The 71,222-nt window shown below is 31.9% G+C and overlaps 12 protein-coding genes across 12 annotated transcripts; 5 read left to right on the plus strand and 7 right to left on the minus strand.

Annotated features, from left to right (window-relative positions):
- Positions 1-7,292: 7,292 nt before the first annotated feature.
- Positions 7,293-8,119, minus strand: K444DRAFT_615979 (uncharacterized protein). Its single transcript, XM_024880831.1, has one exon. The coding sequence runs from the start codon at positions 8,068-8,070 to the stop codon at positions 7,729-7,731; it is 342 nt and encodes a 113-aa protein (XP_024733089.1). The 5' UTR covers positions 8,071-8,119; the 3' UTR covers positions 7,293-7,728.
- A 145-nt stretch (positions 8,120-8,264) lies between these two features.
- Positions 8,265-9,333, plus strand: K444DRAFT_615980 (uncharacterized protein). Its single transcript, XM_024880832.1, has 2 exons — positions 8,265-8,578; positions 8,636-9,333. The coding sequence occupies exon 2, from the start codon at positions 8,742-8,744 to the stop codon at positions 9,027-9,029; it is 288 nt and encodes a 95-aa protein (XP_024733090.1). The 5' UTR covers positions 8,265-8,578; positions 8,636-8,741; the 3' UTR covers positions 9,030-9,333.
- A 288-nt stretch (positions 9,334-9,621) lies between these two features.
- Positions 9,622-12,528, minus strand: K444DRAFT_665847 (uncharacterized protein). Its single transcript, XM_024887129.1, has 2 exons — positions 11,133-12,528; positions 9,622-11,084 (listed from the first exon to the last, which is right to left on the minus strand). The coding sequence occupies exons 1-2, from the start codon at positions 12,452-12,454 to the stop codon at positions 9,767-9,769; spliced, it is 2,640 nt and encodes an 879-aa protein (XP_024733091.1). The 5' UTR covers positions 12,455-12,528; the 3' UTR covers positions 9,622-9,766.
- Positions 12,529-13,536: 1,008 nt separating this feature from the next.
- On the plus strand, positions 13,537-15,404 carry K444DRAFT_632613 (HET-domain-containing protein; the record flags this gene model as incomplete). Its single annotated transcript, XM_024883495.1, has 3 exons — positions 13,537-13,822; positions 13,872-13,968; positions 14,021-15,404. 3 exons carry the CDS (start codon positions 13,537-13,539, stop codon positions 15,402-15,404), a joined length of 1,767 nt encoding a protein of 588 aa, XP_024733092.1.
- Positions 15,405-17,879: 2,475 nt separating this feature from the next.
- On the minus strand, positions 17,880-19,981 carry K444DRAFT_665849 (uncharacterized protein; the record flags this gene model as incomplete). The annotated part of the gene is made up of 3 exons (XM_024887130.1): positions 17,880-19,518; positions 19,567-19,769; positions 19,818-19,981. The coding sequence occupies 3 exons, from the start codon at positions 19,979-19,981 to the stop codon at positions 17,903-17,905; spliced, it is 1,983 nt and encodes a 660-aa protein (XP_024733093.1). The 3' UTR covers positions 17,880-17,902.
- Positions 19,982-23,615: 3,634 nt separating this feature from the next.
- Positions 23,616-24,348, plus strand: K444DRAFT_615983 (uncharacterized protein). The gene has a single exon (XM_024880833.1). The coding sequence runs from the start codon at positions 23,800-23,802 to the stop codon at positions 24,274-24,276; it is 477 nt and encodes a 158-aa protein (XP_024733094.1). The 5' UTR covers positions 23,616-23,799; the 3' UTR covers positions 24,277-24,348.
- An 83-nt stretch (positions 24,349-24,431) lies between these two features.
- On the minus strand, positions 24,432-26,380 carry K444DRAFT_693429 (uncharacterized protein; the record flags this gene model as incomplete). The annotated part of the gene is made up of 5 exons (XM_024887843.1): positions 24,432-25,131; positions 25,182-25,605; positions 25,666-26,009; positions 26,162-26,235; positions 26,288-26,380. Coding segments are annotated over 5 exons (1,539 nt in total), but the record flags the coding sequence as incomplete, so codon positions are not given.
- A 276-nt stretch (positions 26,381-26,656) lies between these two features.
- On the minus strand, positions 26,657-27,826 carry K444DRAFT_615984 (uncharacterized protein). The gene has a single exon (XM_024880834.1). It carries the CDS (start codon positions 27,811-27,813, stop codon positions 26,905-26,907), a length of 909 nt encoding a protein of 302 aa, XP_024733096.1. The 5' UTR covers positions 27,814-27,826; the 3' UTR covers positions 26,657-26,904.
- Positions 27,827-28,785: 959 nt separating this feature from the next.
- On the minus strand, positions 28,786-30,222 carry K444DRAFT_615985 (P-loop containing nucleoside triphosphate hydrolase protein). The gene is made up of 4 exons (XM_024880835.1): positions 30,040-30,222; positions 29,903-29,990; positions 29,306-29,855; positions 28,786-29,254 (listed from the first exon to the last, which is right to left on the minus strand). Exons 1-4 carry the CDS (start codon positions 30,177-30,179, stop codon positions 28,851-28,853), a joined length of 1,182 nt encoding a protein of 393 aa, XP_024733097.1. The 5' UTR covers positions 30,180-30,222; the 3' UTR covers positions 28,786-28,850.
- Positions 30,223-49,153: 18,931 nt separating this feature from the next.
- Positions 49,154-50,985, plus strand: K444DRAFT_665853 (uncharacterized protein; the record flags this gene model as incomplete). Its single annotated transcript, XM_024887131.1, has 8 exons — positions 49,154-49,378; positions 49,427-49,482; positions 49,535-49,569; positions 49,618-50,170; positions 50,221-50,535; positions 50,589-50,783; positions 50,830-50,888; positions 50,931-50,985. Exons 1-8 carry the CDS (start codon positions 49,219-49,221, stop codon positions 50,983-50,985), a joined length of 1,428 nt encoding a protein of 475 aa, XP_024733098.1. The 5' UTR covers positions 49,154-49,218.
- Positions 50,986-51,261: 276 nt separating this feature from the next.
- On the minus strand, positions 51,262-54,046 carry K444DRAFT_632620 (kinase-like protein; the record flags this gene model as incomplete). The annotated part of the gene is made up of 3 exons (XM_024883496.1): positions 51,262-51,305; positions 51,394-53,449; positions 53,525-54,046. The coding sequence occupies 3 exons, from the start codon at positions 54,044-54,046 to the stop codon at positions 51,262-51,264; spliced, it is 2,622 nt and encodes an 873-aa protein (XP_024733099.1).
- Positions 54,047-54,894: 848 nt separating this feature from the next.
- Positions 54,895-58,181, plus strand: K444DRAFT_594566 (TPR-like protein). The gene is made up of 3 exons (XM_024878357.1): positions 54,895-55,605; positions 55,660-56,252; positions 56,303-58,181. Exons 1-3 carry the CDS (start codon positions 55,008-55,010, stop codon positions 57,995-57,997), a joined length of 2,886 nt encoding a protein of 961 aa, XP_024733100.1. The 5' UTR covers positions 54,895-55,007; the 3' UTR covers positions 57,998-58,181.
- Positions 58,182-71,222: the final 13,041 nt, after the last annotated feature.

A 71,222-nucleotide genomic window follows, 5' to 3' on the forward strand; every position in this document is an offset into this window, starting at 1 on the left:
ATAAATAGTAAAGTATAAATAATATATAATATATAAAAGCTTAATTAATTAAATACTTATAAAGAATTATTTTCTAAGTTTATAGAAAAACTAGCTTTCTTATATAATTTCCGCAAGTTATATATAAAAGGCCGTGGCCTTTATTATATGACCTAAATCTTAAAACTACTAAAATAATATAATTTTTAACGAGTATAGCCTGCTATACTATATTATTTATCTATTAGTAAGCTCCGAAATATACTAGAATAAGCAGGCTATAATATTAATATAGAAGCCCTTAAGTACCTTATAAAGTACTATAAGTAATACTAGAAATTCGAATAATTACTAGAATAATTCAAGTTTAACCTAAGAAATAATATTAGCTTTAACTATTCTATTATTATTAATATTTTCTATATTTCCGGTAAGCCTATACTCTATATTATTAATGAAGGCACTTAATATTAAGCCGGCTAATAGCTTCTAAATATTAGTATATTATATATTTGGGATACCCTAAAGTAGTATTAGATTAATATTTATTTAGGCCCTCCTAATTAGATTATAGCAGATACCAGAAAGTAGTTTACTAGTAAGAAGTTTATTTAGCTTATAAATACTATAGGAACTAAAGTCAAAATCATTCCTATAAAAGCTTATAATTCCGTTAGAATTATAGAATACTATTATGGCCTGATTTAATATACTTACCTTATTATTATAGCCGAAATTAATAGAATTAATAAGGATACTATACTCTAAATAGCTTTTAAGGCTATTAATAATTCTGCTAGACCTAATAATATTATTCTAATCCTTTTAGTTTATAGTACTTTACCTCAAATAACTAAATATAATACCTTATTACTAACTATATTATAGTAATTAGTAATACTTAAAAAGGCAATAATAGAAATTCAGAAGCTTTAAGCTAAATACCAAATTATAAATATCCTAAATACCTAAAATAGTTCTAGTACTACTAATATTTATAAACTTCTTTTAAATTCGGATATTCTCATATAATATAAAGGAAATACCGGTTAATCTAGTAATTAGAATAGACTATATAAGCTAGTAGCCATTAATAGAGAGAACTATATACTAGCTCTATTATATAGTAATACTACCTTCTATTTAACTTCTATAAAGCCCTTTTATATAGGGAATATTAAGGTTATTACTAATAGCTCTAAACTTAAATCTGTTTCTAAACTCTATAATAATACTAAAGGTAATATAGATATAATTCCTCCTGCCATTCCTGCTATTCTACTAAAGTATAGTAGAGAATGCCCTTATAAAAACCCGGATATTATAGTATTTCTATAGAATAATAACTTATATAAGGACTCCCGTTAAGTTAAAGTTACTAGTCTCTTAGAAAAGGGTATATTTAAGATTACTTTCAGATCTCAGGTATTAAAGGAGATATATATCTTTAACTCCCGATTTATTAATAAGGTCAAGAATAAGGATATAGAGAGAGAGTTTAAGAAGTCGAGACTAGTTATCTAAGCTTATAATAATAGTAAGAAATATATAGTATTAATATAATTACCTACTATTTAATATATTAGCTAGAGAATTATTCTTAGTATTATTACTATATAATAAATACTATAGAATTATATTTATATAATATTTCATAAGCTTATATCTAATTAATAACTTTACTTAACCGTAATTTTTATATTAACTTATTTCGAGAGCTTACTAGAGAGTTAAATCTAAATAATAATTCGGTTCTAAAGGTTATAAAAGTACTATATAGTATATCGGAAGCCGGGAACTACTAGTTTAAGACTTACTATTCTTATTATATTAACGAGCTTTTTATAAAATAGTTAACTTATAACTCTTGCCTCCTCTATAGCAAATAACTCTTCGGAATTATCGGCCTTTAAACTAATAATACTCTATTTATTAGAACTAATAATTTTATAAAAGGAAAGTAACTAAAGCTCTATAAGACTAAGTTCTTGACTAAGAAGTATAAATACCTTACTATTAATTATAATCTCAAGTTTAATAGAAGTATTATTTATATAAATACTACTAGAATTACTTTTATATAGGAATACTAGTATAAAAACCTCCGAATCATTTCTATAAAGAATACTACTACTATAAGTAGTAAGAGTACTATTTGTTAAGATCTCTCTATTAAGGACTAATATATTACCTAATATACTAGAGAAGTATATATTATATTAGTCTATTAACTAGAAGCTTTATATAACCTATTAATTACTACTTAAGCTATTAAATCCTTAGAAACTAATATAAAGGCACTTAATAAGTATATTTAATAGCAAATTAAGAATGCCGCTAGAGGACTGAGATTTATAAAGCTAGTAAAGAAATCCTTATACTTAATTATTTTTACGAATACTTTATTTATAAATAATAGAGATCTCTTCTCTTAAATCAGATATATTCTAGTTTTAGTAAACGGAACTAGATATACTAATATTATTCACTAGTTCTCTACTAAATATAAGAGAGTTACTAGAAGTATCCTAGCTTCGGAACTCTATAGTATGGCTTATAGTTTTAATATAAATGCTTTAGTCAAATCTATAATTAATAAAGTACTAGAAATAGAATTATTACTAGTAGTCTATACGGATTCAAAGTTATTATATAAATACCTTATTAAATTAGAAACTATTTGTAAAAAGTATCTAATAATTAATATAATATACCTCTGCCAGGTATATAAATAACAAGAGATTATAGAAGTTAAATGAATTAAGGGAGAATTGAATCCTACCGATTTCATAACGAAATCGAAGCTAATAAATGCCCTCAAGCGCCTAATTAATACGAATACCATATAATTAGATATAGAGGAATAGGTCGAGTACGGATAAGGCAGAAAATAGATATATAAGATAAGAGAATATTATAGGAATAGAAGTTACATATAAAAGGCCGCAGCCTTTGGTATATAACCAAAACCCTTAGAAGTAATATAGATATATAGAATATTTGGGAATCTGGTACTAGGCCGGATTAGGGAATTTGTATATAATTAGAGGAAGATACTATTTTTCGTGTTTTTTAGAGAGTTTCTAGTATTAGTATAGCTATTTCTTTAGAAGTCACATATATAGTTACGGGATACGGGATACGGGATATGAGTAATGAGATATGGGTAACGGGATATAGGATACGGAATATAGTCATGTGACCTTGCGTCCTATTAGTAACTCGACTAGTAGACTAGACCCCTTTAGGCTTAGCAGATTTAGGAATTACATATTAATACCATAATACTATAATTCTTACTTCTAAATAATAATAACTTTACTAATTATATATAAATAGCATTTCACGAATATGTAATAGTACTATATATTACTAGTAAACCGACAGAAATATCTTATTTATTAGAAGAGCTATTTACTAGTAAATAATATATAGGAACTATTAAGTAATCTAGAGAATATAGCTTAAGAATTATAAGAACATTTGGAAAAAAGTAATATTATAATACTATTAGCTAAATAGAAATATAAAAAATAAATACTTTTATTAGGAAACTATTAAAAACCATATATTTATTCTTAGAAAAGCTATATAAAAATTATTAAGAACTTTAAAAATTCTAATTTCTATATCTTATAAATACCTTATTTTTATAACTATTTTCTACTATTCTTATTATTATTCTTATTAGAATTCTCTCGAAAAATAAATAATAAATTAGCTTATAAAACTATTAGCTATTAATAAGAAATAAGAAAGAAATAAGCTTATTTAATACTAAAGAATATTAATTATACTATTAAGAGTACTTTATATTTATACTAAGCTAGTAAGAATTACTTAACTTATTTCTTGAATTATTAGAGAAATTTATTAGTTTTAAATAATAGCTTTAATATAAGAAATATATATAGTTTAGTATAAAAGAAAAGTAATAATAGCCTTTTTTTTTTTAGATAAAGATTAGAGAAAATACTTATATATATTAATAGCTTAAAAAAAGTAATTTAATTATATTATATATATTTAAGAAATTTTAGATAGTATTAGAATAAGAAATAAAAGAAGAAATTTATAATTTATAGAATTATATTTCTTATTCTTAGAGTAATAGTAATTATATATTAAGTAATTATTACTTTTAATATAAATAAGATTAGAAAACTTAGTAATATTCTTGGAATATTAAAAATAGTAAAGGCAAATTAAGAATATAGAAATATTAGCCAAATAGGTAGTAATAGGCTAATAAGTATTAAGAGAAATATTTATTTTAATAAATAAAGAAATAAAAGAGGGAATTAGAAGAAAACTTAAATAAAGCTTAAAGAAGCTTAAAAGAGCTTAAAGAAGCTTAAAAGAGCTTAAAGAAGCTTAAAAGAGCTTAAAGAAGCTTAAAAAAGGCTTAAAAAAAGAAGGCAAGAGATAAGAAGAAGCTAGATATAGTATTATAGTTAGAGAAAAGAAAGATTAGTTAGTAAGAAAAAAGAGGCCTTTTTATAATATTTTTTCCCTAAATAGTAATTATAAATTCGGAACTGGCTCTATACCAGAAATATCTAGAAAATTCTAAAAAAGGAATTTATAAATAAACTAGAAAATTAAATTAACTTTTTTAAGCTTTTGGGCCTATAAAGTAATAATTTATTTATAAATAAAGGCTAAGTTAGAATTTATAAACTAATTAGAAGACTAGAAAAGCTTTATATTTAATAGTATATACTATACCTATACTATCTTTATAAGGGGAAATTACTAGAGGTAATTTGCAAGTTAACCGGGCAGGATTAGTAAACTATATCCTTAATTCCATTATCTGGTATAATAATAGGGTAATTATGGGAAGTCTTTGGGGAGAACTAGCGGCCGGGAAAGTTTTAGGAAATTATTTATAAAACTATTTACAGTTTTCTCAGGCCTCTTAGGGACAAGGGCCCAGAGAGGGAATTAATATAATAGGTATACGTAATGGCGTATAGACAGGTATCAGATATTATAGATCTAGTTTCCTATTTTAGGTAAAGCTTGCAATCGGAATTATACGGATCGCATAGGATCGTGTTTCCTAATTAAGTAAAGTGCTTTGTAGACTTGGCTAAGCACTAGGGAATATATAGGGAGACGCTCCTAGCTTTGGAAAGGGGCATTAATTAGTCTTTTATTGGAATCAATTCTTGGAATCAGTTATACTTGCAAGCGTCACTCTGCAGCTTACTTACCTTGACTACTTGTGCATTACCCTGCTATTACGTGCCTTACATTAAGGCACTTTTTAAGAGGCGCGAGAGAAGGTACACGAGCCTCTCTCACCTTAAACTCGTGCCATAGGCATTAAAGGATTATATTTAAACTTAATAAAAACGAGAAGAAAACTAGTGAGAAGCTTAATAACTAGGAAGAAAAGGTATTAAAGTTATAATTAAGGAGAGCGCAAATGTCAGAGGAAAGGGTTAAGGGGTACTTGCAAAATTAAGCGAGACGCTGTGACGGCAGGAACAAAGCAATAGAACGATGCTCAAAGATCTATGATTCCAATGTCCTACAGAATCTAAAGCTAAGGAGAGAAGGAGTGAAGTGAGGTGTGGCAGTGGATAAGTAGGTATGGCCAAGACTACTGAAACGCCGAGCTTGGTTTGAAGCGAGCTTGGTTTGAACCATAGCTTGGAACCTTAGCTAAAACCAACCCGTAGCACCCATGTGACACCAGCCGTCACAGACGCCATAAGCTCCCCTAGTCCCTCGCTGCTTCCTCTCTCTCTCTCTCTCTCTCTTTACTCTTTAAATCTTCTTATTTTATTTTATTTTTCTATCTAAACCAAAGAGTAATTGAGCATTTAAGTTTGATATTTGATTTTCGGTTTCGAGTTTTGTCGACTAGCTCCTTACTGGCCTCAGTATCGCTAATGGCCTCAGTAACTCATTTGGATACTCTGTGGAAAAGGATTATTGTCCCAATTGATTCCCATTCTTATAATAAATGCAAACCGCAATATATACATGAACCTCCTCTGCTGTGACGGCTGGCGTAACGGCATGATCTGCCGGGAACAGGGTATCGGAAACAGGTGCAAAACGAAGCCAAGCCGGAATGCTTGGGCGAGGCAATACTAAAAGGTCGAGGCATTCCTCCCTTCTTTGTTCCCCAGCTTAGTATTTTCAATACATGGGATTCTTTGAACTTTGAGCCTTCGACCATTGCATTGATCCCGCCGCCACATCTCCTCCATTTCATCGTCTGAACTTTGCCCCAGTTACTTGGGCCGAACGCGAATTAAGCGCCCTCACACCGGCCCAGGTAGCCGTCGCTTTCGGCATCTTGGTCTGCGAAACCGTCACCGACCCGCTATAAACCGGCGGGCCAGGAATCGTATAAGGAGGAACCGGAGGGGCAACATCAAGATTGTAGAGCACGCCCGGGTCTGTAGCTTTGTAGAAACAGGTGGCAAGAACACCGGCCGGCTTAACTGTGCCGTTGCACGAAATCGCAAGGTTGAAGCAGAAGGGGTAGTTCTGCTCTCCGTTCGCCTGAGATGCTGCATGGAGAGCTATGATTTCGTGGCGGAGGACGTAGTTTCCTAGAGCGATGGTGGGGAATTTCCATAATCCAGGTGAGGTTGCTTGCGATCATGAAATCCTTGGGCCAGGTGCCGTATGCCGGCTTAGGGTCCAAGAGCGCCAGCTGGTCGATCTCAAACCATTGGAGTTTGGTTTTGTCGGCTGCTATGCAGGGTCCGTTGCAGTTTGCTAGGTAGTCTGTGATGGGTCCTTTGTGGGATGTGGGCTAAGTGTTCCAGAGGATTTCAATCTTTGCTCCTGCTCTCACTGGCGCTGCGAGTAGGGCATTGGTGGCTTTTCTATGGCAGATAATGTCTGCGTTGGCGTATGCTGCCGGAGCAATAAATCCATAGTCTAAGACGTCGGGGTTGTCCATCCTACAGTGATAGGTTGGGGATTGGGGCACTGGTAGCTGGGATTGTAGCCGTTGTAACTAGAAGTATTAGTTGACAATCTGCGGTGAGACAATACGATACTCACAATACGCCGTATATGATCAGTGAGGTTGCTTTCCCGTGGGCAGCCGCCGTGCTGATTAACCCAACGAAAGCTAGAAAAGAAAATATGATCAAAGCTGATCAGATATATGCAGGGAAATGGGCGCGGAAGTGTCTTATTGTAAAAGATTTGCAAAAGATCTGGGCGGCACTGGGGAAGACAAGAGCAGGTCTCATAGAAGGAAAGCGCTGTATACTTATATTATCAAGACTTCGGATAGCTCGCCGTCATCTGGTTGAAAGGGGGATGAAAAGAGGTGACACGGCGTTCGAGCTTTAAAGCTACCTTGAGTCTGCGGCATTTTAGGCTATGTAATGACAGAAAAATGTCTAATGGTTAGCATGCAATATATATCTCGTCCAACTTTATGACCTTCACATCCCAATGGGAGGTCAATATCTTCGGCAACGCCGCCTTTCTCATAACGCCCGACACGTTCTTGGCCCTCAGCCCAACTTCTCCCGATGTTTCTGTTCGATTATATTAACTGCCGAATTGTGTGATTGGTCAATGAAGCTTTCGCGGCGACTAGTCCCATCTTCTTGGGATCTTACCCCAGCTTTGCTGTTTCAAAATCCCGGCGAGCCGTCGGGTTCTCCAGATTTTCAAGTTTAGCCGCAGTGAAAGAAGTTCAGGCGGAGAGGGAGGGGGTAATGTAAATACACAAGCTTCCCCACATAACGGTTTGATGGTTGTTCATAATTCGTCACTGAGCAAGCCTTGGGTTTTGGTCAGGCTGACGAGAGGAGATACAGCGTTCCGAAGAGTTCGTGTGAGCGATTCACCTTCCTCATTCGAATCGAACGTGGCTGGGAGATAGGGATGTATGGAAGGCTTCCGAAGACCTAGGCGTAGGCACTGTTCTGCCGGTCGAGTGGTACTAGTGGCAAAGGGTGTGGATGTGGTGTTGAAAATTAATAAAAAACACTGTGCAGTGCTTCGGCACGTTGCAGAGGCAGCTTGACCAGCAGCTGACAACGATTGAGACTCGGCATTTAGAAGCACCGACGAGAATATATTCAGCTGAAATGAGCACATTCTATATCACATGGGAAACCATGCCCCTCCGGCTTGGAGTGATAACGGTAGAGGTTGGAATGAGAGGAGGTTGAAAGAAAGTTGGAGTTGTAACGAGTAACCTTACTTCAAGCGATGGAAACCTGAGGCAGAAATTACCCCACCGAGACTTCGCGTGTAACTTCACGACTTCCAAAATTCCCCATAGGTCTGCACTTGTTGCGGCCGTACCTATCGATACGTTCTCCAGACGTAGGACGACTCCCGTCGTTCTGTGCCACGCCACACAAACCTCATTTTACTCCTCTTATGGCTTCTGCCATTCATCCCTTCATAGTCCTTCCGCAACAAAGCTGCTCGATATGAAGGAGAGTGTCAGACCGTCTAATGCCAAAGACGCGTTCGGAGGGAAGCCTTCTATGGAATTTTGAGAGTGCCTCACAGCTGTCCTTATTAGAGGACCTGAGGAAAGCTGGCGCGCGGTTACGTTGTCATTCAACTGTTGGAAGCTCTGAGCTGGTGCCTCTTCGTGTGTTGTTTCTTCCCAATCAATGGTGTCAGCACAGTCACTGACTATTTCTCCCAGCGCTTTCGAAATCTGCTCCGTGTTCGATCATCTGCCACCATATTCCCTCCATCACAGCGAAACAACTGCCTTCGAGCTTCCCCTCTACCGTTTGCGACACATCTACATGCCGGAGATAATTTGCAACCGAGTGAACTGCGGCAAGATACTCGCCGATGGAGAAGCGCTGCTTGAGCACCTGAGGAGGGATCATCCGACCAACATACAATGCTATCTGTGCCTGGCAACATTTGGCACCAACAACAAGGCATTGATTGATCACTTTGAAGAGAAGCACCCAGAGGTGGATGGGGACCTGAAAGTACCCTGCACATATCCCGGTTGTCGGAAAACGGCTGTGAATTCATGGTACCTGAGTCAGCATCTTGTTTTGGACCATGGCGTTAGGCGTTAGATAAGATGTGGGATATACCCTAGTGCGAAGTTGGAGCGAGAACCGTAGTTAAATGATCTCATTGTTGTGAGATTGAGATTGATATTGATGGCAATTGCAAGATTCCCTGCGTTGTACGCATTGCTGTTATTGCTCGTTAATTCGTGGCCTCTAATCTGATAATAGAAGCGCAGATCATAAAATACCGACACGAGAGCGGACGGTTGAAGCTCAATATTATTCCGAGCGTTTCTGCATTCTTGTCTGCTTGCAAAGGATCTGGTTGTTTGACGATTACCAGAGCCTTGTCAAGAGTAACCCTTTCACAAGTTGCAGGAATGTTGGACTAGTGTTTCTGTCACTGCACGGACAATGATACTTCCATCTTCGTCTTCAATTTCCCCCTTTAGTCAGACCACCTGACTTTGTGTTCTTTTACCCGGCATTGTGTGTTTAGAACAGGCAAATCTACATAATACAAGTTTAGAGCTTGTCGCATTACCAAGACGAAAGGAATGACCGATTCGTGCAGTTCAAACAACGCCTTTCCAGCTTCTTCTAGTGGGGCGAGAGAGAATAAATGGAGAATAAGTCAACGAAAGTTGCATTTTACATCTCATTGTATGATTAAATGCTTTCAATGTGGAAAAGTAAATGATCTATTTATTGCCCAAGTACTCGAGATTCTCATCACGAAACCACGCCAACAACTCCAAGGAAAGCCCCAGCACTCCACCCGTCCCTTGTACAATATTTTCTCACTGTACATCGCTATCTCTGTGAGCCGACGACGACCAAGTTTTAGTAACTTCCACGATGCCTGGCTTACTGCCTTGAAGTGAGGAACTCCCACGTTGGCCCGGGAGCAACGCAGCTCCAGTTGTTACCCAAGCTGTGCTTGGTTTCGACCGCTTCGCACGGTCACCGTCCGAAGAGTCCGAACTTTCTCCCACCGTCACGGTTTCCAGCACTTTCCTTGCTTCCTCATGCCCTAACATACAAACCCAGTCATACGCAGTCATATTCCGATTATCCATGATATCCGGATCCGCGCCATGCTCAAGCAAGTACTTGATAACTTCAACATTACCCACAAGCGCAGCCGATTTGAGTGGCGTGATCTTGACGAAATCCATCTTATTCGGATCCGCGCCATTTTGAAACAGGATATCCATGACCTTCATATGTCCTCGTAGAGCAGCTGCATGGAAAGCCGTTGCTCCCAGAAGGCCACCTGTGGCGTCGACTTCTGCACCTTGCTCGAGTAGAGCTTTGACAACGTGTTCGATACCGAATGATGCTGCGTAGTAAAGTGGCGTTGCGTGCTTGGGGTAGTAGTTGTAACCAAACATTCTCTCGATCCCAATTCTTTTAAGGTCTTGGCGGGGGGTAATCACCTCTGAGCAGATGACTTGCAGCCAGCTCATGAATTGAGGCCGGCAAGGTGGGGTGAAGAATTCCAGAACATGAGCTTTTAGTTCATCGCATGATGAGCCGGCGTTTTTGGCATATGAGGGCCAGTATTTTGATGCATGTTCCAAGAATGGATGATTTAGAAGACGAACTTCGAAATCGTCTACTGACCGAGCGGGGCCGGTCCGAAATGCTGCGAATGAGAGGTATGTCAAACACCTGAAGGCGTTTTCTGCGTTGGCTTCTGGGGCTGACAGGGAAAATGCACAGGCTTTGCCGTGTTTGATTGAGTCCGATAGGAGGTAGTCCTTGACTGACAAATGCGCGAGGATGACTTCGCCTTCCGCGGTAAATGCAATGAGACTGCCGCACATGTCGTATATATCCATTGGACTGCTAAGTTGAGCTTCCTCGTCAATGCGGTCCATGCCTTGCTCGATTGCTAAGGACTCATAGAGTTCTGCAAGAGTGAAGGTTGAGACATCGCAGACTAGCCACTGTAGTGTTTGTCTGACGACGTCGACACACCCAGGGTCAACTTTCTCTAGGATCTTCTCGTATGTTTCTTGGAGGCTCCTAGGAAGGCAGTTTAGCGCCTGTCTAATGTCTTTCATGGTTTTCAATTTCGAAATCGAATCAAGTTGGCATTGGGCCCAGCGAAACCTGTTAATATCAGCGCTCCTGTTTTAGAGGTTTGGCGAGGTGCCTTACATCCCCTTTGACTTCGTGCCTAGACGCTCTCGAATGACCTGTTGGAATGATGGCTTCAGCCACTTAAACTCTCGATCATTGTCTAACCGGTGGGAGATATAATTGTCAATGTCACGATCCAGACACGCTGAAGAAGCCTCCAAACGCATTCTCGGGACATCTGACAGAGCTTCCCGGATATCGGCTTCATCTCGACTGCTGACAAGTATCTTGATAAACTTTCCCTGAGTGCCCAGCTGGCGGAAAAAGACTAAAATATCTTGGCGTTTCTGACACTCATCCAACCCATCGACAAGTATCGTCACCCGATGCTGACTTGCTATCTCGACGAAGACATCGGTGATTGTACTCACGTTTATCCGCTTGCCGTAAGGTGATTGACTCAGGTTGCATCTATTGAAGGCAGCCTCGAGGGAGGCTGGAAAGGAACCCAACTTGAAGCATATCTGAGCAAGAAGAGAGCCCGCAATATTGAGAGGATCGCTTGTCTCCGGGCTTCTGAAATCACAATAGAAGTAGGCGAGTAGGGTAGGAACTTTGTCATGAGTGTGTTGCTGCAAATAGTCGATCAACGTCGACATCAAAATCGTTTTACCGGATCCCGGGAAGCCACTCAGCCACAAGAAGGACTTCTCAATCCCTATCCAATGCTCAAACTCCTCGCATGATAAGAACCAGTCGTTTGTGCCCGCTTGGCGGACCATTAAAGCCTCTTTATGATGTAAAGAGGGATCAATTGGAGATAGCCACTGAAGGATGCTGCGCTTCCTGTCGTCTAATGATATGTCCTGAAATTGCTTGAACAGAGACCTGGTGTTCTCATCAACATTCGTCAGCGTCTGGTTCAAGTTCTTGATGATAGCAGCTTGATCCATCGTGAGAGCCAGGTTCAAAGTGCTCTTGCATCTCTCTAGCCGCTGGAGCATTTCTTCCGCCTCTTTCCCCTTTAATTGCCATCCAATACTTTGAATCACTGCCCTTCTCTTACTCCCGTCTTTTCCTGCCCAGCCTCCAGGAACTAATCTCTTCTCGAGCGTTTTCAGCTCCTCCAAACAATTTTGAACTGCTCCTCCCTCCTGGCAAAGAACTTCCAGGGCGGTTACCCGCGAAATGTTTGTTTCGTCGAAGTTCAACTCAGACTCATTGGCTATTTGCTCAAGACGATTGAGGATCAGCCGTAGCTCATTGGTAGAGCTGATGATGCGAGATAGCGCCCATGGTTGGGTGTTGATTGCAGCGCGAAAGTCGCAACAAACGGAGACGATTGTATTCGCAGCTTGCAGCACAGCTATGACACTCGCCGTTACACTGAGAGGGTCCATGGCCAGCTTCGCCGGGCATTGAAATTGCTGGTCAAGGCCTCTAAAGGGAACAGAGACATCAAAATCGCGAGCTGACACTGATCATCAATTTTTAGCGTGCATATCGCGGGGCTCCTGTGGCTGCCTACGGAAAGCCATAAGGATCAAGTGACCAAGCGAGCTGTTCAACTTTCGGTTTTCGACTTACCACTCGGCACGTGCCACCCCACCAAAATCGCAAACACCCACATATCACGCCCATATACTACGCCCTCTCCCTGTGCCTCTATTACTACTTCAAATATTTACTCTCTTTAACTCTTCTCTCTCTCTCTCTCTCTCTCTCTCTAAGTATAAGGATAAGAGAGGGGAGACATGGGGGGAAAGGGGGATAGGGGCAAAGCGAGGGAATTTGACCAAAAATTTATATCGCTAAATCTTTAGTACCCCTATAATTTAGCGATTGTGGGCCTAAAATTTAGCAATAAGCAGCCTATAATTATAGGGCTTCTTTTTTCTTGCAATGCACGTGCCTCGAAGCTCACGTTTCAATGAGCGCTTTTCACTTTTCACTTTTCACTTTTTCACTAGCTTGCTTACCCTTCTCACCCCCTCACTCCCCCTCTCCTAGCCTTATATATATATATAAATCAAAATTAAAGAGAGAGAATAAATATTTCAACTAATAATAGAAGTATAGTAGGAAGGGGCATAATATATAATATATGGGCATTTGCGATTTTTGGTGGGGTGACACGTGCCGAGTCGTAAGTCATAAGTCATGAGTCGTACGTTCGCTTGGTCAATTGATCCTTACGGCTTTCCGTAGACCAGCCAGCTAGCGATGTGACACTGCACTCGCTAACTTGCCTCCTCTTTGTGTCACGTGTCAAAAGTGGGTTGCTGCCTAATCCTCTTCATAAACGGCATCCTATAGAGTATATGTCATGTCAAAAATTGTCTACACCAATGGTTCTAGACCATTTCTTATCAGTCGCTTTAAAACTTGCTCCTTTTTTCAAGATATGGATGATCCACATTATCTGACAACACCGGGTGCGGTCTGTCTCAAGTGCTCGTCAATGACTTCGACCTCTGCAGGAATGTGGGCTCTTAGCTCGGATCTTGGATATCGGCATTACAGTATGAGTGAACTACGAAGCTCTGCTGATCTCGGCTGTCCTCTCTGCCGTTTATGTTGCTTCCGTATATACAACTCACGGATATCATTCAAAAACCGACGCACCCTCCGATTCTACGCCGAAAGTTCCGATGGAAGGACGACTGATAGGCAACCTATATTTGGAATATCAAAGTTGGTCTTCAGGATACAAGACAGGAAGGCTACCCTAGCAACGAGTTTCGAATTTCATGCCTATACTTCTAAAGGTATATGATGATGGCCACACACTTTCACCAAGACTAAACTTCACCCCAGGAAATCCGTCATCCAATTGTCTTAAAGAAATCGATATAGATCTAGATGTTGCCAGCTATAACTCCACAAAGAAAATTCGAGCACAGCTAAAAAAAATGTAATGCTGAGCATAATAAGTGTAGGAAAGCTAACGCCTCTGCACTTCCCAGTCGAGTGATAGATGTCGGCTACGAAGAGCTATCTACTACGCTCAAACTTCATGTCCCCAAACATCAAGAATATGGGTCTTATGTTGCCTTAAGTTACTGTTGGGGTGGCCAACAACCAACGATCACAACATTAGACAACATCGGCGCAAGGACAGCCGCAATTTCTTTTGCAGAACTTCCACAAACTGTTAGGGACGCAGTTGCAGTTACTCGTAGCCTTGGGATTCGATATCTCTGGGTTGATGCACTGTGTATCATACAGGATTCCGGCCCAGATAAGATCAAGGAGATAGCATTGATGGGCGAAATCTATAAAAACGCAGCTGTGACTGTTGCAGCAGGAAATGCGACTGATGTTAAAGAAGGCTTCCTCAAGCCGCGGTCACTACCATCTGCTTGTTCTTTACCTTTGTATATCTCGGAAAAGCAGTCAGGCACTATCTGGCTCCAAGATCGGAAAACATTCAAAAGACCTCCTGAACCATTGGACTGCCGTGCCTGGACCTTCCAAGAATTCCTTCTTTCCCCTCGAATTCTGTATTATGGTTCAAACGAGGTCATCTGGCGTTGTCTGACGGAGAATTTAAACGATTGGATTTCCTTAACATCGCCTCTGGCTTACCCGTTACCTTCAACTTTGTACTTGCCTCTATCTATTTTCGAGAGAGAGGCCTCGCCCAAATCCAAAAATTATCAGAATCAAGACGAAATTTGGAGGACCATCATCAAGACATATAGCAAACGAAATATCACCGCTTCAGAAGATCGTTTGCCGGCTTTGGCAGGAATCGCTTCCGAGCTGCAGATTGTTTGGAATGACAAATACGTAGCAGGCCTATGGCAGAAATGTCTTCTCGGACATCTTCTCTGGACAGCCGAAGCAAAATTCGGATCAAACCTGGACAAAAATCAATCATTGACCTATAATTGCAACAATGTGGTGACAGGCTATCAATCACCCGGATGGTCTTGGGCTACATACCACTATGCAGTTGAGATGTTCAGGATGGAAACGGAGGCTGCAGAGGTAATAGACTTCGGTGTTAGTTTAGTCTCTGATCAAGCACCATTTTCGGCTGTATCCTATGGCTGGCTTTCTTTAAAAGGAAAGTTAGGCAGAGGGGATGCCATAAGAGGGTGCGAAGTTAGTTCTTTTAGATATATCGCGGATGGCAGAATGCAGGATGAAAGCCTCTTCAACGAAGGCACCAGAGTCTTGCTTCTTGGTTACGGCAAAAATAGTGTCCCTTATTGGGGTTATACATTACGTCCTTCGGATAGAGGAGCTTATTTGAGGACCGGGATCGCCATAGTCTACAGCCCGTTAACTGCCAGACTTTTATGGCCAGAATGGTGTGAGAGTAAGCTCGTGATAGTTATATGATGGGCAGGGGAAGTTAGCGAGTGCATGGTCTAATCGCCAGTTAGCGATAATACAGCTGGTACCCGGAAAATGTGGGGCAAACATTAAAATCAAAGAAAGTTGGTGTGAAGCTGATTTCGAATCCTACTGTATTTTCAGATGGTCCATACTATCGTAAAAAGACCTTCGCAATTGCTTCACTAGCGTGGTCGCTCGTCATTTACTGCGGTGATGAAGATGGGGAATAGGAAGGATTGCGGGGCAGCTCAAGGGAGAGCGAAGCATACACGTATAAGTGTGGCATAATTCCAGAATTTTCGGCACGCAGGGATGTATTGAAATTAGGGCTGAAACCTATAGGGCTGTACTCTAATGAGGCTTAAGCTATAGGCTTATTACCTAGTATATTATGCCCTGTAAGATTGAATTAGTTTAGCTAGTATAATATAATATATCTTATAAAGTGAAATAATTTAACTAGTATAAATATAAGGCTCTCTAATTTAAGTATTTAATATATATAATTTAAGTAACTTAGAACTATATATATAAGCTATTTACTATTATAAAATAGTAATTAATTTAGTATTATTTACTTGATTTATATTATATATAATCTTAGCTTTATTAAACTAGTTTAATAAATTATAAATACTAAATATTACTTTTATACTTTATATTATATATTTATATTTATTAAAAAAACTTTAATATAAAGAAGCTTCAAATTACTAAGCTTATAAGGCTCATTTATAAGCTTTAAAATATTTAAATATATAAGCTTTTAATTAAGTAAAGCTTATAAAAAATTGGCTTAAAATAAAAAGTATTATAAAACTAGATTTTATAAATATTTTTTTTTAAAAAGAGAAAGTAATTTTAAGACTTTAAAGCTTTTTAATAATTTTATAAAAATAATAAATGTTAATATAAGTATTATAATTATAAGTTTATATATTTTAAATAGTTTTATAATATATATTATTTCTCAAAATAACTAAAAGGTAATAAAAATCTTAAAAGCTTTATATATTTCTTTAAATATATAATAGTTTAATATTAAAATTCAGGTTTTATTAATTATAAGCTATTAAAAAAAAAGTATTATTATTATAATAATTATAAAATTAAATATTTCAGAATATAAAATTAAAAATATAAAAAAGGCCTTTTAAAATCTTTAAAATATTAATATTTCCTAAAAGTATTAAAGCTTAAAACAAGTATTTTATTTCTTTAATATTATTACTAGAAATTAATAAAACTATTATTAATTATAATATAAATAAAGAATAAAATTCAAAAAAGCTATAAAAAAATATATATATTAAAATAATAATAAAAGGCTTTAAAAAGGCTTTTTAAAGAAAGAATTTTAATTATAATAAATAAAGCTATAAAAAAACTAGTTATAAAAATAATAAATAAAAGAGAGCTTTAATAGAAGATTTTTAATAACTTTTTTTTAAAAAAATAAAAAAATTAAGGCTTAAAAAGCTTATAATAAATATTAATAATAATATAAAAACTAGTTAAATAGCTTTAATAAAGCTTATTTATAAAAATAATACTTTATTATATATAATTAATCCTAAAAGCTTATATTATATAATTTATTTATAAAAAGTATTATATTTTTATAAATAGATTTAAGGGCTTTTATATAAATTATAAAGCTTATTAGAAATTTAATTTTAATATTATTATTATAAATATTATATTTAGAACTAAAATATAAAAGTTATAAAAATACAAATATATATATCTTATAATATATTAGCTTATAAAAGACTTAATATTTTATATATATTTCTATAATAATATAGCTATATTATATATATAATTATATAATTTAAAAATAAGTAAAAATAATAAAAAGTAATAAATATAAATAATACTAGTTAAGTAACTAAATTAAAAGCTAAATTATAATATTTAAATATTTTATATTATAAAGCTTTTTTAGTAATTAATTCCTTAAGCTTATATTATATTATAAGTAGCTTAAATAATACTTTAATAAAGCTATAAATCTAATATGTAACTTTCTTATATTTAATTAGTATTTCTAGTTTCAAAAAATAATTAAATTAAAATAAAAAAGTAAAAGACTTTATAATAAAAAAGATTACTAGAATTATTAAAAACCACTTATAAAAATAATATTTCTAATATATAAACAAGTCTAAATATAAGTATAAAGTTAATATAAATTAAAATATTCAAATATAAGAAGTATAGGTTAATAAAAGGTTTATATGCCTTTATAACTAAGCTAATATTAAAGAATTAATTATATAGTATAGCAAATCGGGATTTTTATTTAAATAAAAGGTAATATCTTTAAAAATTCTAATAGCTTTAGTCTAAATATAGAAAAAACTTACTATTAAAGAATATAAAGCTAATATTAAGAGTGAGTTATCCGAATAAGCTTTGTATTGCTTTTTGTAATACTTAAAGGAGAGGAATCGAAGTGTTGAAACAGTTTGAGGTGTTTAAGTGATAATTATAATAAGTTATGAAGTTGTAGACAATGTAGAGATCCCATCACATATGGCGAGAATGTTAGCATACTCGTCCCAAATGCTATCCGGCCAAGTCTTGACCCTGTCGTGGCTTCCACTCCCACTCATGCTCGCCGATGAGGTAAGGACTGTGAGTTCTTTGCTCGGGTATACCGCTTCGTTCATTTTGGGAGGGTTCATGAATTGTTCAAGTTGTGAGAGTGGGGAGCGACGGAAGTTAGTTGCGCTTATAGGCGGGTCGGAATCGAGCCACTGGTCTACGTGCGAACACCCAACAAGCTCGGAGCTGTTCCTCATGGGGAGGGATATTTGTGGTCGTATGAGATCCAAACACTCTCTGAGTTCATCTGCTAAGAGCTTTTCCAGGTGCGGAAGAAGCCCAAGGTAATCGCTCTCCAACGTCCTGCAGAGGCCGCGGTCAAATGTTACTGAATGCTTTGCTGATTTGCAGGCCTTGAGTAGCTGATTGGCACTTGATCGCCAATTTCCTTGCTCTCTCAAAAGAACCCCATATTTCTGATGAGCTGTAGCCTTTTCCATGGCGTGATGAACAATATCGAGGGACTCAGTGCAATACCGAAGTAGGACCTGGTACATCCAGGCTGCCGACCCAATGAGTCCGAGAAGCGAGTATTCGTATGCAAGAGAGAAGCCATGAATAAAAAGCCGAGGATATATTTGAGCCATAGTGACACCAGCATCAGAGCTTGTGCTGCTGAGAGTGGCCATCAAACGACACAAACATACAGACAAGCTTGTGTGGTCTGGCTCCATCAGCAGAACCAATTCAGTGAAAAGAAGTTCAATTTGGTTGAAAAGTCGACCATTGCCATCAAGAGAATTGGTGTCGAACTGGAGAATGAAGCTCGTCAGAGCGCGGCTAAGCATACCCATTGATTCCTCAATGCGACCGACCTTGGCGAGTACCATGCCGAGAAGTGTTTCAACATCAGTCTGCCAGTGTTGTTCTATGATTTTGCGGCAGTGGTGCTCTGCATTCTGGTGATATCCGAGCCCCTCAAGTTCTTTGGCGATTTCAAAATGCTGCTTCAAGGTTGGAGTGCCAGTTTCTCCATGTTTGTACTGATATTCTGCAAGTGTCACCTCCAGAGGTAACAAATGAGCGAGCGAGTAGCTCTTCGAAGTACTATTCTTTTGCTCGATCTGGTCACCGGGGAGATAGACAATTGGAAGATGAGCGCCAATACCGAAAAGGTCTGGCGAATGGCTCTGCTCTTGGGACTGAAAGTCTTGAAAACAATTGTCTTGTGAAATACTTTGGCCCAATATCTCTTCGAAGTCCGAAATATCTTCGAGGATGGCCTTGCGATGACTGGTAATGGCGTCCTCCCAATCACTAAGTTGGTGAAGCCAACTGCGATGGGTCAAAGGCCAGTGTTGATCGGATATCCATTTATTGACATCGTCAGAGTCTACAGCTTCTAAGAAATTGGTGCTAGAAGCCAGATCGTTTTCTGTGTCCGTATCCAGCGAGCAGACCGAGTGGGGGTGCCTGCCGGGGTCCAGATAAGCACCAAGATACGGTAGAGGATCTATTACCCCTTCCACGGGACTCGACGGGTAGTATGAAATGTAAGAAGGCTTGCCTTGGACTCATCGTTAGTGAGAGCCAGAATTGAGCATGAATCACTCACTACCATTAAGCGCCACCGTTCCATTCCCCCTTTTCTCAACTTCAAACATCGCAGGCGTCACTTCAATGTGTCGACAATAGAATACTGTCTTTATGTCTGCATGTTTACGTTCCCTCCATTTTGAACGCATCCATTGCCAATCCCGGGTTGTGATGTTCTTCACGAAATCCCATTGTTTTAGCTTCTCTTTCCATCTTCTCTCCCTATAACTCGTATTAGCCATGATTCATATGTTATATTCTTCAACGAACTTTGCTATTAAGCCATAGATTGCCTCAATCTCGGTCATGGTGACGTTCAGCGTCTGGCCTTCAAGAATGTAGATACTGAAAACGTCTGGTTTGACATGCTCCCAAGGCAAAGCGCCGGCTGGTTTCCTCTTTCCGAGCACTGTAGAAGTGCAGCCGTCGGCCATGTTGAGTCGGAAGGTAAGAGCGGAAGAAGAGGCGGTCAATAGAGAATAATGCGGTCCTGAAATTAGGAGCACATTCTTGTGAAGAAGAAGGGAAAGCTGAATCCGAGGCCAAACAAGTCAGTCAAGTGCAACTAGTTTAGTCGCTTCTTGGACCAATAAGCAAGGAAGTGCACCCGGTGCAGCTCGCCAAATTCCAGAGCACGCCACGCCCGACCGGGACACGCCGTGAGCCAGCCTCAAACTGTGCAGGAAAACCAGGAATGGTAGGATCGACCACTGGCAGACGTGCAGGAGCAGAAGACGGCGAATAAGAATCGATCCTAATCCTGGAACATTATCACTCCTGGAAGCCATCGCGCTGCCATCGCGCCGCCATTGGAGCTCGATTGACCGAGCTGTCGTGTCAGGCCCGACCCAACCGAATAATTGGTGAGAGAAAGGCCTTTCTTTTACCACTCAACCTCCGCGCTTCCAAAAGCCACTTAATTCATAAGTGCTACTGCTGTTAGAAGTTGCGGTGTGCCAAAGGGAGCAGGCTGGGGAACGGATGACTAAGCGGGTGGGTGGGGGGTTGAGATTTCCTCTATTGGTTGGCAAAGAAATCATATTGTTATGAAACTATTTAGGCCCTGTTTCGCAACTCTTGAATGCAGGTATTTGTCAGTATTCGAACACCAGCTTCTGTTTATTACAAAAATAAGTATTTCGCATATCTCTATGAACCAGTAATCGCTCCTATACTAATCTTAGCATCCGCAGAACCACTTATTATAGGCAGTTCTATAGATGCTAAGTATTTGAATACTAGGTTTTGCTACCTTTATAAACCTTTCTAGGGCATAAATTCTTTCTAAAGCTTTATATTTTGCGATTCTAGTAACAGTATATCTTATATTAATTTATTTAATAATAAGTAATATAAGATATAATTATTTTATTAATTACTTTTCTATTTAATAATAAATAAATCTAGGCTTTAAAATACTATAATTATAGGGAGTAATCGCTAATTATTAGGAAAGGAGAAGTACGGGATTAGCGAAACTAAAAAATAGATGGCAAGTTCTTGTTTTTGATTCCTTACTAGCTCATACGTTTTTCAGGCTAAAGAGAGGAGAGTTACATGCGCCTCAGGCTGTAATATATATAAAAGCGGTCCTACTAATAGTGCTTTATAGGTGGGATAATGTCCAAGAAAGGAGGACCCCGGCCACTCCATCTCTTATATACTATATCTGGCCAGGTGGCTACCTAACTAGGGAATCGAACCCATTCTGGCCGCTCTCCTCCTTCGAGAGGCTCTTCCCTTGCCCATATCCAGGGATACTCTATTAAATATAGAGTACTCTCTTAAGTTACTCTCAAATATGCCATCTATAACGAATTTCTATTTATACTCTATATTACTATCCGTAATAACCCTAAGCCTTGTATATTTCAGTTACTACTCGTAAATATAGAGATTTGTCCGGGTATATCCCCCCGATTCAAAGAATTAGAACTGCCTCCCTTTCGAGAGGTATTTACCGGCTTAAGGATATAAGCTATAGCATAATTTGGTACCTTCTAAAAGGCCCTGAACTATAAGAAGATCTCCGTAAAGGGGGATATTATACAGATATATAAAGCGGCAAGGTATATCCGTAAGATACTGATCTATTCTGAGAGGTGTACCGACTACTACTGCTCGGTATCGCCAAGGCTAGCAGGCTATCTCAGCTGAAAAGAGAGGACTCCGGTAAGAGATCGAGAGGTATTGTCGAGGGAGCGCCCGGTATGCGAGCGGGAGGGTATCGAAGAAAGATCTCGAGATCAAGTCATATCGCAGTCGATTCGGGATAATGCAGTCGAATTGTACCGTTCAAGGAGCATCGTTTGACTCAATCTTAGCCCTATAGCTTATCCTCGGAAAGCTATAGGTTTCCAGTCTGTACCGCGAGGAGGTGTTGAGTCGTCGCAGACCAACTAAAAAATAGAGGCTTAGTGGGCTAAATACGGTTGCAGAGATAAAGCTAAAACCTCGGTGATTACAGTAATTATTGAGTATTTGTTTCTTGCCAAACACTTTTAATTTGTCAAGTATTAGCTTTAATTATCGAGTAAACGAAAGCCAGCATTTGGCTGTCGTGATTACCAGTAATCAAAAGCGTGCGGCCGTGCGAAACAGGCCCTTACTCGATCATATGCAGTGAAGATGAGGGCTTTCTTTCTACTCCATATCTGCAAGTTAGAGGAAGAGAAATCTATTAACGATTTAAAATCTGTCCTTGTTGTTGCTCATAGAACTTTCCTAGCAATTTCATCCCCATTCTTCTGGAACGAATTATACATTTTGCTCCTTCCCAAGATTGAATCTTAGCTCTTCACCCACTTTCTTAGCGAGCCATCACCCCCTGAGCACTAACCCCGATATATTGTTGACAAGTGGTTGCAATAGGAGTACCATTCTGTATAACAGGTTAAGTCAGGCTAATTCGACCGTTCAGGTGGGAACAACTTCTTAGCGGTAGTTGGGGAAAGGCAAAAGAAGCGTCGGGAGGCATGCCGACATGAGTTCCGCGTTCGGTTGCAGGGGTTTCCATTGGCGCAGCTAGCGGTAACTTCAAGGGGCTGCATCCGACGACAGGGGCTGTTCCGCATAGAAACATAAAAAAACGAGAGTGTCAAACAAAAAGGCAAAAACACACAACAGCAGGTATTCGCTGGTGGTCACCCACCCAACTACTAATCTGCCGATCTGAGGCTTGTGTATGGCAGAGCGGACGGGATGCCCATTTCTCCTCAGTCTATGGTCGTATGTGATTGATTTTGCTTTAATTATATGTATATATAAATAGTTTTGAGAAGACAGGTCACGTGGAGGGAGTGGAGCGTGAGCGAGGACCATACGACCAGTATGGGGCACGAGTGAGGGAGTGAGGATATAAGGCCGTAAGCCCCTTTTTTATCTCCTTCTTTTTCTCCTTAATCAATTCAACCTAGCCTTCCACCTACCTCTGCTCCTGCTGTGCTAGTTACTTGTAAGGTCATACCAGACCAAGGGACGTAGTTTTCAATAAATAAGCTAGTTTTATAAGACACTTTAGAAACAGCCAGAACCCCAGTTCTTTTTGACAGGGTGGATTAGTCGTGTACCCACGTGATTGGCATCAGTCGATCCCGCCAATGGGCTCGACTGTTTACTTGTACTAATAAAGAAAATAGAGGGAAAGGAGAGGATAAAGGCCGACCAGAGCCTATATAAATCCGGTTGGAAAAATTGGAAAACGATCCTCGGCATTAATAACAGCGTAGTAATAAAATATCGGATTACAAGAAAATCATTAATTGATCATGTGACACCCGCCATACTCCCCTCAATAATAACCTCGAATCAGCATTTCAAATAATTTCTTAAGTCCATGCTCGAAGCAATAGGCAAACTCTTGCGAAGCCTCTCGCAAAGGCTTTCGAAGCCTCATTCCGATATCATAGCAGCATACCTTGCCGCTACTGGTTTGGCGTTTCCCGGCAGGAAAGCAATGTGGCTGAGGCCGCCCACGTGGCACACTACACATATCTTACGCTGCGCAGCCTATCTCCCGATCACACCATCAAACCCCTTACACACTAATCATTACTGTCAATTGCGGAGGTTCCGTCTCGGACTCGAACGCTTGCGGAGCCGACTATCTTACTCGAAGACGCCACAAACCTGTGTTAATTTTGTCGCCAACATTTAAAAATATAAACGCTTTTCCCTCGCTAAACCTGGAGGGATTCCAAGGTAATAAAGGCGAGACTGCCTTTGTAGACTTTCTCTTCGCCAAACGGTCAAAATGGAAGCTGTTGGTGCGGCAGCAAGTATAATCAGTATTGCAACGCTTGCCATTCAACTGGGCGATGCTTTAAGGAAAGCTGCGGAGTTTTGGGATGCCATCGAAGATGCACCAGCCAATGTTCAACGTATCTCGCGAGAGCTGCAGCTTCTCGTGAAAGGCTTAGACACCATCCGACATCAACATGAAGCTACGTTGGATTCGGACGAACACGAGCAATGGATTAGACAGGCTTTGGAACTGGTCAAAGAGGATATCGATGAGCTTGTCGATCTTGTGTCGGACCTTTCCAGGTCTTTAGGACCTGGTTATGGGCGAGTGAAGCAGAATTGGGGGAAGGTGCGCATTGTTCTAAAACGAGATAAGATCAGAAGGTGTAAAGACAACATTGAAAGTGCAAAAATAACCAAGGGTTCACCCTACACACGCCCTCCGCAACTCAGCAAGCACCTAAAGGGCATCAAAAGAGGGTTTTGAAGCTTCCGCTAAAGGGTGCATATCTCTGTGCGATGGGTTGTAGAAAATCACTCACAATTGTATAGCCCGGGGCTTAGATGGAATATCATTCAGTAGTCCTATTATCCTGTGACCTGGTAAATATGCAAAAACTCTCCAACTTCCAGCTTCCCCGCCTCAGTTATCACCTCTTCCCCATCATCCCCATAATTCTTACTCCTCAGCCACCTCTGCAGCCTCACAAAGCCCATCCCCGCAGCATCCACGACATCTCAGTGATCAACAGCCAAATAAGTCATCACGCCCTTCACCATACTCTTTAAAAATCTTCCGTATGGGGTCGCCTCCTCGGCTTGAATCGCACTGAGTAGTACCCAGAGAAAGATGCCGGGGAGCTGCTTCCATCTGCTCAAGCTTACTCGCCAAACACTTCCCCAGAGCTGAGCTAGATCTTGGATCCCATATGCTTTGGAAAGAGAAGTGTGCTCTGCGATGGCGCGGCAGTAGATATGCGCTGCTATCCTACAGCTTTGGTATACAAAGTCTTGTAATAAATGGCTGTCAGGTTCATGACTGGTGGGCAGATTAGCGAGCCAGTCTCGAGTCCAGAGTGCGGTTCTTCGTAGTTTTGATCGATCTTGTAAAGTCATGGGACGATCAACCCCTTTTACCGTTGCGAGAAGAAGGAATTTCACATTATCCAGAGTAACTGCCGTTTCCTTACTTATCCCCAGCACTTCTTGGTGAGCTTGAAAAGTTATTCCGCAGGAGGAGAGCAGCGGCGCCATTACATGAGCTGGGTGGGGAGGAAGGAGCACCACGTTGTGCGGAATGGATGGCTCGCGATCGTATGTCGTCGCAATATTGTAATCAACACTTCCAAATCGGTTAGTGAGTTGAATTTCAGGAATGTAGGGGGGAACTACATCAGAATCATCCGTTTCAAGAACTCGTGCAGGCCCAACTCTCCTAGTCCACCACGCAACCTGACCATCTCCACTAAGCCCTTCAAATGCTTCTCAATCACATCAAACTCGCTCCAGTACCATTCCATACTTACCAAAATAGCAACTGCACATATTGCTTCGTTTCCCACTTGCTCGTCCAGTCCTTTCTCACTCCTCAGCTTCTCGTTGAGGAGTTGGATTGCGGTTAGTTTGTAGGAGAGGACAAGAGGGTTGCTGTTTGGTGGTACTTTGAGAGATTCGGACTGTATGGCTGCTGTTGTGTAGATTGAGAGGGTGGCGAGAAGAGGGGATTTGAGGGACCAGGGCACGAAGTGCGAATTGTAGTAATTGGGGACTGCGTGACCGTCTAGGGAGACGGTGTATTTGGTCAGGAGTTTGACGACTGTGGGAAGAGAGGTTAATTCTGCGTTATTTATTCGGGCCAATAGAAAGGTGAACCTACATGCACTTAGCAATGCTGCTTTCTCGGCTGTGGGAGTGATGCCGAGGAATTGGAGGGGTTCAACGGAGACGGTGTTGGATAAGGGAGCCAAAAGATGATTGGGGCCTGGGTGGGAATGCAGTGGTCGTTTATACCCTTCTCCGTCTTCAGGAACAACAGCGTCAGACATTCGGGTGATTATTGTGTTCAAAGAATTCTGGTATGAGTCTGGATTAAAGTCATCTAGGTTTTCCACATAAGAGACATGCAGGTTGTCTCTGGTTGAGTGGGCTTTGGTTGCGCTGGATCCAATACTGGAAGGAGTTGAATCTTTCATGAAGCCATCTGTGTGGCCATTGGTTCTACTAAGCGCCCAATCCTGAGAGGAAGAGGCTCCTTGGAATTCATTTGAGCCTGGTTGAACTGCCGAAATTTTGTTGGCCTCCCCGGGAGTAGCGACATCCCTTCAATACTATTGAGCGTGAGAGCGTGAGAAATTGTGGAACAGATCACTTACAATTTCCTGCGATATATGCATTGAGGCGGAGGATATCTTCTCGAGCAATTCTGACACGACTGCTGTTGGTTGCACTTTCTCGGTTCTTAGAACATTCCCCAAGTCCGCAATCTTTTGGAGACAGACCTTTTGCTTCCTTTTATGGCACTCGGTACGAGCCGTTGAGAGCTTCAGCCTCCCCTCCGCGAACTTCGACCCCTGGTATTTGCTCAATTTCTGAGCCTCCATGTTGTCGGATTTTTGAAAGCATTCTCTTATGAGCACAAACCCTGGGGCGAGAATGTGCAGGAAGAGAAAATATTTGAAGTCCAGCCTCAAAACTTGGCAGCAGCAGGGCTGAGAGAATTGGCTGCAAGCTCTCGATGTTTGGCGTTGGGGTACCGTTATAATTGGTTAAGGAGTTTGCTTCTGCCGTGCCAAGGAAAGCCACCACAATCACAAGTTTGAGAAGCTGAAAGATAGGCGATTTGGAGGGTATTCAAGCTGAACATTGGGGTGGATTCGGTGATCTATTCGTAGCTAGACATCCCATTGGCTGGGTTCATGTTGATTGGATTTGATAACCCACTCGGGTCACGTGCTTCTCCCCCTATTGCCCACCTCGTTTGCCCAGATGCTGCATGGCTCAATGAGTTTGATTTCCATTACTCCAAGTATCTAGCTCATTTCCCACCTCGCTCTATTTCTTCTTCTTGGTGTCTTCCCTTCATTTTTTCAAACAAACCCGCATTGGTAGACTATAGCTATGCATTCATGATCTCATTCACACCACTCACAATATCCTCGATGATATCCTCAACATTCCCTCCACCATCAACTTTCAACACAATCTCCTCGTCCAATGTTTTAGCCGCAGGCTTTTGAACAACGCCGAAAGACCCGAAACTCGTCATAGTCCTCGGATCCAAGGGTTTCAACACCGGTAACTCCCCCTCCTCCCCCTCCTCTCCTCCTAGGGGTACAAAAATAACACCAATCCCATACTCACCAACAACCGTCCGAATAGACTTCTTATGCCACGCCTCTAGCTCCGGATGCGTGACGACCATCAGCGCTGGATTCGCCTTCTGCAGTTTCTCCTCGTCGGACAACGTAAAGAAGGGAGGCTTGTTGATGAATTTCGTAGTCGGCGCACCCGAGGACACAAAGCTGCTCGCAATACTCGAGACAGATGTCGAGATCGCAGTATCCGATGCTGATGATGCGATAGAACTAGCTGAGCCACGCCGACTCGTCGATGTCGACGATCCACCAAATGCAGAGAAACCCTCGTTTGAAACAGCCGGTCGAGACTCCTCAGGGAACAAATACCCAGTCCTCGTCATCTTCGAAAGCCACATGCGCTGATACCGGCTTTCATTTGCTCCAGACGATGTAGCTTGCTCGTCTCCAGGATGTCTCGATGCTCCCACGCTGGCTGCTTTGGCGGACGTTTCGTGCAAGCTGTCGCCTTGGAAAAGCGGACAGGAAAGTGCACTTGCGATTGATTTAGAGATTTGGACTTTGCCTGCTGTAGCTGTGGAAGCCATGATCAGAATGATGTATTTTGAGGGTTTCCTGGGCTCGGAAAGGGAGTATGAGGGGTCGGGCTTTTCGGGGAGGCGGTGGAGCATCGCCTGTGGTGTTTGGGGACGGCTTGGGTGATCGGCCATTGTGAGGATGTTGAGGCTGTGGCTTTTGGGATGAGTCGCTAGAAGGGGTGCGAGAGGCAAGATGTAGTGAGGTTGGAGTCCCCTTTGAAACCTGACCTCGCCGTTGTCGCGCATGAGTACTTAGTCAGCGATGCATATCACGTGAGCCTCCCCCCTATTTCACGGAGCAGAGCACTGCCAGAAGACGGGACTCCATTGTGCGAGGTTGCAACATTGCTAGAGCTACCCGATATTAGTTTCTAAGGTGGGAGGTTCCGTTGCGATTCGTGTGGGCTCGAAAGGTCAAAGGTGAAGAGCCGCAACGGCAAAACCTCAAAGTGAATTCTCTCAACACCCAGCCACATATATCAAAATAAGAGCCTTTTCCGCTCAAATTCAATTCAACTTGCCTCGTTAAGTTAAACTCCCCACAAAAATGTAGGCATTACTATCATTTCCTTCCCTCCACCCAAGCTACGATGAGACGTGTTATGCTCAATCGTAACCTTCTTGCAAAGCTGCGTTCTATAGGTTCCCACAGACTCCTTTCTCAAATGAACATGGAACGAGCGCTGTGAGAAAGTGTTTCGGAGTTAACACAATGTTCTGAGCTTGATGTTCTCTGGTTTCTCTTTCAAATCATGACCTCTATGAGACGTTGCTAACAAATTAATAGGTTTAGGAAACTGAACTTTTTTTTGCAGATTTTTACTACCTGGGGGGAAGCGATTCATTTGGAGAGAGAATACAAGCGCGGCTTAGCGATAACGAGATCAAAGTTAATATCTGCAATCAAGAAGTGAACATAGAAAACAGCTTTCCGAAGATTCTCGTTCGTTGGAACGAGTATTTTTCGGTAAGCAAAGCCGCCATTCTCTGCGTAAGAAGCACTCATCTTCTAAACACCGAGACTTCTATCTGTCAATCATTTCATTTGAATCTACTTTCGTGATAGTGAATATTCTTTCAATCCTCGCAGCCCAAATCAACATTGCCAGCCCAAGTTTTCCCTCCAACGCCCCAAGCCAGACATTCAAATCCTTTCACACTACAACCCATCATGATTTGACCTCGCCCAGCAGTTCCGCGCCATTCCTAACAACGCCAACTACCGCCCCTGTCTGCACGAGCTCTCCCCCACCACCACTCAATCGGTACTCCACCTCAGCCAAGCCATCTAACCATGTAATCATAACAGGCGCTGGGACATCCATCCTGCTCAATTCCTCCGCCAGTGCCGTAATGATGTCCGCCAACGCTAGCCCCTGCGTCGCCTTAAGCGTATTGATCGTCTGCAGACAAGTTATCACGTCCTTTGTCTGGAGAAGCGTGTTCATGATCTTGGTTATGTCTTCGGGGTGTGGGGAGGCTATGCATTCGTAAATTGTGGTTTCGGTGATCAGGTCGCGCTCGATGTCTTTCTCGGCGATCTTTGGGGTGCCTTTCAGGTGGAGTGGTGTGCCTGCTAGTCTTTAGAAAGCAATATTAGAAGATGGAAAGGGGAAAGACATACTGCTTGCGTGGCAGGCTTGGAGAACGTTGAGAGCGCGGCGCATGTCTCCTTTGCTCAGCCGGACCAACGCATCTATGGCTTCCCCTGTGATCTGAATATTCTCCTCCGTGATGACTTTGTCTACCAAGACCCGGATATCTCGCTCCTTCAGCGGACTGAATCGGAACCTCGTGCACCGACTCAGGAGTGCGGGGCTGAGCTTGTGTGTATAGTTTGCAATGATGCAGAATCGGGTGTTCGCGGTGTATTTCTCCATGATTCGTCTCAATGCCATCTGTGCCGTGGATGTCATCGCGTCCGCCTCGTCGAGGATAATTAGCTTGTATCCGGCAATCGAGGTCGAGGACGAGTTGTTGGTGAAGATTTGCTTCGTGCTGGCGAAGGTTTTGATTTGTTCGCGGACGACGTCGATACCACGGTCATCAGAGGCGTTGAGCTCGAGGACCATCTGCCGCATGTTCTTGGAGCCATAGATTCGGCGGGCAAGAGCGAGGATCGTAGACGTTTTTCCTGTACCTGGAGGGCCATATAGGAGCAGATGGGGGAGTCTCTGTAGTTTCATGAGCGCGTTTCCCTCCACCGTCTGGTCGAACTCACATTTGTATCCACGAACTTGTTGATGGTGGCTAGGATGTCTTCGTGCCCCGATACGTCATCGAGGGTGTCTGGACGGTATTTTTCGACCCTAAAGGCAATTCAGGTGCTGGAATGGACGGCGATCGCGCTCTGCTTACCATGGCAAGCTATCTTCCGCTTCGACTGGCAGGTTGGCGATGCTTCTCTTGCCTTTGGAATTGGTGTTGTCTGAGCTGAACAGCACCGAGTCTTGCACCGCAGGCGCATCGACATCCATATCATCCTCGAAGTCAGACATGTTGCTGGAGGCTATGCGTTTCTTTTGGTGCCGCTGCTTGAAATATTGAAGTGAAGTTCTGGGAAGACGCGTCGTCGCGTAAAGTGGCGCTAGGGTGCCCCGAATCTGGTCTGAACTCCTGGGGCACTTAGAATCCTCCACCCAAGCCTTCCAAGCTTGATCCCTTTGAATTTTGCCTGCTAACACCATCCAGCAGCAAATATTGTAATAGTAATTAGTAAAGCTCTAAACTTGTAGACTTTATCGTTTATTTGACTTCTCTGGTATGGGGTTGCTTCCGAGGATACCAAGAACCTCTAGGTCGAGCATGTCCTGCAAAACCCCTTCCGTGAGTCCCTTATCCAAACGACAATCAATTCCTTAGATGTACCGAACCTGGAGAGTCGCAACATGCGAAGATCCGTGACATGATCCTTAATAAGTCTCTCAAGACTGTTCAGATGGCTAAAGTTGCTGGCTGTAGTGACCGTTCGGTCCGCGAGATGCGCTAAAACCTTCGTTACTTTGGCTTGACCAAAGCCCTCCGGACGCCGTCGGATGCCCTTGAAGCGTTACACCTCCGATGTTAGATGCTTTGTGTGACCACTTGCTAGAAAAGCCTAACCTATATCAAGACGAGTTCGATGTGCTTGTGACGAATTTCATTATCTTTCCAATCTAGTCTAGAACCTTATTGTACTCCTATGGGTGATTCTCATTTGCGGCACTTATTAATATTTATCAGAGGCGTTGGACTAATTTAATGCAGACCCTAGCGGTACTAACGAGCCTGCTGACAAAGTCTATGGTTTTAGGGTATTTCGCTAAGAAACGAACCCTATAACTATTTTGGACTTATTAAATTTTATATTCGGAATTAATTTTGCAGGCCTTCTAAACTTATTTTGGCTTCTTTTATCGCGTGCGCTTGAATTATATAAGGTTTTAATCTATAGTTGCTGTGAAACTGTGAAGTGAAGTCGGCGACTTTGGTTTGTGAGGCCTGAAAACATCGCTAAAACCATAGCCTTTTGTCAGCAGGCTCGTAAAAGAGCTACCAGCAAGTCGCGCCCCAACTAGATCAATACTGAGAAGCGGCAGCGGCAAGTCACACCCCGGCAAATCCTCGGGTCCGCTCAGTATAGAGTTGAAGATCCTCAGATGAAATAGGCAGAAGTGAACCAAGTACCAGGTTGACGAATTACCAGGTGTAATTCGTGTTACATAGGAACAGAGGAGATTTCTAGAATTGTAATTATTTCTAGAAGAGAAGCGTGAAGCTCGTAGAAGCTTGGGAGCGAGGCTAAATACTCCTTAGCGCCATAATTAAGCGAAATGTGTGCCTAAGGCTGAAGCGAATTTTCCCCCTCACAGAGTGGATGCACATCACATTGGACAGCTGTATTTTCTTTTTTTTTAGATGCGTTCTGCGAGTGCTGCTCTATTATTCTGACCCCAAGAATCAAATTCGGAGCAGAGCCTGTGACCAAAATCTGTATATCACATTGTAGCGCTCTTTTAGTTTTGCGCATAAAGTTGACATTTCATTCGCGATGTTAAGATGCCTCAAATGGATGAAACCCAGCTTCTGCAAGTGTGAGAACCAGCTCTTTTATCCGCTAATAAGAAGCGCCCTAACACGCCGCGTGACCTGATGATCCTCTATTAATATCCCCCCCGGGAATAATTATAGCGGGTCCAGATTCGCCACTGCCTGATTCCACGCCAGGCTTGGCAAAAATACTTTTAGTATTAATAAGGTATTAATACTGGATGGTATTAGTTAGGTATTGCAAGGATTAATATATATTAATACCGAATTAATGCTTAGCCTTAAATTATCTCTTCCATTTATTATTTAATTTATATAATAATGTATTTATATATAATTTCTTTATTTTCTAGTCTTTTTATTAAAAGAATTACTTAATATTATTAATAAAAGTTAATATTATCTTAATTTAATATTATATTTATATTTTTAATTAAAATGCTTATTATAAGCAAGCCTTATAAAAATCTCAAAAGCTATTTTTTACTTAAACTAGCCGTATTAAAACAAGTTTCAGTCTAAATTATAAAATAAATAGCTAAATAGAAAGCCTAAATTAAACAAATATTCATATTATTAAAAGTTTTTTTTATAATAAAAATAGTTCTAAAATTAATTATAATTAAAGAAAGAAATTAGATTCCGGGAATTAATACTTTATTAATAGTATTAATATTTATTAATATTAGAAATTAGGTATTTTTACTAAGCCTATTTCATATATTATTTTATTTAAAATATATAATTAAATATTTATTACTTTTATAATCGGGAAATTATAAGGCTAGTACTTTTAGTATTTTTACTAACTCTTATTATATTTAGTATTTATTCTTATTATAATTTGCTTTTTTTAATTAGAAACTAGCTATTATACTAATTCTAGGAATTCTAAAACTTATTTCCTATTAATACTAGAGACCTTAATAAGTTAGAAATATAGTATTATATATTTCTAATATATAATAGTATTTGAAATATATATATATTAAAAATATACTTTTTAAATAATTATAAGAAATGAAAAAGAAATATATTTATTATTTATTATTTATATATATAATAGAAATTAAAAAATAACTAGAGAAAAAATTCTTATTTTATAATAAAACTATAAAAATTAATTTATTAAATATAGAAAAAAGAAACTAGAAGAAATTAAATTCTTAAATATATAAATATTTATTTTGGGATTCGTTTAAGGGAAATACTTATATAAATAAAATAAAAGTATTAAAGATTTTTATAGAAATATACTAATTTTCTTTTTATATAATAAAACTAAAAGCCTAGTATTTTTTTATATTTTTTTTTATATTTTTCTTTTTAATTTAATATTTTAATATTTTCTTTTTTTATAATATTAATTATAGCTTAATATTATAATTCCCAGATATCTAGTATTTGAGATACCTGGCTAGATATTAGATGCCTTCTAGATATATATAATATGGCTGCCTTACTAAGGAAATATACTTGAAATATATTAGAAATATTTAAAAGACTAGTTTTTTCGAGACTAATATATTATAAGATATATATACTTTTTTATAGCCTCTTATATTCTAGTTTTCTCTTTTTTAGCTTTAAATCGTTTTTATAAGAGATTTTCTATTTTGCTTTTTAAGCCCTAAATATTATATTTATAATAGTATTTAAAGCTTACTTTTTTTAATTCTATAAAGAATTTTAAATAAACTAATTTAGAACTATTAGAAATATAAGTACTACTAAAATAATAAAACCTTAGAAATATAAGTAATAGATTCTAGAATAATAAAAGCAAAAAGCTTTAGAATCTTTAGAGAAATCAGGTATTTATATCTTTATAAATATATACTAGTAATATATTAAAAACCTTTTCTAAAAACCCGAAAATCGAAAAACCTTAAATAAAGGCTATTTTTTAATTAAGTCCTAGAGTAATAGATACCTATAGGCTAGTAATCTAATTACTATTCTTAAGCCCTATTTTATAACCTTATAGGCCCTATATATATACTAGTAATAAGATTACTAAAAAGAATATAATAAAGGAAATATAATAAATTAATTTTCCAGAATATTATATAACTAGAAACTATACTAATTTCTGCTAAGGCTTCTAATAAAGCTCCTACTAGTTCAGGTTATCCTATTAGTAGCTCTTCTCTAATCGAATATTCTATTAATATTTCTAAAGAATTTATAAATAAGTTTATAGAAATAGAATTCTCTACTTTTATTATAAAGCTTCTAGAAACCAAAAACTATATTATTACTAAAAAGTTATATAAATAGGCTAAAGAGCCTAATACTTTATTCTGAAATATTAATATTATTATAAAAAGTTATTAGAAAAATATTTATAAAGCTATATTATATAAAAATACCTATAGTTATAATAAAGCTATTTTCGAGAATACTAAACTTTATAATACTAAACTTTATAATACTAAACTTTATAATACTAAAGTTAAAAATAATATTAAATATTATATAGCTATAATAAATCGGTTTATAATAGCTCTAGCTACTCTTATTATTTCTATAATTCCGGCTATTTTAAATTCTTTTCTAAAGAATTCCGAATTATTTTTTACTTATTTCTATCTAGAATCCCTTATATCTTATATTTCTTTTAAAAGTATTAGAATTACTAAGCTTCTAGATTTAATTATTTTTACTAGAGATTATACTATTTTTAATAACTAGCTAGTTTAGATTAAAAATAAACTATAAACAAATACTAATTCGTATTTCTTTAAGAATTTCAAGATTATTTATATTTCTAATAAATTTACTAGTAATACTCTTGCTCTAACTAATTTTTATATAAATAAAAATAGGTCGAATTAGTACTATTAGCTCTTAGAATTCTATTTCTATTTAAAGAAGCTATATTCTAACTCTAATAAGATATAAAATACTTACTATAACTTTAGTAAGCTTTAAATATATTTTAGTTAAGTATTTTAGAAGTTTTATATTCTCTTTTTATAATTATTTATAAAAAGTAATATTAGTTTTTAAGATATTAAATATAAACTAAATAAAAAGCTTTTACTAAAGCTTTAGGAATTAATATATATATATATATTATAATAATCTTTTTATTAATATTACTCGCTTTATTTAATATTATATTATTAATAATTAGTAAATTAAGGCTATATATAAGAAAACTAAAAAATATAAAAAAATAAAAGCTGTTTTAATTAAGTTTATTTCTAGTATTATATTCTTTTATATTTCTAAAAAGGAATTTAAAGAGCCTATATTTACTATTTTTATTAAGTATATATTTCCTTATAAATATAAATAATATTTTATAAAAACTAAAGATCTCTTAATTATTAAGTATTATAATTATAACGAGTTCGGCTACTATATTAGATATTATCCGGCTAAATATAATAAAGAAACCAAAATAGCTTTTTCTAGAATTAAGCCAAGCTTAGTTCCTATTTTACTAGAATATCTAGTTATTATTCTAGTAAAATATTTAGAGAATTTAAATTCTAATTCTAGTATAGAACCAGAAAACGAGTACTTTTAAAGAAAGTTTCTATTTTAGAGACTTATAATATAAATTTAGTAAAGATTAATTTAATTTATCTAATAAAAGAAAATACTCTTATAATATTTTATATTATTAGTATAAATAAATTAGAAATTAAATCTTTTTCCCTTATTAATACTAGAGCTAATAGTTATACTTTTATTAATATAAAGCTTATTTAGCTTATAAAGCGATTTTTAGGAATAGAATTATAATTCCTTTTCTTATTCTATACTATATATAGTTTTAATAAAAAGCTAGCTAAGTTTATTAAGAAATATATAAAAGTTTTACTTTTAATTAATAAATAAAATATTAATATATTTATAATTATCTTAAACCTTAGAGATTATAATATTATTCTTAATAGAAAATAGGCTATATATATTAATATTCTAGTTAATTATAAAAGATATAGACTTATATAGCTAAAGAGTAAACCTAAATCTATATAATTTAATTATATTATTAGTATTTCTTAGTAATAACTAGAGAAATAACCTAATAAAAAAGATTAAAAAGATACTAATTAATAAGATTCTATTATAAGCTATTTCTAGAAATCTTTTATTCTTAAGTAATTTTTGTTTTAAACTAATTAAAGAAAATTATATAAAACTATAGAAAAGAAGCTTTTATAACCTAATTAAGATATAATATTTAAATAAAAGCTAAAGAAGCAGGAAGAAGTCTTTAATAAGAAGCAAATATTAAATCTAGCTATTTTTATTTCTATAATATTTAATTATATAACTAAAAGAAAAAAAATATTATTAGTTAAATCTTTATTTATAAGATTAATAAAGAGCTTGAAACTCGGAAAAAAGAAGATATTTCTAGTCTAGAGAATTAATAATTAGGAGAAATAGAGCTTTAATAGTTCTAGAAAATATTACTTTCGAAATTTAAGAAATATATCTTTATTTTCTCTAAAAAGAAATCTAATACTTTTTTTTCCTATAAATTATATTATAAGTATAAGATCTAGGGCCTGGAAGGCATAGTTAGACTATTTCTATTTCGATAATTCAAAGCTAAAGAGAGAAGAGGATCTTAAAGAAGCCTCGGATCTAAATAATTACAAGCTATATACGAGCCTATATATTAGCTTAAGCTCGGGGTCACGTATAATTATTAGGTAACTATAAATACCTTACTTAGATACCAGATATCTCTCTAGCTCTAGTCTAACCCCTACTAGTATCATATATTATAATAACCGTAATATTATTTCTTTCTCTTAAAATAAGCTTATTTCCGAGCTTTAAAAGTCCCTATTAAATTTCTAAGTTATAGGTTATATATTAAAGGCCAGGGCTTCTTATATATAACTTTAAAAGATTTCCGTCTATATTATATAGTTCCGGTAATATATTATTCTTTATATAATCTAACTAATAAGAGAGATTCTGGGGCAGTTCTAGCTATTTAGGGTTCTTATTATAGAAGCTCTAAAGAGCTAAAATACTATTACTTAATAAGGAAGCAGGATATTACTCCGGATTTGGGTCCTATTCTTTTTACTAGACTCGGTACTTTAGCTTCCTATAAAGTAGTTTTACTACTTATATCTCTTAAAATTTATATTCTATTTCCCCGTCTTATAATTCTAATAGTAAAGGCTCCGGATTTGCTTATCCGGAAAGAGAATTACCTAGGTCTTTATATAGCTTCTCTATATAGAATACCGGATATATTCTTATTAATTCCGGAAGCTTAAGCCTAAAGAAATATCTTATTTATTCTAGGATTTCATATAGTTCTTCTATTTAGTAAGCTAGCTTGCGGCTCGAATAATTATTTTTCTAGTACTTAATAGTAATTTATATCTTGTTTCCTATTCCGAAGTTTACTAGTTAGTAGTACTTATTAGCTTAAGTAATATAATATTCTTATATTTATATTATATTTTCCTATATCTTTTACTATAATTTATAGAGCTATATTACTAGGGCCTTTGCCTCCTATCTATTTAGTTCTTTTTCGAGATACCTAATTATACTTGGGTTTTCTAGTTAAATAATATCTGCGGTTTATAGTTCTTTTCTATAAAAAACGGGAATTAGCCTATAGTTTTATAAACCAGAACTATTTACTAGTATTAATTATTACTATTTATTTATCCCAATTATTCTAGTAATAATTTATATAGGAATATAGCTATTAGTTAAAATACTAGTTAATAATCTCTATTTAGCTATTAGTTTAGGAATAGTTAGTAGTTAATAACTTAAGCTTTATATTAATATATTTATAGAACTCGCTCCAGAAATCTAATATAAACTAGGGGCCTTAATTAAATATTATAGTTTCCGGGATACTAATTTAGTAAATTATATAAGTAAGAAATAGAAGTACTAACTTTTTAGCTATTACTATATCTCGGATAGAAATTATAATAAAATACTTGCCTAGATAATTAATAAAGATTACTATTATATTATATTTATTTCTATTTTCTAGGCATTTCTTGAAATTTACTAATATATATTATTAGAGGCAATTAGGAACTAGTAATAGATATAAGAGCCCTGGCTTCTTATTTCTAGAAATATGGAATTATTAATAGATATAATAATTATTCTTATATTAATTAATATTTATATCTTAGCTTAGCTAGTAATAGCGGGCCTAAAGAAGCTATTAAAGCTTGGCTTATCTTAGATATCTTATTAAGGGCTATATATATGCCTTCTAAATAAGAGTAATATATAAGAGTATCTCGGATATTATTATATTATTAAGTATAAATAGTTTATTATATTATAAAAAAAGGCTATTTTATAGTATTTAAGTGCTTTTTTTCTTATTTCTTGCCTTATTTCATAGCTTTTCTAGCTCTAGTAACTTTTAGTTCTTACTTAATAGCTTATTTACTAGCTAGATACTATTATACTAGGTTTCTTCCTAAGCTAGGCTTATAAAGACCTTAATTAGGGCTAACTAGAAATCCCGTATAATATTATTATTAATCTTTTATTATAAGAAAAGAATTTAGGTCCGGTAAGCTATTATTACCTTATTCTAGATAATTATATTCTTATATTTCCTATTTAGGATATTTGCTCGTTTATTTAACTTGCCTATCTAATATATAAGCTTAAAATAATAATAGGAAAATACTTTACCTAATAAGCTTATTTTACTAAAAGCTTTTTTATAATTATAAAATACTTGAGAGCTTAGTAATCTAAGCAAATTATAAAGAATACCTCTTATAAGCCTTCTAGTTCCGCTTGCTATTTAATTAAGAAAAGAATAATAGCAAGTATTTCTTTATTATAGATATTATAATTTAGCTTTACTAATTATATAATCTTAGAGAAAAATACTACCGGGTACTAGAGTTCTATCTAGAGGTCTTATTATAAGAAAATACCGGCTATAACTTTATTTAATATATTTGTCTTAACTATAATAGAAAGGTTTGGGTTATAGTAATATAGAATTAGTACCGAGAATATAGCTTATTTTAGCTTAGTAAAACCTTCTTAATATTAATCTATTTACTTAAATAGAACTTCCTTATATATTAGAGCTATTAAGGGCTTTATTATATGGCTATATTCCGTAATAAAATACTAATAAAAGTTATAAAAGCCCAGAAAGCCTTATATTTCTTTAATTATCTTTAGTAATTACTAGTTCTTAATAATTACTATCTTATCCGGGTTTATTTTAATATCTTTAATAAAGATAATAAAGCCTAGATACTTTATATAAATAACCTTAAACTCTAATTTCTTAATATCTATTTAGAGGCCGGTATTCCGTAATTACTAAAGAACCTTTTATATATAATTTTTATATTTCAGGAAATTATTTAAGTAAGCTATATAAAAAATATTAAAATAATTAAAGAGAATATTATTTATATATCTCTAATATATAATAGGGCTATTAGTTAGGCCTTTCTAAAGAACTTTATACTTATAGGCCTTATATCTTATATAGAATATTATAAGTTCTTCTAATTCTGGGTCTATTTAGATCTAATAGAATATTTACTAAATATCTAGCTTTATATAAATCTTGGCTTAAGCTAGCTATATAAGGGTCTTATAAATAAGGAAAAAAGGATAATAATTCTTTTATATCAAGTTATTTAGCTTATAATAATTAATATAGAATTAGAGAGCTCTATTAGCCTTTTTTATAAAGAGGATCGAGAATATAAAAGGAAACTAGCTTAATTTAATAAAGCCTTATTAGAAGTTCTTTTTAAGAAAATACTTAATCTCTTATAGCTTATAAATTAACTATTAATAAAGCAAGAAATACCCTAGGCTCTCTAGGCCTTTAGGATTATTAATCTAAATCTTATAATTATATAATTAATACGGGAGTAAGATATTTAATACTTCCTTTAAGAAAATATCTATAAAATTCTTAAACTTCTCTAGTAAGACTCTTACTAGCTATTATAGCTTCATTTCTCCTAGTTATTATTTGCCCAAAATAAACTTGTTTTCTTATTATAATTCTAGCTCTTTATTAATCTCGAAAAATAATATTATAAAAAAAAGGTTCTTTTTCTTTTATAGGTTTATCTAGAAAATAGTTAGTAAGATACCTATAATATTAACTATAGGCCTTAACTAGCTCTTATAGCTTTCCTTTAAATAGTATGATTTTAATATCTTTATTTCTAGCTTAGAAGAAATCTTTATATTTCCCAAGGCTACCTATATTTCTCTATAGTATTAAGCTTAATTCTTTTATTATATATGGCTTTCTAAGCCCGGTTTAGGAAAAGAATAAGAGAGTTTTCTTTTTATAAGCTAAGGTTTCTAGAACTTATCTATAGCTATAGCTTTATTTCTTTTATTTATATCTTCTTAATACTAGTTACTTTTTTCAGGTTTCAAGTTCTTATATATAGTAATTAGAACCTTATTCTAATTCTTTTTTCTAGGCTAATTATCTAGCTAGATTAATTTTCTATTCTTATAATTAATTAGAATACTAGTACTTATAAACTACTATTATCCTAAAATTATATTATATTTTCCTAATCCTATAACTAGTATAAGTACTAGAATCTTCTATCTATTAATTAAGAATATAAGCTTAATATAGTAAGTAATAAATGCAGTCTACTTACTATTAAACCCTTTTATATTATAGGGTAATACTAATTAAATAGGCTTAATATCTAGAAATTATTTAATTATTTTTATAAACTTGAAATTAATAAAAGTATATTTATTTATTCCGGTATTAATAAAAGAAAAGATCTTAATACTTAATCTATTATTACTAATTATATAAGGAAATATAAATGCTTTATTTCCTAGTAACTAGCTCAAATTAACTTCTATTATATTTATATAATATAGTTCTAAAAAGAGAACTTTTTTTAGAAGTTCTTATTTCCCTGCTTTATATTCTTAAATAGCTTACTTATAGTAAGTACTGCTAGCTTAGCTACTAAAACTTGTTTTATATACTTAGTCTTAGGCTCTAGATAGTTTCTAAATATATAACTAAATCTATTATAATTATAGTACTTGAGATCTAAGAATCCGGGCTTTAAAATAATAAACTTATTTATTACTAGAGTCTTAGGAGCGGGCTTTATAAAAGAGGCGCCTCCTAAACTTAGCTTATCTATATCTTTATTAGCTTTCTTAAATATCTAGTTTTTCTTTTTATAATAAGCTCGGATTTATTAGTTATTTATAATATAATATTATATGAATTCCGTAATATAAATAGCCGGATTATTATAGTATATAGCTATAGCCTCTTAAAGCTTCTAGATAAGCTTATTATTTAGGTTATTCTTAAGATCTTATAAATTAATATTTCTATTTACTATATATCTTAGGAATAGGATATAGAATTCCTGAAAAGTCTAGTTTTTCTTTATAAATAGCTTCTTAAAAGCTTATTAAGTATTATACTTTTTATTTGAATTACTATATAGCTTTTTTAGGTAAGTATATAGTTCTCTAATAGTCTCATATATATATTAACTATCCTAGTTTAGATAAAGAAAGATTAGTATAAAAATATAGCTATTTATATAACTAGAAATATAAATAATCTTAAGATTCTTTATTTAGTAAATATTGGAGTTATTATAAAGCTTATTCTTAATTTAAACTAACTAATTATTAAAGATAATACTATTTTTAGTTATATTTTTAAAAATAAGAAAGTCAGGAAGTTTAATTAAATATTTACTTTCTAGAATAAGGAAACTAGTTATTCTTATAGGCTATATAATAAGCTTTTTAATAATAGCTTTATTCTTTTATAGGGCTTGCTTAATTTCTTTTAGCTAATTATAATAATTCTTATTATAAGTAAGAATATTATATATCTTTAGAATTAGCTTAATAATCTTCTTATATAAAGCTTCTAGGCTTTAAAGTAACTCTTGGAAGTTCGCCTTTAATAGGATAAGTTTTTCTTCTTTCTTGGCTCTCTAAAAAAAGTATCTTTTTTATTATAAGTATTAACGGGATATTCGGACTTCTTAGGAAACTTAGTAAGAGGCTCTGGTTTACTTTCTAGTAATATACTAGTAGTATCTTATACTATAACTTCTTCTAACTTACCTAGTTATTCTGCGACTTGCTTTCTTATAGGTCTTTATTTAGTAATAAGGTTACTAGCCTATTTGCTTGCCTGGCTAATCTAGAGCTTTCTTATTTAGTTATTCTAGGGCTTTCTTTTATTTTAATATTAGTTAACTAGTATAGGAGTAGCTATAGTATATTATATCTATACTTATTAAAAACCAATTGGGTAGGTATTATTTAAATTCTCTATAGGATTAAGAAGTAAGTGAGCTTTAAATTATATTATAAATATAAGATCTAGGGCCTAGAAAGTATAATTAGACTATTTCTATTTTAATAATTTAAAGCTAAAAAAAGAAGAGGATCTCGAAGGAGCCTCGGATCTAAATAATTACAAGCTATATATAGGCCTATATATTAGCTTAAGCTCGGGGTCACGTGTAATAATCAGGTAACTATAAATGCCTCGCTTAAATACCAGATATCTCTCTAGCTCTAGTTTAACTTCTACTAGTACTATATATTATAATAACTATAATAAATTATATAATTATAAGATTTAGATTAAAGGCCTAAAAAGAACTAAAAAATATTAAATATTAATTCCTTTAATAATAATTTATTTAAAAGCTTCTAGAAATTAAGTATTTTTTAGAAAATAATTTAGCTAAAAGCTTTATTAAAGCTAGTTAGACTTCTTTTACTTTACTAGTTGTTTTTATAAAGAAAGTAAATAGAGGTTTATATTTCTATATTAATTTCTACTATTTAAATAATATTATTCGAAAAGATTAATATTTCCTTTTATTTATTAATAAGACTTTAAATTAATTATCTAAAGCTAAAATTTATACTAAATTAGATATTTACTAAGCTTTTTATTATATAGTTATAGACCCGGACTTTTAGGAACTAATAATATTTTATATTTATTATAAAATATATAAATATAATATTTTCTAGAAAGACTATATAAATAGTTTAATTATATATTAATACTATATAAATAATATATTTTTTAAGTATCTAGATAACTTTTATATAATATATTTTAATAATATTTTTATTTATTTTAAAGATCTAATAAAATATAAATAGTATATATAAAAAGTACTAGACTATTTATATTTTACTAGCCTATAAATAAATATTAAGAAATCGGAATTTAAGGTTATATATATAAAATATTTAGGCTTTATTATTTCTATATTTAATATTAAAATAGATTTTAATAAAATTAAAGTAATATATAACTAGTAACTCCCAAAAATAATTAAAGATATATAGTTCTTTTTCGGCTTTTATAACTTTTATAAATACTTTATTAAAAAATATAAACGGATTACTAGATCTTTTATCTTATTTATAAAAAAGAATATTTTCTTTAAATAGTTCAAATAATATTAAAAGGCTTTTACTTATTTAAAAAAAGCTATAATTTCTATTCTAGTTCTATAATATTATAATTTAGATTTATTTATAATAATAGAAATTAATATATTTAAAAGAGTAATTACTAGCCTATTTTTTTAATAAAACCCAGAAACAGGCCTTTAGTATTTTATAGCTTATTTTTTTAAACTATATTTCTAGTAAAGCCTAATTATAATATATATAATAAGGAAATATTTACTATAATATAAGTATTAAAAAAATAGAAAGCTAAGTTAAAGGGCCTTTAGAATATTTCCTTTAAGATCTATTTTAATTATTATATTTTAGAGTATTTTATAATTATTAAAAACTTTTTTTTTAATAAGGTAAATAGGCTAAGCTCTTATTTTATTACGATTTCAAGCCTATATATTATTCTGGAAAATCGAATAAATAAATAGATATCTTATTATAAAAATAAAACGAAATAAATATTTAGAACTAGATTTAAAAAAAAAACTATAAACTTAAATACTTCTTTCCAGAAATAAGATTAATTTAGAGATTATTTACAATTTTTAGCTTATAATAATATTTTATAAAATCGATTTATTTAATCCGGAATTCGGCTCTAAAAATTAAATATATATTAAAGACTTTCCGAAAGAAAATACTTTTATTAGAAATATAATTTCTCTAAAAAAAAAAGTCTTTTAGAAGCTTTATTAGTAAATTCTATTATAATTACTCTTATATAAGTATTATTAGAGGCTTTTATTAAGTATAATAGCTTATAACTTATAGATAAGATCTTATAGAATAATTATATATTACCGGATTTAAAGAAGCTATATATAATAGCCTAAGCTAAAAGTAATATCTAGATATTATAAGACGGCCTTCTTTTATATTATAGAAAACTCTATATTATAGAAACTAAAATAACTTCCGGATTCTTTTTATAAAATATATAATAAACTCTTTTTTAGATATTCTAGATATATAAAACTTTATTAGCTATTAAAAAAGTAATATTACTAGCTATTTATAAATAAGAATATTAATTAATACTATAGTAATTACTATACTTATAAAAGATTATATATATTTAGGTATAAAAAGTCTAGTTTACTTTATTTCTTTCTAGTTTCTAATTACTTCTAGTAATATATTATTATAGATTTCAAGAATTATTTAGAAAGTAAATCGGGCTATAATATAGTTATTATATTTATAGATTACTTATTTAAGTACTCAATTATAATTCCTATATAAGATATAATTATAGCTAAATAGCTAATACTTCTATTTTTGTTTTATATAATTTACTAAATAAATATTTTAGAAATAATTATATTAAATCGAGAATTCTATATAAGAATTAGTATAAAGCTTAAGCTTTTAATAACTAATTATTCTTAAATAGACAAATAAACGGAAATTATTAATTAGTATTTTAATTAGAAATTATATTTATATATTAACTATTATTAGAATAACTAAAATAAATAGATTATTATAATTAATTATTAATAAGCCTTTTTTTAATATAAAACTATTAGCTAGTTTTTATTTATAATTAAAAAGAGCTATATGTCTTATATTTCTCTAAACTAGAACTTTCTTATTAAAGCTAGTTTATTTAAAAAAAACTAAATAGAAATAAAGCTAAAGTATTAATAAATTAATTATATAAATTATAGTAATTTATTTAAGAATATATAAAGTAAATATAAGAATAATATATAATATAAGCTAATAAATATTATTATTTAATTAATTTCAAAGTTAGAAATAAAATATAGGTTACTATAAAATACTAGAAATCTAATTATCTGAACTAGAAGCTAGAGAACTAAATAAAGAACCTATTTGAGATTCTAGAATAATATAGCTATTTGTTTCTTCTAAAGCTATTAGAAACTATAAAGATATATCTAGTTTTTTATATAAAGAAATTATAAAAAGACTTCTAGAATTCTTTACTAGATTAAATAAACCCGGAACTACTTCTATTAATACTAGAGAATAATAAATAAAAGTATAATATTAAATGAATTATTATAGTTAAGCTAATAAGAAATAAACTGAAATTTAAAATTTAATAAGTTAATTAGAATAAGAATCCAGTTTAATATCTAGCTTTAGTATTAAATAATAGCCTCCTAGTTTTATAAAACTTCTATAATAATAATATTAATATACTAGAACTTTTATAAAACCTATAATATTAGCTAGATTATATAAAAAATAATACTTATCTAGAATTATATAAAAATAATAATAAATTCTTCTAAGTTATATAATAAAGATACTAGCCTTTTATATATAATATCTATATCCGAGATACTAGTTTATTTTAGAAAAGAAAATAATATGAAATTAAATAAATTAACGGCTTTTATAAAGCTCGGAAATAAGCTTATTCTAAAGAAAAAAAATAATATTATAATTCCCAGATATCTAATATCTGAAATACCTAACTAGATACTAGATATCTTCTAAATATATATAATATAGCCGCCTTATTAAAGAAATATATTTGGAATATATTTGAGATATTTAGAGAACTAGCCCCTTCGGGACTAGTATACTATAGGATATATATACTTTTTTATAGTCTCCTATATTCTAGTTTTCTCTTTTTTAGCTTTAAATTATTTTTATAAGAAATCTTTTATCTTACTTTCTAAGTTCTAAATACTATATCTATAATATTTAATATTTTTTATTATTTATTATATAAGCTTTAAATATATTTATTTTATTATAATTTATTAAATATTTAAATATTTAAAAAAAAAAAAAATATTTTTTATTTTTTAAAAAAATCTCTTTTAGAATACTTTTTTATAATAATAATATAAATTTGCTTTTATAAATATCTTAATTTTTTTATAGTTTTAGCTTTATTAGAATTCTATTAAACTTATTTATTATATTTAAAATATTTTATATTTCCTAAAAAGTTTCTTTTCTAATTATAAATCTAATAAATTATATATAAAATAGAACTAGTATTTTAATAAGGCCTAAAAAAAACTAAAATATTATTTAAAGATTTCTTATATAATTTTCGGAATTTATTTTTTCTTTTTTAATAGCCTTATAGATTAGAATTTACTAAATTAAAGTTTTTAAAAATAGAATTATTTTTATTAAACTTTTCTATTTTTATTTTCCTTAATTTAGAATAAATAATATATTTTATTTTTTAAGCCTTTTTAAATTATTTAAAAATAAATATTATCTTATTTCTTAGAAAAATAAAAATAAATATTTAATGAGTTTTATAATTAAATAAAATAGTATTAAGAATTCGAACCCGATTTTTTTTAAAATATAAGTTCTAGTTAATTTCGAAACTAATTATTTAAAAATATAATTCGATTATTATTTTATTATTTTTCTAATAAAAATCGCGAAGTTTTTTAAAAGTTTTTTATTAATAGATTTAAGATATTTAAAATATATTAGCTAAATAGGCCTTAAATTACTTCTAATAAATCTTATATAATAATAAGCTTTATTTTATTATAGTTTTTTAAATATTATAAAATTTGTTTCTAAAAGTATTTATAATAGAATTAATTCTAGAAAAATATTTATTATAAGTTTAAAATTGGGTTCTAAAAACCGCTTTCTAGAAAAATATAAATATTTTCTATTTTTTAAGAAATTTTCTATAATATAAATCAAATATTTAAATCTTAAAAAGCTTTTTTTCAATTTAAATATATTTTTAGAATATTATATAATAGCTTCTAATAAGTAGTATTAAAATTACTTTTAAAACTTATTATATTAAAAAAGAAAACAAGTTTTAATTCTATTTTAGGAAATTCTTTAATAAGAATTATTAAAGAAAATAAAATAGATTTATAAATAGAATTTCTATAAAATATAATTAATTATAAAATATTCCGGAAAATACTTTTATATTATTTTAATTATAGAATATAGTAATTAATTATATTTACTAATTCTTACTTTTATTAGAATACTTTAACTTTAATATATAAGTTCTATTTTATAATTTAGGTAATAATAATTCAAATATTAATTTTAATATTTTAATTATTACTAGAATTATTTTTATTTTTATTACTAGCTTTTAAAAGCTCTTAAAAAACTCTATTAAAAGTATTAAATGAGTTTTTATTATTACTTATATTATAATTAATTTCTTTTATAAAAAATAGATTTAATAAATAATTATATATTTTATAGATTTCGAAATATAATTATTTATTAAATTATTTCTTTTAAAAACAAATAAATTAGCTTATAAAATATTTATTAATAAATAATAAAATAATAGAGTAAATTAATAAGTTATAAAACTATAATATTAAATTTAGTATAAAAGTAATTTTTATTTCTTTTATAAAATCTAAAAAAGCTTCTAATAATATATATATATATATTTAGTAATTAATAAGCCTAAAACCTATAATATAAATAATAATATAATTATAATATTAAAAAGCTATTAATCTCTCTAATTAATACCTATAATATTTGAGATTTATTATATATTCTTGAATTATATATAATTTTATATATATTATATTTATATAAACTAATTTTTAGCTAATATTAATTAACTAAAATAAAATATAATATAATATAAATAAAATATAAAAATGTAATAAATATTAAATTTATTATAATTATTTTAAAAAAGAAATAATATTTATAAATTATAAAAGTAATTTTAAAGAAATTTTAAAAATTTATAACTAATATCTTTAATTTAATTCTATAATAATTAGCTTAATTAAGTTATAATTTTTATATTTCTAAATTACTTAATATTAAATTTAAATAATATATAAATTAAAGAAATTATAATTAAATAATAAGCCAAGTTATATTATAATTCAGGTTCTAATATGTAATACGTACATTAATAGCAAGCGTTCAGCTGGATTTGGTAGCCTAATTAGGCTAGTGCTTATGTGGGATCGCACTCCCAAATTGGGACTAGTGCTTCCGTACATCCAGCGGAATACTAGATTCTATATATGGAGGCATGCGAGCTTTGGAAATGGGCATTGATTAGTTTATTACTGAGAACCAGTTCTTGGAATCAATTATACTTCCACGCTTCACTCCATACTTTATCCTATATTCCACCCCTTTTCCTTGACTACTTGCGTACCACCCTGCTATATTGGGAGCCTCACATAATATTCTAGTTACCTAATATAGTTACCTAATAGCTAGTATAGGAATATATATAGAGATATTTAGGATATAAAGCCCCTTAAAAGCTAGTATACTATAGGTATACTTATGTCTATAGCCTCCTATATTCTAGCCTTCTTTTATTTAGCTTTAAATCGTTTTTATAAGAGATCTTCTATCTTGCTTTTCAAGCCCTAAATATTATATTTGTAATAAGTTATATAGTTATAATTTTAATTAAAATAAATATTATTAGAGACTATTATTCGAGAACTAATAATAAAATAATCTAATCTTAAATAATTAAATAATATTTGAATATTTAAATTTTAGATTTTAAATTTAGATTTTATTAATATTAATTTTTTTTATTAAATAAAACTGAAATTTTACTATTAAAGAATTAAATCTATAAATATTTATTATTAAAGTTATTCAAAACTATTGAAATAACTCAATTCTCTTTAATTTATAATTATATATAATAGCTTTTATAATATTTTAATATATATATATCTCTTTTAAATTAATTACTATTTTTAAAAAAGTATATTAATTATAAAATCGAGAAACTATTATCTAGATCTAGTAGGAGCCAGTTCCTTAGTTCTCTTAAAAGTTAAAAAGCTCAAAAGTATATCTTTGGTCTAGGGCGAATCTTAAATGTCGATTACTTTGAGATCCTGTGCAATACATCACGTGATTCGCACATGCTCGTGACTCCCGCTTCGGGTTCCGCTGTGCGAGCTAGCTCGAACCGAGCCCAAGGTCCAGGCCTAACGGTTTTCGTAACACACCACAACTGCTGGCAACCTACTCTTTACCATTCTTCCAAATCGGCAGTTCGTTTACACTTAATTTCTTCCAGATATCATGTCTCAATCTTCTGACTCAAGCTTATTGTTTTCTGACGCTGCCTCCCTAGAAGAGCAGTCACTCTACCGGAAATGCGATCAGATCTTCGTTTCTGATGAGTCGAAAACAGACGTGCAAGTCCGCAAGACATGCCCTGGCGAATCGTCCCAAAGTTTTCGTACGGGTTTCTAAACCATCTCCCGCGCTCTGTACTAAGGACATACAGAGTTTGGAAGGAGTATCACCGGCCAGGGCATGGATGGCGGCCAATCCGTTTTAGAGGTACCTAGCTTTGGAGGCCCTATGAGAATTGCACCACTGAATACTGTGTTAGGTATATCAGAACACCGATAACAGTCAATGGTTCTTGTGGGTCTGGGCCATTTATATCGTGGAAGGTTATTGATCCGACTCTAGCTTTATATCCCAAGCGCATACATGGAGCCGGCTGAATGTGTCCCACGGCTTGTTCCGTCAGTTATGCCATGGACTGCAGATCATGCCTCAGTCTGCCGAGATTGTGTCCGCTTTTGGAGCCAGAACTACGGATGATGATGAATACTTTACGACATGTCATCGCCAAAAGATCTGGGGTGCGCAGAATGACAGTACGGGAGCTTTTCGACGTTCAGGTGAGACACCTTCCGAGATGTACGCAATGGCCTCCGAGCCTCCACATTCATTAACATGTATAGACATCTGTTACAACATTCGTTTTGTTGAACGACACGGGCGTGACGGACTCAAGGATCCATGGTCATTTCGGCAAGTAGCTGTGTACCATTCATACGATTATGAACGCAAGAAATGTTCATGGGTGTTCATACAGCTGCCCAAAGCAGTTATAGCGAGCATAGTGAGAGAAGCGAAGCCACATTCTCCTCTTCTGATACACTGGCTTATCCGGCACTACTGTGCAAGTGAATGGAGGTGGTATATCAATTACCTCAGTGATCTCGTATCTACCATGGTAAGCATGCTCCACAACAACTACGCGATCATTACTCAACTGAGGATCAGAGGGACGTCTCCTGTTTCACTCGCGTCGATCAAGACCTGGAAGGCCTACCACTTGACTTCCAGCAAAGTCAGAAGCTCGAGGTTCTGCGCAATAAGATCAGACGTGTGAATCTGCTGCTCGGATCATGCATCTCAACTACCGAGTCGCTGATGGCGCATGCTACGGAGTGCTACTGCCAAGAAGACGGCGATGAGAGGAATGGTAACAGAAGTAGTGAGATACTGCTGGAGTTTGGCCAGCACGTCGATGTCCTCAAGATGCATAAAGCCAAAGCATCTAGTTTGCTTGAGTCAACTCAGAGTATTGATTTCCTGGTAAGTAGTTCCTGCTGCTTTAGTCAAGCTTCTTTATCGCTAACACCGTCTAGACCACCAAAGTTCTGGAGTTTCGCCAGAATCACATGACATACAATCTCAACGTCTCGATGGAGAACATCTCTCGGTCAATGTCGAACGAGAATAAGCTCATGGCCTCCACTGCGGATCAGACCCGGCAAGACTCTAAGACGATAAAGACGATCAGCATCATTGCACTAGTGTATCTCCCAGCAACTCTGCTATCCGTGAGTGCTCTCCGCCATATAAGGGGTCAGAACTCACTTTCCGTAGTCCGTATTCAGCTCGGAGCTTGTTCAGCCGATCTCAAATACCAAGGGCCGTGCAGGAGGGTATGGAACATTGATAGGTATCTATATACTGCTAACTTTTAGCCTCACTATCATCACCCTCCTTGCTGCGAAGCTGTGGGAACGAAAGACCGGCTAGGCGTCGATCAAGGGTACAGTGTTCCTCTAGACATGTTCTTGCGCTACCCAACGAAGATTTCTGATATTGGCTCTACCGCTTCCTTGTAGAACGATGTGACATCCCTATATGTGGCGCTCTCATCTATATCCCCATCAAAATAGCCACCCAAACACCGTTGAACTACTTGCTGATACCTCAGCCCTACCTCTTTGACAAGCTTGGGTACATATTTATCCAACAAGATCCTGCGAAAGGCATGTGGAGACTCTCCGGCATGACGCTCATGGAATAATTTTATCGGCTTCCAGGCGCCAATTTCCAGAAGTATGATACCGAGGCTATATATATCGTACGCCTTACAAAACCGATTTCCTATTTCTGAGCACGTTAGCAGAATCGCATTTTCTGAGAGAGGCTGATCCGTACCAATAGAATCCTCGCTAACATAGTCCGGATGGTGATGCCGGGAGTCGGCGTTTGGATCTGGTCCTACGGTAGTCCATATAATGCCATCTGGACGGCTGGTTCGGAAGTTGACGAGGTAGAATGCGGAGAGGTCAATGTCTTCAAACTTCTCATTGGCGGATGGAAAAAACATCACGCTGAGCGAGCGGATATCTTTGTGAAGCCAGGATACAGTGTGAAGAGCATGCACGGTGCTTACAAGTCTTTGGGCAAGACGGATCCTCTGCTGAAGATCGGGTTTCCAGCCATGGTGTTCTCCCGCTTGGCCCATACTGAGTAGCTTGTGCAGAGTCTTTGGGTTACAAGTCGGCTTGCCGTCTGATCTGGGAAGTTCGAAAAGAAATTTAAACGCCGCTTCGGAATCTGACATTGTGAAGCCTCGGCAGTGGAGGGTTTGGAAGCTGAGGGGTTGTTGCTCTTTGGAAAGAAGGTGGGCCAGAAATCCGATTCGAACCATCGTCTCCTCAGGTGATTGGCTCTTCCAGCTCGCGCTATAGGGGAATCTCTCCACCAAGACTTCCTCGTCCTCATTGCCGGGGACCACCAGACGACCAAAAATGTGGCCACCCACGTCCCGTTCTCTTTTCAGGTTCTGTTCTGGGACGAGAAGGTTTTCGTAGATCGGCTCAAGGGATGTCAGTTCGGAGAAGGCAGACTGAAGCTTCTTCATCTCCGCCATTGCCTCCAGTCTCTGATTGCGAGGATCAGTCTCCCCTAAAGCAGCGCCGTAGCGTGATGTACTCTCCAAATTACTCGTGGCGAGCAAATGACGTTCCCACACTGATTCGAGCTGGCGTTGTAACTTTTTGTTGAGATATTGCACCAATTTATGGACTACCTTGCCGAAACTGACCTCAAGTTCAAAATGTGGGTCAGGTTCACCGCCAGCTTTGGGCAAAGTGCGTTGATTCCAAGCAAGGGAAAACTGGGACTCGATATACAGAAGGTCTGTTTGCATCGCATACTCACTCGCATCCAACGCGCTAACAACAGCGTCAAAGTCACTGCAGCGTACGGTATGACTACTGAAGCCTAGCAAGTCCCCCCAGGCCCTCAGCTTCGTGAAAGCAAATCGCATATCCAGTTTTGATGGTCCACCAGATGGCTCGATTTCAAGGCATGTAAAGTACGCCTCCACGGATTTCGTAGCCCTGTAGAAACAAGCTCTGGTAGTGATGTACAACAAGTGGGACAATGCTTCCACTGATGTAATGCGCGCTGTAGGTTCGATTTCCAACATCAGCTTTACCACGTATAGTAAGCCTTCGATCTCTCCCGCATCAGTGTCCGCTCGTACCAGGTCGTCCATGTGGGCTCTCACCGCGGGTCGCAGGCCTCCATCGTGATAGAACCGAAAATCAGTCCAGCCAGGCAGGACCTCGATCCCTCTGCTCTCGATTGCATTCCGCAATCCCCTGGGGCCACATTTGATATAGGTAGCAATGTCAATGATCATGCATCCGAAAGCCCATATGTCAATTGGGCGACTGACAACCTGGTTGGTGAAGTCGATTGCTTGGCATTCCGGAGCAAAGTAATCTCCCTTGGTCTCCTTGAAATAGGTCTTCGAGCCTTGTTCAATGTCTTTGATGCTTGCCAGTCCAAAATCAGCCAACAGAAAGGTATCTTGACTGACGAGGATATTGGCAGGCCTCAGGTCGTGATGGTAGCCTATTCGCTGGAGTTCAGTATCGTGATCGCGTAGACTGAGTTTCAGGTTATGGACTGCATCGAGCGCCGACGATAGACCTTGGAGCGCTCTATAGAATGTGATGTCGTAGACGAAATCCCCAAATCTCTCCTTCCGCTTTAAGAACTCCGAAAGATTCATAGGAAGCTGAGGGAAGATCAAGTGACAATGGTTCATGTAGGTAAATGAACACAGTAATTCCACAATGTTCGGATTCTTGAGCGTCCGAAGGATCTGGAGGCAGTCGATCTCTTTTCGGAACTGGTATTCGGTATTGTTTGCATTCGCAGACACCGACGCTATACGCTTGAGGATCAAAACACCCCCCTGGATATGGCTTTAGCTGTCTGCCACACAAAACATACCTGATGCATTTGCAGGCTTCGAATTTCACTTGCTTACCTTTTGATGTGACGGAGACAACTCGTCAAGCTCTGGACTCAGTCGTACTCTTGAGATCATTCCAAAACTTCCATCCATTTGTGGGAGCCGCTCCTCATCCGCAATGGGGAGGGGGTACTCACTCCGTATATGACGATGAACACCCCTCTTCAATCTATACGGAGTAAACGTCCACTGCGCATCATAGAAGGCTCTTTGATCAATACTTGTCGAAGGAATCGCAGTGAGCTCCAAAGGTATCTTGGCGTCGACTATGCCTTCCTCCATAAATATGTGGATCGCTTGTGGTTTGTGTATATCTATGAGAATTGCAAATATAAGAAGCATTTGTTCGCATACCGTCGTCACAATTTTGGGAATCTCATGAGCTTGCACGCCTGCCTCGGAGACAATGTTGCGCACCACTTCTGGGGTAAGAATCGCTGATAGCCCGTCGGGATTCCGTGAATAGTCTCGCATTGTATTGTTTTTCCCTCGCTCTCTCACCAACGCTTTGTGGACGTGGTCCAAGTGTGACTCCATGACTGAGAATCGGACCACCGTCCACGGCCGTTCCAGGTAAACGGAGGAAGCGATGAAAGGGACGGATGAGAGGCCTTTTCCAACTTCGTGCGCCGCGCCCACCTAGCCGGAAAGCCTCGTTCGTAGATTCATTCGGCTCGCATGAAGGATTCACGTTCGGTCTGCATGGAATTGTGTCAGTTGTTCCTGAAGAGCTAGTCTTCGAGGCGGGGAAGTACAGTGGTGAGGTCTCTCGGAGCAGTGATGACTATGTTATCATCCTCATCCTAGCACCAGTCAACACCGCTCGCCTCATGCAATGGGTCAGGCACATACTCTAAGGTTGTATTGGCCAGGGAAAAGGTTGTTCAGAAGCTGAAGCAGCGCATGCCTTTGCACGTAACGCTTCTGCAGAATGATCGTGGTGCCAGGCATGAGGAGCGGAAATGGCGAGAAGGGTAGGTGCCGGTGAGCAGAAGCCAAGATGAAGCGTGCAAGTATTCGTAGTGCTGTTCAGTGTGGGGGAGGGGGGCGTGTTATTGGTGCAGTTGGTTTGAATAGAAAGGAGGAGAGAGGCTGATGATATATGGTACGCGTGAGGCTCGTCTCTCTCGCCTTAAGATGGCTTTGCCATAGACAATCCCGCTTTTTTGTTTAGCTCTATTTCGCTGCCTGATTCTAATCTCATGCGGGGCGTGCTGGCGGGGTGAACTGCAGATCAGCGTTACACAACACAGTGAGTGTGCATACTTGATTGGCGGCGGCCGGCTTTTCATCCGCAGCCTGGTCCCGAACGCCCTGACAAGTAAGGTTATGAATATCCAAGTCTACACCGCTGTTCGCTTACAGTATCAAAAGCTTGGAAGGTTTCCAAGGCGGCAGCACGAAGCTAAGGCGAATGATTTTGATTTTTTAAAAAACTTCGGCAGATCGATCCCGCTCAGATGCACCTTCTGGGTATCTTGATAGTGTAGCTTGCATTATGCAGGGTGCATACTCCCTCTCACACTTTGCGCCTGCGCGTGGAGGCGGGATCCGTGGCACCGCCTCTTCGTCCCTATTCGGAGGAAACTCTTTCTTCACCTCAGAAATCCGGAAAGATGCCCGACGGAATCGACTGCGATGCGATCTATTGTCCTTTCTCGAGACTGCGCAGTACAACGGGGTGGATCTCCTTGCCATCACGTGGCAGAGTGCTCTCGACATTCTCGGTGCAGGCGCAACCGCTGAGGTTCGACAGTCGCTCGTCAACTTGCAGATGAGCTTTGCCTTCAAGCGCCCAATATCACGCTATAGATCAGTCGAGGATGATACGCTGTACGGATGGCTCATTCGTGAATGTACAATTCTGTGTCATCCAGTCGTCCGGCAGCACAGGAACCTGTTGGATTTGGAGGGGGTGTGTTGGGATCCTTCAATGTCCGACAAGTTTTTGCGACCGGTCCTTGTCTTCAAACGGGCGGAATATGGAGATTCGCACAAGTTCATGACTAGTGGGGAAGGCCAGGCAATGAGTTTGACAGATCGAATGTCATTTGCGATCGACGTCATAGATGCTGTGATCGCGCTCCATAACGCCGGTAAATTCGACTTGATAATTACGCTGCTTTGCACTTGACTAACCACAAGGCAAGATATTATACACGGAGATATTAAACCACAGAATATTCTCGTGTTCAAAGATGAGAATGGGATGCCTTTGCCTCGAGTCTCAGATTTTGGATACTCGTCCTTGGTCCTACAACATGATGGTTCCGTAGCTTTGCCTATGTCCAAGCCTTGGAACGCTCCAGAGGTCCTGCATCACGTACACACTTGGTCACTCGAGGAAGCAAAAGGAGCCGATGCATATTCCATGGGGCTAGTCTGTCTATGGTGGCTGTTCGACGACAAATTGGCCTCCCAGCAAGGCGCACAAGATGCAGATATCTTCTTCTCCGAGCATGGAATTGCACTTGTCCAGGACTGGAAAAAAGATGGCCAAATTGCTGAACTGGCTACACGCATGATTGATATGGAAGCAAATATGGACAAAAGGGACCAAAGTTTCTGGCGATCCTTCTTTGAGGCTACATTTCTGCAGAACGGCCTTAAGAGATGTCAAGATATTATTACGTGCTTGGGAAATCTCCGAACGAGCCGAGTTGTTGATGCCGCCCCCTGTGTTGATGAAATTACGGGAGATCCAATTCAAGATGCTTCTGTCCGGCCACCAAGAGACTTCAAAGTAAGAGCATATCAACAGTGGGCATTCAACTGCTAACAGGCTTGGTCCAGATCACCCTCCACTTCTTGCAGCTGTTGCTATCCCATTATCGACTGCGTCAGCATATCAAGGAATGCCTTGTAGAACGCACTTATCACGATCCTGACATTGAAGTTCGACAGAATGCTGCGTTCCAGTTAGCAATCTGCTATTCTGTCGGCTTCGGATGTTCTAGAAATGAGATGGAAGCAGAAAAGTGGCTAAAAGTGTCTGAAAGCCCAACGAGCGAATTATCATCTGCCATATTCTTTCTTCGGGACGAGCAGGATACTGTTTACGAGAACAAAGCCATTGTTGCACTTGTCCGGAATGGCAATTTTCAGAGCCTTGAGTATGGGCTAGAATATCGCCAAGAGCCTTCTCTGCACAAAGTCGAGGAAGAATATAAGAGAGAAATCCATGATCTCTCGGCGGCTTTAGGGCCTGACCATGTCGGAGTGCTGAACTTGCGCATGATACTGGCCGGGATCATGATGGATCAGGGACGCTTCCCTGAAGCAGAGCAGGCCGTCAGACAAACATTGGACATGTATACTGCACGCCTTGGACCGGGTCATCAAGAGACCTTACGCTGCACCAATGTCCTAGCGACCATCCTGGAGGAAAATGATAGATTTGACGAATCCAAGTCTTTGCACAAGATAGTGCTTGAGCAGAGAGTCCGTCTGTTAGGTCCCAATCACCTAGATACTTTAGAGAGCGCCCGACAACTTAGCACTGTCTTACAATCACTCGGGGAGTATGATGAGGCTGGAGCAATGGCAACTCGCGACTATGAAGGGAGATTAGTCGTCCTTGGAGAGAAGCATCCTGCTGTGTACGAAAGTATGGCTAACGTGGCCTCAATCACGCAAGACATGGGTCATCTCAACGACTCGGTGTGGTGGAACGAACGTGCACTAGAGGGAAGAACGAAGGTCCTCGGCCGGGAGCACCCACAGACACTTACAAGCATGAGCAACCTAGCAAGTGTGTTGCAGGAGTTGGGGGACTATGAAGGAGCCGAACCTCTTTTTCTCGAGGACCTTGAACTCAGTAGACGCACACTTGGCGAGGAGCACCAGGATACGATAACTGCCCTTAGTAACCTCGGCTTGCTTTACATGGACATGGAGAGATACGACGAGTCTGAACAGATAACACGAGACGCTCTGACCATGGGCGAGAAGGTACAAGGCCACGATCATTCGGCCACCCTTATTGGAAGAAACAACCTCGCACTGGTCCTAGAAAGGACAGAGAGATATGAGGAAGCAGAAGAGCTGCTGCGCGAAGTTCTCCATAGCAGGGAAAGATTATTCGAGCCGGGTAACCTCTTGATTGCCACGAGCATGTACAACCTTGCACAGAATTATGCGCATCAAGGTCGTCTAGAAGAAGCAATGCGCTTGCACGATGAGGCTCTGCAGATTAGGAAGACTAAGTTGGGAGAGAAGCATCCCTTCACTCTGGAATCAATGGCTGAAGTTGGTCACATTATGAGAGTGTGGCATAGATTTCCGGAGGCCGAGGATCTGCTCCGCACTGTGCTACGTTCACGAGTGGAGGCACTTGACTACGATCATTCTGATACCCATGATGCTTTGGGGGAGTTAATCTGCGTACTGCATGATCAAGGAAAATCAGAAGAGGTAGCAGAAGAGCTTGGTCGATTTGCGGAGGCGCAAGGCGCTGAAGAGGAATCCGATGAAGAAATTGTGCAGTAGGACTAGCTAGTCGAGATAAAACCTTTCATCCTTAGACAATATAGCGGAGGTCAATGCTGGATGTCAGTGCACTATTTGGGAGGAAGAATGAAACGTGAAGAAGAGCGGATCTACGGGTTCTAGAAGCAAAAAGCTTCGAACTGAAACAGTTTCGACTGATTTGAATTTGTTAATTAATAATTTCTAAGTCTTATTCTTTCATTTCGTTTCTTTAGTCTAAGAAGAGAATAACTCGTGAAAGTTTTATTCTTATTTCAAGGAATAATAATAATTATAATCAAGATATTAAATAAGTTATTATATTAGACTTATAAATTTCTTAAATTTAAATATAAATAAATATTTCGAATAAGAAAAAAGAAATATATAAAATAAGTTTTCTTTTTATTATATAAAGTAATTTTTAAGCTAAATTATAACTTATTTAATAATTATTATTAAATAAGTAATTAACTTTCAATTTTTAATATTAAAAATTAATAATAAATTTATATTACTTTAAAAATCTTTTATTATTAAAGTTCTTTCTTTAATTTAATTTAATTTAAATTTTATTTTAGTAATTAAAACATATAATATTAATATATACTTTATTTTCTTATTATTATAATTAATAACTTCTTTTATTACTATTAGTATAATTATAGTTATAGTAATAACTATTACCTTAAAAGTTATATAATCTCGTATTATATATATAATTTAATAAATAAACTAGTTCTAATTAAATTTAGTAAATTTAAGAAAAGTATATTAATATTATAATATTATATTTTCTATTTCTAAATATTAATTACTTTATTAATAAATATATTAAATATTTTATATATATTATATAATAATACTATATATTACTAGTAAACTAATATTAATTAATTTATATATATAAATTAGAAAAAGAAAATTAATTATATTAAAAAAGTATATAATAGCTTATAATAAAAATAATTAACTTTATAAAAAGATATTTAATAGTTAAGAAAAAAAACTTTAGTTTTTATTAATTAATAAATCATTAGTTATTTAATTATTTTATTATTTTATTATTTTAATTATTTATATAATACTCTAATTTGTAAAATGACTTATATTTTAGAATATATTTTAGAATATATTTAAAATATTTTAACTTTATTTTTAATATTAGCTTTATTTTTAAGCTAAATTCCTTAAGCTTTAAAGGTTTTAAATTCTTTTAAAATCGCGATATTTTATTTTAAAAACTTCTTATTATAAAATATTTTACTTTTAAGCTTCTTTTATTTTAAATTATATATATTAGAAAAGGCTTAGTATTAAAAGAATTCAAAAAAGAATTCTAAATAATAATTGAAAATTCTTTTATTTATAAATAAATACATTTTTCTAATATTTAAAATATATTTAATCTTATATCTAAATCTTTTAAAAATATTAGAGATTTAATATAATAAATATATATAAATAAAGAAATAAAAAAGTAATATTAATTTAATTATTTATAATAATAGAAAAGTTCTAAATTATTTTAATATTAAACTATTTTAATATAAAATAAAAAGATTAATTAATAATAATTTCTAGAACGTATTTAAGAATAATTTTAATAACTTTAATTTTATAATACTTTAATAATTGAAATAATTAGATTTATATTAATTATAATATATTTATTATAAATATAAAAATTAGAGCCTAAAAGATATAATTAGATTATCTATATTTTAATAATTTAAAACTAAAGAAAAGAAAAGAATTTTAAAAAAGCCTCGAATTTAAATAATTATAAATAATATATAAGCCTATATATTAGCTTTATATAAAGTTATAATATATAACTTTAATCTATATTTCTCGATTTCGATTTTATATATCTAGCTAATTCTAATCTAATTCTTATTAGTATTATATATTATAATAATTATAATAATATTTATATTAAATAAAATAATAATTACTTTATTATTATATAATTTTTAACTAATATTATTTAAAAATAAGAATAATATAACTAATTTATAACTAATATTATTATTATTAAACTAAACTTTAATATATATCTCATTATTTTATTATATATATTTTTAATAAATAATATTTTAATAAAATAATTATATATTATTTAAAAATATAAGATATTTATTAGTAAATAATAAAATAATAGAATATATTAGTAAGTTATAAAACTATAATATTAAATTTAGTATAGAACTAATCTCTATTTCTTCTATAAGGTCTAGGGAAGCCTTTTCTAAATAGGAGGCCCTAATAATATTATAATTCTATATTTTACTTAGCCTAATATCTAGTATTTAGTATTTTAGTCTAATATCTAGTATTTAATATTTTAGCTTAATATCTAGAATTTAGTATCTTAGTTTAGTATCTAGTATCTAGTATTTAAGTATCTAATATCTGGAATTATATAATAGTTATATATAATAAAGCTAAGGAAAGCTATATTCTAGGAAATTTAGAATACTAAGCCTTATTAGGCCGAGCTATAAATAAGGAACTATAAATTCCTTATTTATAGGCTTTTTTTATAGAACTATAATAAATAATATATATATAATTAGTAATTTATATGTCTAATATTTATAATATAAATAGTAATTAGTTATAATAATAAAGAACTATTAATTTCCCTAATTAATATTTATAATATCCGAGGTTTATTATATGTTTTTTTTTAGTTATATATAACTCTATATATATTATAACTATATTTTTCTTTTAGAATCTTATTTCTAAGATTTATTAATTTATTCTAATAAAATATTTAATTAAAATAAATTTCTAGTATCTTGGAAAATAGTTTTACTAATATAATTTAAATAATAAATATAAAAATTATCTAATTATATTAGGGCTAAATAAGTAAAAAGAAATAGTAATTATATTTCAGATATAGAAACTAGCTAGTAATTATAATTTCATTTAGAAACTAAATATTCTAATTAGTTTAATTCAAAATACTAAAGTATTATTTTATAAAATTAATATTATTTATTAGATTTTGTATTAGAATAACCTAAGTAGCTTTATAGAAAGAATTTAATAAAATATTTATATAAGAAACTTATATAAATATTTCTAATATTCTAGAAATTATTTATACTAATTTCTAATTAGAACTAGTATAAAAACTAATAATTAATTCAAATAGTTCTCTATTTTTATAAAAGAATTTCTTTATATTACTATATACTTTTTTTTTCTAATAATTATATATATAATAACTTCTTTTATTATTATTTTCTAGCTTCTTGTTTTACTTTTCTCTAAGTTTTCTTTAATTATTTTTAATTAATTTTATAATATTTTCTGGCTTTATTATTTACTAATATAATTATAAATATAAAGATAATTTTATAGCCTTCTTTCTTATTATTAGTAGATATTTAAAATGTTTTAAGTATTTGCTTATTAATTTCTTTATTTTATATACTATAATATCTAATAAAAAAATTATAATTATTATAATAAGAGTTCTAAATCTTATATCTTAGTACGTTCTTTAATTTTAATATTTATTAAAGCTAATATAATTTTAGATGTCTTATTATCTATTAAAGGCTTACTAGTTCTAAAAAGATACTATTATAATTTTTAAGAGATTCCTTAAAAAATATTCTAAATAGTATTATATTATTAAAGATAAATCTATTAATTAGGTTTTCGAAAACTAGAAAAAGTTTACTAAGTTTTAGAATTCTATTTCCTGTTTTAATAAAGCTAATAAGAATATTATATAAATTAGTATTCTAAAAATAAGTTTTTTCTAATATATTTAAATATTTACTAATTCTCTAAAAAAATATTACAAAGTCTATTTTTAAGGCATTAAGCTTATTATTAAGATTATTACTAAAATTTCTATATAATCTATTACTAATACTTTAAATATTAATAATATAATATCTATAGTTATTCGGGATTTAATTTTAGAAGTTTGGGCTTTTTATAAAATATATATAACTATTATAAATTCCTTATTTATTTCTCTTAATATTCTTAATACTAATAATATTATATTATAATTATATTCTATTAAAGAATAAGCGAATTCCGGAAAATATTATCTAATTCTTTATTAAATCCTAAATAGAACTAGTATTTAATATTTTTATTTTAGTAATTAGGAATTTATTTATTTGAGATACTTATAGCTAATCTATTTATAATAAAGCTTTCTTAATTCTAAATCTTTTTCTAATAATTTAAATATAATTTTTATAAATAAAAAATCTCAGAAAAAGAATATTTCTATTATTATTTCGAGCCTTTTTTTTTAGCTATTTAAGTTCTTTCTTTCTTTTAAATAGCCTTTTTCTTAATAGTCTAGAATTCTTTTTAATCTTAAAAAATTATTAAAAAATAGTTTCGGATTCTAAGCTATAGTTTCAGTTATATAATTTTAGAAATTCCTTGAAATTTTTAAGATTAGAAAAAATAAATAACTATATATTATAATCTTTAGGCCAGGCTTTTTATTTAATTAGATACTATTACTTCTTATTTTTACTATTTTACTAGTAATTAATAATAGCTTCTATTTCTTATTCTTATTTTTTATTATTTTTTACTAATTTCAAAAGTTTTTTAGAAAAATATAAATATAGTTTTTAATTCTTTTTAATTATATATTCTTTAAAAAAAAGAAATATAAAAAGTTAGATATATTTAGTAATTTTAACTTATATATTAAATTATTAATATATTTAAGAACCTTAAATAAATCTATAAATTTTAATTTAAGCTTTCTTATTTTAAGTTTAATATTTCTTATTAATAATATAATCGAGGCTTTTTTAGAATAATATTTAGCTAACTAGTATTTATTATAATAAATTTCTCGGTTATTTTATATATAATATTATAAATTCTTAAGCTTTTTTTATTTTATTTTAAGGATTTCTAGTTTCTTATATATAGCTAATATTTTTCTTATAATTCTATTTTCAGGATTTTATAAAAGTTGAAAATAGTATTTATAATATATATAAAAAGACATATTTTATAAAAAGATACATTTTATAAAAAGATATATTTTATAAAAAGATATATTTTAAGTTATTATATATAAATTTCATAAAAGATAATTTCTTAAATTAGTTATTTTTTTTAAGTATTATAATAATATTTTAGGTAATATTTTAGAATCTAATTTTATTTTTTTATCTAATTATTTATCTGAAAATAATAAGCTATATTTAAATACTATTTATATATTAAATAAAAATAAAAAAATATATTAGAACTAGCTAATAAATACTATTTTTTAATTAGAAATAATTTTATAAAAGAAGCTAAAAATTAAGAAAATATATTTTTATATAATTTTAATAAATTTCAAAGAATTAATTATTTTATTATTTTTGAATATTAGTTAATAATTATAAGAATTATATTAAAATCGGAATCTTTTATTACGTTTTTATATAATAATAAACTTATAATAAAATCTATAGAAATCTTATTCCAGAATCTTTTAGGCTATAATAAACTACTATATAAACTATATAATAAATACTTTTTAGCTTTAATTTTCTAGTAAATATTATATTCTTAATAATATTTATAAATGTTTTTTTTATATATTTTTCTAATACTAGAATCTTTTAAAAAGCTCGAAAGTCTTTTTTATTTTATAGTATCTGGCTATTAGATTATTATAATAAAGCTTTATAACTTCTTAATATAAAGCGAAATTATTAGATATAATAATTCTTAAATAATACCTAAATAAGCCCGAATTATTTCTTTAGATTTCTTTTCTTTTAGTATTTTTTTTATTAAGCCTTTATATTAAAATATTCTAATATCAAAAATTATTTCTCTAAGCTATCTAGATAATATCTAGAAGAAATTTAGATAGAAAGGCTAGTATTATAGCTCTTTTAATAGCTATATATATTTATATATAAGAAATTAGATATTTATAATTATCTAATTTAAAAACTCGAGAAACTAAGGAATTTTAGTTCTATTAAATAATATAATTATAAATACCTCTATTATTTTAGCTATAATAATAAAGCTTTTAAAACATTTCCCTATATTTTACTTTTTAACTAATTCTATAATTAAAGAATTTATAAAATAATTTATTTACTTGTTTTATAATAAATATTTTTCCTTAGCTATTATAAATATAATAAATAATAAATAATACTTATTCTAAAAAAGAAACTCTTTGGATATTTATATGAATTTCTGAATTATAACTATAAAAGCTTTTTTTAACTTATTCTAAAAAATTAGAAATCAAGTTATATTAATAGAATCTTTTTTATAATTAGGCTTTTTATTAGATTTATTTACTAGATTTATAGTACTTCTATAATAAATAATATTATCTAATATATTTAATAGCTTTCTAGATATTTTATTTTTATAAAATATTAAAGGTTATTATAATCTATAATAATCTTAATTATAAACCGGGATTTTTTAAGATAATAGTACTAATATTTAAAGGCTTTAATTATTATAAATACTATAATTATATTTAGCTTTAGAGAATTTCCGGAATTAGAATATTACTAGATACTAATATTTTTTCGAACTATTACTAGAATTAGTTTATTATAAAATAGTACTAGTAATTACGAATTTTAATATATTAGTTTTAATATAAATTTTCTTAAAAGAATTAAAATAAACTAGAATAGATATTATAGTAAAAGCTTTCTTTAAAATCTTAAAGCTTTTAGTTATTTCATTTATTTATATAAAAGAATAGAATTTCTGGCCTTTTTCTATTTCTTTTAAAAGATTTATTAAGTTTATAGTTATTTAAAAATAATAGTAAATAAACCTATAATAGAAATTAGTAAATCTAAGAAATACTTAAATATTATAAAATAATTCTAGTTCTGGCTATTTAATAATACTATAAACCTATTTAGAATCTATTTAAATATTTTCTATTTTAATAAAAAAGCCCAAGAATTCGATTTCTTTAATATTAAACTTATATTTACTAAGTTTATAAAATAGATTATTTTTATATAATCTAATAAATATCTAGTAAATATAATTATAGTATTTATTTTTATTTTAGAAATAAATAAAAATATTATCTAAATAAATAATTATAAAATAATCTAGAAGTTCTATAAAAATAATATTAATATATATTTAAAATATAACTAATATATTAGCTAGCCCAAAAGATATTATAAGATATTTAAAATAGTTCTAATAAATCCTAAAAGCTATTTTTTACTTATATTCTTTATAAATTCTTATTTAATAATATAAATTCTTAAAATCTAATTTTATAAAGATTTTAATTTCTTAAAACTAATTAAAAGTTTTATTAATAAAAGAAAATAAATACTAATTTTTAATTTTTAATTATTAGTTAATTAAGTTTATAATTATTAATATAAAGATATAGCTCTTTATTTTTCTTAGAAATAAAAAGAATTAATATTTCTATAGGGCTTTTATTAGGCCTTATTTAATATTTATAAAATATATTCTATAAATATAAATATAATATTTCTAATTAGATCTCTAATAAATTATATAAAGATCTATATGGGATTATATTATTTATATTAATAAAGTATTTAATACTATTAAGATTAGGAAATTTCGAAGCTTTATTAGAATTAAAAATTTCTAAGAAATTTTTATATTTATTATTCCGGAAATATATAAGTATTTTTAAAGCTCTTTTCGGAAAATATTAATTTACTATATTAAAAACTCTTATTTAATATTACTAGAACTATATAATAAAATAAAAATCTAGTAACTATTATAATATTATAAAGTCTATTATCTAGAATAGTTATATTTGCTTTTAGTTAAGAATAAGATTTAAGATACTAGTTTAAAATACTAATTAAGCTTTTTATTAAATTCTTTTAATATTAGAATTTTAATATTATTAGATTATATAAATATATATATCTATTATTTCTTAATATAGCTTATATATTATATAAGACTTACTTTATAAAATTTTATATTAAAAATAAAACTATAAAAACTAATATTCTTATATTTATAGAATTAGAATTTAAAAAAAATATTTTATTATAATTATCTATAATAAATATCTTAAGATTATAGGCTTAATAAATCTTAAATCTATTTTTATAAAAGATTATAAATTCTTAGTTATATTTAACTAAAGTAATAAAGCCCTAGTTTTAAGTCTAATTATTATTAAAGAAGTTATAATCTAATTTAATATTATTGAATTTACTATATATTTCTAAGATATCTATTTCTGGCTATATTAATATTATTTAAATAATTATATAAAATAATATATCTTTTTTATTATAGCTAAAATTATTAATATTTAAGATTTAGCTTTTCTTTTTTCTTATTTCTTAGAAAAGTTCTTTCTAGAATACTTCTTTATAATTATAGTATTAATTTGCTTTTATAAATACTTTAACTCTTTTATAGTTTTGGCTTTATTAGAATTTTACTAAACCTATTTATTATATTTGAAATATTTTATATTTTCTAAAAAGTATTTTTTCTAATTACAAGTTTAATAAACTATATCTAAAATAGAACTAGTACTTTAATAAGACCTAAAAGAAGCTAAACTATTACCTGAAAATTTCTTATATAATTTTCGGAATTTATTTTTTCTTTTTTAATAGCCTTATAAATTAGAATTTATTAAGTTAGAATTCTTAGAAATAGAATTGCCTTTATTAGACTTCTTTATTTTTGCTTTTCTTAATTTAGAATAAGTAATATATTTTGCTTTCTAAGCCTTTTTAAGCTATTTAGAAATAAATATTATCTTATTTCCTAAGAAAATAAATATAAATATCTAATAAGTCTTATAATTAGATAAAGTAATATTAAGAGTTCAAATTTAATTCTTTTTAAAATATAGGTTCTAGTTAATTTCGAGACTAATTATTCGAATATATAACTTAGTAACTATTTTACTATTTTTCTAATAAAGATTTCGAAGTTCCTTAAAAATATCTTATTAATGAATTTAAGATACTTAAAATATATTAGCTAAATAGGCCTTAAATTACTTCTAATAAATCTCATATAATAATAGGCTTCATTTTATTATAGCCTTTTAAATATTATAAGATTTATTTCTAAAAAAGTATTTATTATAAGTTTAAAGTTAGGTTCTAAAAACTACTTTTTAGGAAAATATAAATATTTACTATTTCTCAAGGAACTTTTTATAATATAAATTAAATATCCGGATTTTAGAAAGCTTTTCTTAATCTAAATATATTTTTAAAATATTATATAATAACTTTTAATAAATAGTATTAAGATTATTCTCAAGACTTATTATATTAGGAAAAAAAATAAGTTCTAATTCTATTCTAGAGAATTCTTTAATAAAAATTACTAAAAAAGATAAAATAAATTTATAAATAAAGTTTTTATAAGATGTAATAAATTATAAGATATTTCGAAAAGTATTCTTATATTATTCTAATTATAGAATATATTAATTAATTATATTTACTAATTCTTGCTTTTATTAGAATGCTTTAACTTTAATATATAAGCCTTATTCTATAATTTAAATAATAATAATTTAAGTATTAATCTTAGTATCTTAATTATTACCGGAATTATTTCTGTTATTATTACTAGTTCTTAGAAGCTTTTAAGGAGTTCTATTAAAAGTATTAGATAAGCTTTTACTATTACTTGTATTAGGATTAATTTAGTCGATTTCTTTTATAGAAATAGCTTTAATAAAAAGTTATATATTTTACAGGTTTCGAGATATAATTATTTATTAAATTACTGTTTTTAAGAATAAAGAATTTAGCTTATAAGGTATTTATTAGTAGATAATAAAATAATAGAATAAATTAGTAAATTATAAATCTATAATATTAAATCTAATATAGAACTAATCTCTATTTCTTTTATAAGATCTAGAAAAGCCTTTTCTAAATAAGAGGCCCTAATAATATATATATAATTAGTAATTTATAAGTCTAATACTTATAATATAAATAATAATTAGTTATAATAGTAAAAGGCTATTAATCTCTTTAATTAATACTCGTAATATCCGAGGTTTATTATATATCTTTTAGTTATATATAATTCTATTTCTTTTTTTTTCCTCTTTTTTTTCTTAGAGAATTCTATTTAGTTAATTAAATTATTAGTTTTCTATATATAAAGGCCTGGCTTATAATATTAGAATTTCTTTTATTTTATTTTTATTAACTAGAAATTATATATATATAAAGCTAGAAATAAAAGATATCTAAATTTATATATAGAAAATAAAGCTTAAAATAAATAAGGCTAGAAATAGACTTTGTTTAAAATTAATTATAAAGCTAATATTTTAGTAAAACTTTAGAATATATAAAAACTAGTAATAAAGAATACCTGAAACTATATATAAAAGCCAGAATATTAATTTAATTAGTTAATATTAGAAATTAATTAGATTTTTCTAAATTTAACTTTAAAAAAGAAATTTATTAAATCTTTTTATTATATAAAGATTTAGAATTAAAACTTCTAATAATTAGTTAAATAATTAAATAATTAAATAAAGCCAAAATAATTATAAGAAGCTTTTATAATATAATTTCAATAGCTATTAGAGTTAGCTAGCTATATAGTAAATAAACCTAATAATAAATACAGCTATATAAATTAATTTAATTAATAAATATATAATAATTCTAAATTTCTTATAAATATAAATATTTTTCTAACTTTTTATTATAAAATAACTAAAAGCCTGTTTTTTAAATTCTAATAAGTTTAATAAAGAAAACTTGGTTTTATATATCTAGTTTAAAAAACTTTTATAAATAAAGCTAGAAATTAATAGTAAGATAATTAGTAAAAAGAAAAAGAGAATTTAATATAGATTTAAATACTTATTTAAAGAAATAATAAGCTAAATATATTTATAGCTAAAATATATCTAGAAGAAATAAAGGTTTATAATTAGAAAATCATTTAAATAAATAAATCTGGCTTTTTATAATTTATAAAAGTAATAGAAGATTTTAGAAAAATTAAGTTAAATTCAATAAAAATTAATTTCTTTTAAATAATTTCTTAAATAATTTTAAATATTTGATTCTAGAAATAAAGAGATAAAAATAATAAAATAATATTAGAAAAGAATATTTTAAAATAATTATTGTAACTAAACTTATAAAAGAAATAATAATAATAAGAAATAAAGAATTATATAAAAAATACTATTTCTAGTTATAAATAATTAATAATTAACTAAATAAAAATAAAAATACAAGAGTCTATTATTCAAACTAATTAAATAAAAGGCCTAAAAGTTCTTTTCTATTTAGAACTACTTTATTTATTTAGCTAATAAAATAAGAGCTTACTATAAATAATATAAGATAATAATTAAAAAGCATCTTTAATTAGATTCTTTAAAATAAAATTAATTAGTAAAAAAGGAAAAAACTTTACTTTTAATATAGCCAAAATAACTATTTTATATATAATTATTAAATAAAACTATATCTGAGCTTCTTTTTTTAAACTAGTAAAGAAAAGAAGAAGAAAAAATAAAATAGCTAAAAATAAAAATAAAAAGTATAAAAATATTAAAAATGGTTTTAAAGAAAATAAAAATAGCTTAAAAAAAGAATAGTAATATCTTAAATAAAAATAGAAGTAAAAATAAAAAAAACTTAAATTTGTCTAATTTAGGAAAAGATTAGCTTTTAATAAAAGTTATTATTAGAAATATATAAAGGTAAAGTTAAATTAATAAGCTTAAAAGTAATTTCGAAAAGAAATATAATTAAATTTCTTTTCTTTATTAATAATAATTAATAAAAAGTTTTTTATATAAAGTTTTATTAATATTATATATATATTATATAGAATAATTAATTCTTGCTTTATTAATTAATATAATTTCTAGTATATACTAATTATTTTTAAATAAATAAAAGTTTTTAATAAAATAATATAAGATATAATTAGAAATATAATAGTATTTAATATAAATATTAATAGCTATTATAAATCTTATATTTTTTTCTATATAATTTCCAAGATTTTTAGCTTAAATATAATTTTAAATATATAATAATTGTATTTATAAGATATATAAATCTATAATTTAAAATTAGAACTATTTATTTTATTATTAAAAATCTTAATATAAAATGAAATAAAATAAACTATATATAAATTTTAATAGCTTTATTCTTTTATTTAGTAAAAAAAAAATTATATAAAAAAATATAAATATTCTTTTTTAGCTAATCTAGTAAATATTTAAAAGGCTCTAATATAAAAAAAGAAAACTAACTTTTATATAAAGCTTTTAAAAGATATTTTATTTAGTTAAAATAGAGAAATTATTATTTATTTAAACTAAAAAAATAAATTACTAAATTGAATTAAAAGAAGTTTATAAAAAAGAATCTATTATATTATAAGACCTATTATATAATATATTTTAAAAAAGCTTTTAGTATTATAGAAAATATTTATAGAATTATTAAATAAAGAATTTATTTAAATAAGCTATTTTTTTATTATTATTTCTGTTTTTTTATAGAAAAAACTAATAGAGAATTATAGTTTTATATGAATTATTAGAGCCTAAATAAGCTTATAAAAAAGAACTAATATTTACTTTTATTGATTTATAAACTTATTCGAAATATTAGAAAAATAAAATAATTTATAAAATTTAATATTATAACTACTTTCTATAAGATTTATATTATTAAAGAAAATAAATAAATAATAGCCTTTTATATAAGATATAAGCTCTATAAATAGTTAGTAACTTCCTTTAATCTAATAAATACTTTAAGTATATTTTAGAAATATATTAATTAAACTTTTAAAGATTTTCTAAATAAGTTCTATTTTATTTATATAAATAATATTCCGGTTTATATATTAAAATTAAGAAAAGATTACTATAAATATAAATTTAAAATTAAATTAATAAAATATTTGAGATTTATTATAAAGGCTAGAAAGAGTATTTATATGAATCTAATAAAGGTTAAAGCTATTTTAAATTAAGATATTCCGAAATTAATAAAAGCAAAATCTTTCTAGTAAAAAAGAAAATAAATATTAATAATTAAAAATATTATAATTATTAAAACCAGAGATTTTTAGTAATTCTTCTAAAAAATTAATTTCTGTAATATTAGTATAAGTAAAATAATAGATTAAAAAAAAGCCTATTTAATTTCCTAAGCCTAATTTAGAAAATTGAAATTAAAAAAGAAATATT

The sequence above is a fragment of the Hyaloscypha bicolor genome (genome assembly GCF_002865645.1).
Source record: "Hyaloscypha bicolor E unplaced genomic scaffold K444scaffold_118, whole genome shotgun sequence".
Lineage (NCBI taxonomy): Eukaryota > Fungi > Ascomycota > Leotiomycetes > Helotiales > Hyaloscyphaceae > Hyaloscypha > Hyaloscypha bicolor.

Coding starts and splice junctions, on each gene's coding strand:
- K444DRAFT_615979 (XM_024880831.1), bottom strand. CDS start 8,070: ATGTGCTCATTTCAGCTGAATATATTCTCGTCGGTGCTTCTAAATGCC.
- K444DRAFT_615980 (XM_024880832.1), top strand. CDS start 8,742: ATGCCGGAGATAATTTGCAACCGAGTGAACTGCGGCAAGATACTCGCC.
- K444DRAFT_665847 (XM_024887129.1), bottom strand. CDS start 12,454: ATGGACCCTCTCAGTGTAACGGCGAGTGTCATAGCTGTGCTGCAAGCT. Junction 11,085..11,132: donor GGCACGAAGTCAAAGGGGAT/GTAAGGCACCTC, acceptor TGATATTAACAG/GTTTCGCTGGGCCCAATGCC.
- K444DRAFT_615983 (XM_024880833.1), top strand. CDS start 23,800: ATGGAAGCTGTTGGTGCGGCAGCAAGTATAATCAGTATTGCAACGCTT.
- K444DRAFT_615984 (XM_024880834.1), bottom strand. CDS start 27,813: ATGGCCGATCACCCAAGCCGTCCCCAAACACCACAGGCGATGCTCCAC.
- K444DRAFT_615985 (XM_024880835.1), bottom strand. CDS start 30,179: ATGTCTGACTTCGAGGATGATATGGATGTCGATGCGCCTGCGGTGCAA. Junction 29,991..30,039: donor GCGGAAGATAGCTTGCCATG/GTAAGCAGAGCG, acceptor AATTGCCTTTAG/GGTCGAAAAATACCGTCCAG. Junction 29,856..29,902: donor ACAAGTTCGTGGATACAAAT/GTGAGTTCGACC, acceptor ATGAAACTACAG/AGACTCCCCCATCTGCTCCT.
- K444DRAFT_594566 (XM_024878357.1), top strand. CDS start 55,008: ATGCAGGGTGCATACTCCCTCTCACACTTTGCGCCTGCGCGTGGAGGC. Junction 55,606..55,659: donor GATCGCGCTCCATAACGCCG/GTAAATTCGACT, acceptor CCACAAGGCAAG/ATATTATACACGGAGATATT. Junction 56,253..56,302: donor GGCCACCAAGAGACTTCAAA/GTAAGAGCATAT, acceptor GGCTTGGTCCAG/ATCACCCTCCACTTCTTGCA.